Raw genomic sequence first — 72,089 nt, forward strand, 5'->3', positions numbered from 1 at the left:
GTCCCATGCACATACTTTTAGTCATAACACCATTAAGCCTTGTTTCCATTGTAATGATGTGATCATTACTGGATCCTTTTTATGTTATAAATCGTGTATGTCTATGTATTCCTGTACGTTTGGGTTCTTGGCTGTTGGGGAGCGGTAAGTTTCCAGTAACGGTTTAGGTCGTTAGCGGGGCCTATAAATAGGAAGGGCAGGGGAGCAGTCGGTCTCTGATGTTTGGCGGAGTACAGCAATGTAAGAGGTATCGTTTTCTCTGAGGGGAGCGGCTGGGTGAGCTTTCTTTCCTTATTATGTGAACCGACGGTGGGGATGTTAACTTTCTTTCTTTTAATACACACACTTGCTCTTTTCACATTATTCCAATAGTTTATTTCATGTGGGAAACCGGGTACACAACACACATACCTTCAGCCACCTTTTTTGCTACTGAGGGTTATATTTTTTGTTTTACTCGTGGAGCCAGTGGCTACGCGAGTCTACACACTCTCTTCGGGAAGGGGGGACAGGGTACTTTTAATTTTGCGAATAACGGTCAAGAATTAACTTCTGTAAATATAATATGAATAAACATATATATCTAAAAGGAAAATGGGCGTTAAGCTATAATTTGAAGAAGTACGTGTCTATTGCCTAAACTAGCATCCACAGAACTTCAGGTACTGCAAGTTTTGAACCTCGGGACAAGGATTCAAAAATGTATGGTTGTGTATATTGTGTATGTTGCTGAGAATCAGCTTAAAACCACAAAATATACCGTTACACCATGATATGAAAAACTAAATATGCTGACCAAGGCAGTAATTTATTTTATTAAAAAACATAAACTAACCTTGAATATGACTAACAACCTACATGCAGTGCCTGTTGTGAAGCAGCAATATAAACTCTAAACTTACAAAAATGGTTATATTGCCAGTTAAACTAACAAGAAACAGTAGATTTGAAGAGAGTAGAGATGGCTAACTCCCGTTTTCAAATTCTGTTTTTGGTAAATGACAAATTTTAAAATATGCTTCAGGTTTGCATATGAACTTCTGGCAAAATTGTACTCCTTTGAGTTCTGCTTAATATTATTTTGGCTTACTAGATTGAGAAAAACACATTTTTTTTTACAAAAAATTAAATTTTATTATACAAATTTGTTAGTGTTAACATTGATTGATTGATTGAATTGAAAATTGTGGGTGCATCAGCACTTCGGCTATTTTGCACCCGTCACATTATACGGGGCCCAGTCCCTTACCATAACTAAAATAAACATGTGTCTGAGGACTAGAATATTTTTACCTGGGTTAAAAGCTGAGGCTGAAAAGGGGTTCTCAGTACATATAAGGACAAAACACAGGACAACAACACACACAGCCCTACAAAGGATAATACTGGCTGTAGGTTCAGATGCCAGAGCCTAGTTGGCCTGCAGAAAGCAGTTACCGGTGTGTACTACTTCTACAAACATTGTAACAATGAAAAACCAATACAACAACTTGTTCAATATCTTTCTGAATTTACATGTTGAGAGTTTATGAAAGAGAAGTTTTTGATGTGTTTGGGAAGAGTAGACTCAGCCCAGCACAACCTGCAAAGAGAGAGATCGTGTCATTCTATAGAATGAAGGGATCTGAACCAGTTAATCGATGGGGTGATGTAAACTACTCATCATTCATCCTCTTGATGAGACCACTCGTCATTAGCATGACGAGTTATCGCTTGGCATGCGAAGGGTACAAATTACACAAAGGAATTAAACTACTGAAAAGACAATGGTCACTTGTTGGATTTTGTGAACCGTTGAACCTGTATCATGGCTGGGTGTAGGATAATTACCTGTCTAACTGAAGTCTCTTAGCTGAATCAAAATAGCGAAGTCCTCTGAAAGCTTCTCTCCTATTTGTCGACCAGAGCGTTGTTCTACTCCTCACCTACTGCCTTGCTGACCACCTTCTCTCTCTCCACTCAATCTCCAAAGTCAGTCACCTCCCAGCTTGTCTCACCTCCATATTCCCTGGCCATCGAGCTCTTCCTCGATGCCGAATCGCCGAATCGTGTGATTATCATAATTGCTACCATGCAAACCGCTGACTCTAAAACCAGAAGTGTTACCTGTTCCTGAATGCTCAGGAGGTTTGCATGGCACAACACAATGCATTGTAAACATGCCTAAGAGGCTTGAGACAGCTGAGAAAAACAAGTGAATGCCCTGGTCAACATGAAGCGTTCAGAGAGACTTAATAAAATAAACATACAATCTTAGGGATTGTTACGAGATTACATTTGTTAATAAGTCTTCAAAAAACAAGTGGTAAACTCTCAATTATTATTATTATTATTATAATACCATTGACTGTATTCGATTGAAAAGGCCATTGAAAGGAATGATATACTAGTCACTTTCCATTCTGTAGATCCATTCTGTAGATGCTTTGAATCAATTCTATAACATTTGATATTGTAGAATGCAATTTTTCTTGTTGAGTGTATACACAATTGCATTGTCCAAGTGTCCTCCATATTCCAAATAATTGATGCCTATTCACAAACAAAATAAATAAACAATAAACATGAAAATTTTGAATATACCGGGTGTTTCAATAAATTTGATATCATTTTCATAATCTAATATTGTTACCAATTGTTACCAATGCAATTGATCTGAAAATTTAACAGTGTGAGCAGAAACACCTCAAAAGTCAATGTGTAATGTGGTGTTTCTCTCTTTACGAGTATGGACATGCCATTCACTGGAAAAGAAAAGGCATTTTGTGCATTAGAGTATGCTTGAACGCAGTCGAACAAGACTGTGCAGCGTGCATTTGTGAGGGAATTTGCCAAAAATGCATCACCTACAATGCAGATATGGACATGGCACAAACAGTTCAAAGAGGATGGCTGTCTGTGCAGGGCAAGAAGATCTGGACGTCCACCAGTATCGGGTGAGATAGTCAAGCAGGGAGATATTTGTGCGAAGCCCAAGGAAATCCATAAGAAAACCAAATTCCTCCTTGGACAGTTTGCCACTTCGTAAGAAAATGCTTGCAAATGACCTGTAGGCTGCAGCTCATCTGAGGCCTTAAAGACGGATGTCAAGTGAGTGCGCAAGCAATTCTGAGTCGATATGTCATTCACCAGAACTACTCCTTGTAATGTTTTTCTCTAGGGCTATGTGAAGGGCCTCGTGTATATCCCCCCTCTTCCTACAAGCCTAGAGGAACTCCAGCAGATAATCTTTGCTGCATTGGAGACTGTTACCGCAGACATGCTGCAGCGTGTTTGGCAGGAACAGGACTACCAACTTGAAGTGTGCCATGTCACAGGCATATTGAACACTTGTGAACAATCATTTGTGAAATCGTCATACCTTTGAATTTCTTATTCAAATGTATATGCATAAATCTCATTGAGTTGAGCATTACACCTGTGTAGTTTCCTATTTACATCTGTAATGATATCAATTTTTTTAGAAAACACACTGTGTATATATATTGATTTAGGAGCTGTCCACTGAGCAAATTTACAAAAACACTCAAAAAGTATACTTACCAAACAAGATGCCAGTCAAAATGCCTATCAGTGAGAGGCAGTGCAAATCAATGAAGTATCCAAAGATAATGTTCCCTAAAATTGCTCCAACTCTGCCACAATTGTATGACAAAGAGACAGCCATTGCCCTGAAAAGTAATACACTTGACAATGTTTGAGAAAACAATCTCATTTAATGTGCAGGCATCAGCTAATCCATAACCACACAAAGTTATTAATAATTGCACTGTTGTTAACATGTACTCTGAACCATGAAAAAGTACAAAATCATCACAAAGTAGCATGTTAATTCATTGGTAATTTCACGACCATAACTTCATTGCAACTAGATGAACTGTAAAGTAATATGTTTAAAAGTAATTATTGTTATACTACTCGAGTTACTTTGCTATGTGAAGAATATATGTTTCAGTTAGTTGAAATCGTCTACCCATCTGGATGATAAATTAATGCGTTAGTAATATTATAATCCTATAGCGCAACAGCCCAATATTGGGCCAAGGCTTACCTACTGACTGCTGGCCTCTCTTCCACGTGAGCCACCAAGGGGGCATGGAGATCTGCAGCCAGACTAGGGGGACGGGTGGTCAGCCCGACCAACCCCCAGCCGTTGTATGACTTTGCGACCGGGTTAGTAATATTACTCAAAGTAATGTACCTGTTTTATGGTATAGAGGATTACTTAGGTCACATTTTCCATTAATGGACATTATTTTTTTTGTTACATTACTTTGTAATTTTCTCTACGTAAGTTACTCTATATTATTGTTTTACTATTTTAATATATATGTGTTAATTCATTTGTATTCAAAATTAGAAATTAATGTAATTGACCTATCCCACATCAGAGTGCAATTTGTACTTCATTATCAAGTGGATGGATATAAATCAATCAATCAATCAAACCTTATTAGTATTTTGGGCAAAGTAACGGTAACAATATGTTAAGCCAGCAAATGCAGCCAGCTCCCAGTGACGAGAGGTCACTGAATGAGTCTCCGTGATCAAGCATTGCGAGAAGTGTGATGGTGTGCCGTGAAATTCAGACTCAACTTGGATGCCGATAGTGGACCCGTGCCATGATCCAGCGACAAGGAAGCATGAACCAGGTACTGTGGTAACCAGTACTTGTAGTATTATCTGTGTTCAGTAATCCCATGATCCCGCTGGGGCATCGTCCACCCCTCAGTGCACAATAATAAATTGCTGAACGGGCATTCCAGTGTTACGTGTGCAACATTTTACACACAAAATTTAAGGTTCTAAACTTGAGATTGAATTAAAATTTTCATAATGAACTGATTTCGTACAATTATGAAGTAATCTGTGGTGGCTGCTTAAAAAAAAACAAAAAAACAACAACTTGAGTATGATGGTAAAGGCTGCAGTGGCGGAGCGTGACCTTTCCAACAGTGTAAGCCTATCATGACGAAGGCTATTTCCCGTTGTGCTTATTTTTGGGCTGACATGGTTAGTGATTTATCCACACACATCGACCCCCCCACAATTTTTTCAGAACACTTCCCTGGAATTTTTCACCAAATTAAAAATTCTGGATATCTGATAATTAAGTCAGTGTTATTCCTATCACAATGAGTAACGTATCGATAAAAAAATATGCAAAGTTAGATAAAATGAATAATAATAAACAAACGAAAACAGAAGGAAACAGAAAAGTGCTGAATACTTTTTACAACCTCATAACCAAGTATCAGCTCCGTATCATGAATCGCAAAATCGGCACACTTTATTTTTCGTTTCTGTTACTATGTCTGCTAGAGAAGGAAGGGGTGGGCCTACCTATATCCACAAGTTTCTTCTTGGCAGCAAAATCCTTGCTGGACAACGGCGTCTTCAACAAGTTCTCCACCCCACCGCACAATCACACTCATTTTATTCCATAATGCACTTCACTATCACACAACAGCACAGGGACGACAGTCCGCTTTTCAATAGATGGAATTCGCAAAAGCAATACCTCTAGACTTTAACAAACACACAGCAAGAAGGGGGAAACAAAAAGAAACCAGATCCAAAATCGGTCACTGCTCAAAGCAGTGATCTTTCGGACTGTGAGGGGAATATCCCTTTCGGATATAAATAAATTCCATCTTGCCTTAAAATTCCCTATATTTAGTAGGGATATATCCAGAAATTTCTATCAAAGGACATGTAAGTGCTTTCTTAGGATAGTGTAAAAGTAAATCTAGCACGTAAAAGATCATAAACAGGCTTTTCGTACGTTGTTCGAAGAGTGTTTGAATCACGGACTATGTAATTAATAATATTTGGTTGACATTTGACATGAAATTTGTAAAATTGGTTCAATCTTCAGTTTTCATTAACATTTATTTCACTTTTTAGCTCAATTATTACCAGCTGAGTTCATACATAAACTGAAAACAGAGTCTTAATATGTCTAATGTTTATGCTCTCCTACAAGCGAAAAACAGAAACAACAAGAATTTAGCACATCAATGTGTATCTAGTTTTTCCGTATCCCGCCCATTTCTAGGTTTCTCCTTTTTCCCCTTCCTGTTAGTTTTTTGCTTCAGAATTCCCTGTTCCTGGGGAAAAAAAACCTCCTTGAAGCACCACCGGCTCAAATTTCCTTTGCAGTCAACCATTCATACCCGACAACGCTGGAGCCCCTCCTCTTGCAGGACCTGTGTCTCGCTGGCGCGTATTCAGTGAAGCCAACCCAAGCATAATGGTGCTAAATCTCGCACAAGTTTAAAAAGTCGTTTGTAAGTTGGAGATATAAATAAAACAACAGGGCCGCTTTTCGTTGTGGTTGAATTTTCTCAAACTTTTCACATAACGTGGAACCCATGCCGTTGGTTGAACCATTCGAATTTATATTTGTTTTTGTTATAAATTAATATTTATAATATGAAAATCCCAGAACAATTTACTAGTATGTAGCATAATTTCGGAGTTTAAACGACACCATGGATATCCAGAAGGGGCAAGGGAAGGAGACACTTCCTGAAAAATGAATGTCAACCATTTTCACACATATAATTTCATTTCAGTCACATCAAATTGTTAATTATTGTAAGGGCGTTGCAGAAAAATGTTAACTTCAAATTGAATGAGTATATTTTGAGAAGGGAAATATACCTAGTTTACCCTAACCCCTGAAAATACTTTGCTTAATCCTCCCTGGTGGAAAGAAATACTGCGGATGTCCATGAACAACACTTTTTCTAAACATGAGGTTTGCAACGCTGTTGTAAGCCTCTGCCCGTAGGTTTACACACCTAGGGTTTCGACGCGCTCTTCTCCCTATATTCCTTGCTCTTCTACTTTCAGATACGGTGGGCGACGGTAGGTACTGCTCCTTCGCGGTCAGAAATTTGTAAGGCAACATTCAGACGGCTTACATCTTTCCCCAAGCAAAAGGCGGGAGTTCTCATGTGCCATCTGGTGCTGAAGTGTTGCAATCTAACAAACAGGATCTCGAAGACTGGTATCGGGCCGAGATGAACTTTGAAGTTTTTACGAATTTTGCCATATAATTACATACATTTTACTAGAACTAATAAAGTGTAAGCCCGGCTTACACGGCTTACATGGACGCTCCGCGCCTGAAAGACTGAATGCATGAGAAGCATTAACAAAAGTTCGTTAAGTGTGTGACACTTTAACAATGTAGCAAATTTTGACTTCCATTTGTTTGTGAAGCATATAGGCTGCAGATGCTAAAAACTTTTATTGGTGAAATGTGTAAATTATATGCATTCACAAACATATAAATCTTTAAAACAATAATAATATACATATTAATTCATTTTGTTATTACAGTGTGGCTAATCACTGAAAATTCCTTGAATTCCAGGAATTCTGCATGAATTATTGGCTCCGGGAATTATGCATGAATTCTGCTTGAATTTTTCTCCATAGACGTGAAAAATTGCAACCTTTATTAATCCAAATCCTATTGAATTTATACATATTGATAAATGCCCCGAGGTGCGATTTTCACAGTTGAGTTTTTAATTTTATCGAGGAAGGAAAATAATGTTGTGTGAAAAGCAAAACAGAATTCTCTCGATCTGTTTACTTTGTTACTGTCCTTTAAAGAGCAATTTGACAGATGGAAAATTATTGCAAGATAAGATTTCTTGAAGATGATTAGGTAGATTTTAGTTTGAAATTCTTACACAATTAACAATTTTTCGCAGGTTAGAATATATACCATAACATTAGTGTGACTTGTGCTTGAAGATGTATTTCGAGTCTGAGTATGTGAAATGGCAAATGTAAACTAAGGACCTCAAATTAAATGTTTCAAATATACTACCATTTAATTAAATTAAATTAGAATTTTTGGATACATTGGAATCACACAGACACCTTGAATGGAAATCAATTCTAAGGAGGCAAGGGGGCAAACATTGATGGCCAAGGGCACCTGCAGAGAGCACAGAGGGGCAATTATCCCCCTCGATTTCAAATTTTATGTAAATAAAAATACATTTCATAAAATTTTCTCGCTCGCTTCACTCGCAATACCTTCTTTTCTTAATCTCGTCTAGTTCAGAGCCGTAGCTAGGGAGCAGCGGGAGTTAGCCCTGGCTGCCGAGCAATCTAAATGATAAAAGTTGTAAAAAAGAGACTGCCATGGATTAAAAATTTTCTTGTTCGCTTCACTTGTAATATGATTGTTTTCTGTAATGCATTGTAAATTACCAGAGAGAGAAATAAGACATCTCTTAATGGATTTTGTCTGAAATGCATGAACAATTGTGCACATTTGAGAGACAATTTACCTATATAATTTTTGCTGTTGGTTTGTTATAAGGTGGATGAATTGATTATGTAATGAATGTAAATAATAGACCTATATGCTATATATACAGGGTAAGTCAAAATGATGAACCCGATTACAGAAAATTATTCTGTGAAATCTAATAAACATATGTTATTGTGAGACATGCACTTCGAAAGGTTAACTTTCAAAGTTTAGTTTCCATGCAGTGTTTCCACTTTCTACCACTAGGAGTCAGCAGCGAGCAGGAAAATGGCATTGACTGGAGAACAGAGATCTTTCTGTGTGCTTGATTATCATGTGAACAAGTCTGTGATTAGTGTGCAATGGCATTTCCGTACCAAATATCTGAGAGAACCACCTACGGGGAAGGCCATTCATAAGTGGTATGAACATTTCAGAGATTCGGGCTGCATCTGTAAATGAAAATCGACTGGCCGTCCGTCGACTGGGGAAGAGACAGTGGAACGAGTGCGCACATGTTTCGTGCGGAGTCCACAGAAGTCCACCTACCGAGCAGCGAGAGAACTTCAACTTCCACAGAAAACTGTCTGGTGGGTTCTGCAGAAACGTTTACAAATGAAACCCTACCGCTTGCAACTAGTTCAAGCCTTAAAAGACACTGATTATGCTTTGCCCGTGTCCTTCTGTGCTGATTTCCTCGCATTAATGGAAACGGATGGGTTCTCTGAGAGGTTAATTTACAGTGATGAAGCAACTTTTCACCTTTCAGGGAAAGTGAATAGACACAACGTAAGGATTTGGGGAACTGCTAACCCCCATAAATTTGTGGAACACGAACGCGATTTTCCCAAAGTGAATGCCTTTTGTGCCATTTCACATGAAAAGATTTATGGCCCCTTTATGGGCAGATTTCATTCTCCAATTGGGTGGTGCCCCTGCGCATTACCTTGGCAGTGTTTGGGACCATCTCAATGGAGCATTGGAACAACGTTGGATAGGCCGTGCATCTCCGGAGGATCGACCTCTCCTTCATTGGCCATCTCGTTCCCCCGACTTGACCCATGTGATATCTTCATGTGGGGTTTTGACAAGGGTCATGTTTACGTACCACCACTTCCAACAACATTGGATGACCTGTGTGCCCACATCACAGCAGCCATTGCTGATATTGACCACAACATGCTACACAAGGTTTGGCAGGAGATAGACTATCGGCTTGATGTGTGCCGTGTTACGCGAAGTGCTCACATAGAACACTTGTGATTTGCTTGAAAAAACTTTGACAGTTTACCTTTCTTAGCACATGTCTCACAATAACATTTGTTTATTATGAAAAAATATAAATATGCTGACCAAGGCAGTAATTTATTTTATTAAAAACATAAACTAAACGTAACGTTTCAACCTTCTAGCAAGGTCTTCATCAGACTCTGTATCAAGTACAAAAGTAACAAGATACACAAAAAGGGCATTATATATACACAAACTTTACTCCCTCCAGACTATTAGAAAGTTGTTAGGAACTTTCTAACAGGTGGCTTTCACTTTCCAACTGTACTTTCACCTAAAAGGCTATATATTATATTTATATTATATTTCACAGAATAAATGTCTGAAATCGGGTCCATCATTTTGACTTACCATGTATATATATATATATATGTATTAAAGAAACTTTGAATACGTGCACAATTTAGTGTTGGCATGTAGCCTATTTTCTTATTTTACATCAGTCCACTTTGAATATGTGTAATTCATGAACGTTATACATGTTATATGTACAAAAATAATAATATTCGGAATGCATTCATGCATTTTCTGCCATTCAAAAATGCAGTTTGTGTACTTGTTTTCCATTAGTAATGATATGATTTATTTCATTCCTTTGACCATTGTACAGTGGTTGTTTTCCACACATGGTATGGAACATGTCAGCACATTACAGTTTATAATTATTTTCAAATAGGTACAAGTATGAAGATATTATACATAACATTTAAAAACATTGATTACATTATAATTGATTCTCCTTGTTCGTGCTGTTAGTTGCAAGGTTTACATTAATTTACATACATATAATAGATAAAATCAATACATACATATACATGTCCTAGGAGTTCATTTAGGATGTGACAATTTGCAATTTATTGTCAGGTACTCTTGAACAGAATAAAAACAATGATCTAATAGGTATTTTTTTACATGCTTTTTATATGAGGTAGCTGATTGTATTATTTTTATGTCACTTAGAAGGTTATTGAAACAGTGAACAGCCATGTATTTAGGTCCTTTCTGAAATAATGTGGTGTTGTGTGATGGTATTGTGAGGTTGCTGCCATTCCTTGTATAATATTTATGTGAGGAGTTGTTACATTTGAAGGAATCGTCTAAGTCAGCAGATGAAGTATATACAAGCATGGTGAGGGTAATATGCCTAAATTTTTAAACAGTCTTCTGCAGGGTGTATTTCTCTTAGCTCCTGCTATTATTCTGACAATTTTCTTTTGCAGCACAAAAATTTTATTACTATTAGTGGAATTTCCCCAGAAGATTATACCGTATGTTAATAAAGATTGAAACATGGTGTAATATAGTATTTTCAATGTTTCTAAGTTTGATATTGTTTTCAGTGTATTAATGGTAAATATTATTTCAAATCAATTTGAAAAAAAAAAATAGTACAAATATCCATGGATGGACCAGCAGTTAACTGGAAATTTCTCAACTTTTTCAAGGAAAACATGGCTATTAATGAGCCAGATTCAGAGTTCTGGTTGGAACGTAGTAGTATTCTTAAGAGCAGTCTAATATGTTTGTTTTGTCTTGCTTAGTAGTTATGCTGTCTAATTTGTTTGTGTTTGTCTTGTGTAGTAGTTGTGGTATGTAGTTTGTTTATGTTTATATTGTGTAGTAGTTGTGGTGTTTTTGTGTTTATATTGTGTTATAGTTGTGATGTGTTTGTGTGTATCTTGTGTAGTAGTTGTGCTGTCTAATGTGTTTGTGTTCGTCTTGTGTAGTAATTGTGCTGTCTAATGTGTTTGTGTTTGTCTTGTGTAGTAGTTCCTCCATTCATATTGGGGGTTAGGCGTAGAGCTGACAACTCTGCACTGTAAAAAAAAATGTCAAGAAACAGCAATATAAGGCCATGGATGTTCCCAAGGTAAAATATTCCGGAGGTAAAATATCCCCCGTTCGGATCTCCGGGTGGGGACTACTTTGGGAGGTCCCTGGACTAAGGATAAGATCTACGTTAGGAATAAGGATATTAAATTAGGCACCTGGAATGTTCTGAGCCTTTACCGGCCTGGGGCATTTCAGTGTACAGTTAATGAGATAGTTAAGTATAAATTAGATGTAGTAGCTTTCCAGGAAGTTAGGTGGCCAGGAGAAGGGAATTGTAAAACTAAAAATTATACTTTTTTCTATGGTGGTACTGAAAATCATAATTTTGGAACAGGCTTTTTCATAAATAATAGAATTATCTCGGCTCTTAAAACAGTAGAATTTATTAATGATAGGATATCATATGCAGTTTTACAGGGTAGGTGGTGTAAAATTATTTTAATAAACATACATGCACCAACGGAAGATAAAGATGATAATACTAAAGATGATTTTTATACAGAGTTAGAACAGGTCTTTGATAAATTTTCTCAGTATGATATGAAAATTCTGTTAGGTGACTGTAATGCACAGATTGGCAAAGAAGAGACATTTAAACCCACAATTGGTAAAGAAAGTCTTCATGAATTAAGTAATGATAATGGTATAAGATTAACTACTTTTGCAACCTCAAAGAATTTAATTGTGAAAAGTACCACTTTTAAACATAAAGATATCCATAAATATACCTGGTCTTCTCCAGATGGTAAAACTCATAATCAGATAGATCATATTCTCATTGATAAGAGAAGGCATACTAGTATTATTGACGTTTGTACGCATAGAGGTGCTGACTGTGCCAGTGACCATTATTTAGTAATTGCTAAATTAAGAGAAAGACTCTCAGTGATAAATCATAAGCAACAAAATCTAAAAGTTCTAAAATTTGATACAGGAAAGTTTACTGATGAAAGAATTAAGAAAGATTACCAAATTAAACTGTCAAATAGATTTGATGTTTTGCAGGATTTAAATGGTGATGAAAATATAAATGAAACAGACGTAAATAAGAAATGGGAGCACATACGTAATGCAACAGAATCAGCAGCTAAAGAAAGTATAGGATACCATAAACCGAGAAAAAGTAAGCCATGGTTTGATAATGAATGTCATAATCTAATAGAAATAAGAAATCAGGCTAGACTTAGGTGGTTAAATAACTCTGATTAAACAAATCTAAACAATTATAATAGAGTAAAGCGAGAAGTTAACCGAACGTTTAGAAGTAAAAAAAGAGATTACTTGAAAAGCAAAATTAACGAAATTGAAACAAACAGCAAAAATAAAAATATCAGAGATTTATATAAAGGTGTAAATGAGTTTCGAAAGGGGTGGCAACCTAAAGTAAACTTGATAAAAGATAAAGACGGTGATTTTCTAGCTGACCCAAGCGATATTCTAAATAGATGGAAGAACTACTTTAATGACCTTTTAAATGTCCATGTAGGAGATAAATCAGAAGTAAATGAAGTCCACACAGCAGAACCTTTAGTTCCAGAACCTAACTTGACTGAAGTTAAAGATGCTATTAAAAGGCTAAAGAATAACAAAGCACCTGGCATTGATTTAATACCAGCTGAGTTAATTAAATATGGTGGAAATTCATTAATATGTCAAATTCATAAATTAATTTGTTTAATATGGAATAAAGAAGAAATCCCTCAACAGTGGAAAGAATCCATAATTGTTCCTGTGTTTAAAAAAGGTGATAAAATGAACTGCAATAATTACCGTGGAATTTCTCTACTCTCAACAACATATAAAATATTATCAAACATTCTTTTAACAAGACTAACCCCATATGCTAATGAAATTATAGGTGATTATCAATGTGGATTTAAACGTAACAGATCAACTTACAGATCAAATTTTTCACATCAGACAGACACTTGAGAAAAAGTGGGAATATAATCAAAATGTCCATCAGCTATTCATTGATTTAAAAAAAGCATATGATTCGGTCAAAAGAGATAAATTATATAATATATTAGTAGACTTTGGAATACCTAAGAAGCTTGTTAGTATGATAAAAATATGCAGCAGTGAAACAGAAAGTAAAATTCGTGTGGGTATTAATATGTCTGACAAATTTACAATTCATGATGGGTTAAAACAAGGAGATGCATTATCTCCATTGCTCTTTAATTTTGCCTTAGAATATGCTGTTAGGAAGGTAAAAGAAACTAAAGAAGGACTAAAATTAAATGGTGTGACTCAGTTGTTAGCATATGCAGACGATGTAGACTTACTGGGGGATGATGTGAATACAATAAAGAATAATGCTAAAATATTTTTCAAAACTGCTAAAGAGATAGGTTTGGAAGTTAACAAAGAGAAAACTAAATATATGCTTACAGGCCGAAACCAAGTGTTAGGTAATAATCAAAATCTAATTATTGATAACAACTTGTTTGAACCAGTTTCCAAATTCAAATACTTAGGAGTAATATTAACAAATGAAAATTATATTAAAGAGGAAATAAAAAGTAGGCTTAATTCAGGAAATGCATGTTACTTCTCTCTTCATAAACTTTTGTCTTCTCGTTTAATATCTAAGAAACTAAAATTTAAAATATACAAAACAGTAATTTTGCCTGTAGTATTATATGGATGTGAAACTTGGTCCCTTACATTGAAAGAGGAACATAAATTGAGAGTATTTGAAAATAAGATCCTTAGGAAAATCTTTGGACCTAAAAGGGATGAGGAGACAGATGAGTGGAGAAGGTTACATAATTTAGAACTACATAATTTGTATGCATGTCCAGATATTATTAGAATAATGAAATCAAGAAGACTTAGGTGGGCAGGCCATGTGGCACGAATGGGAGAGGAAAGAGGAGTTTACAGGATTCTTGTTGGGAAACCTGATGGTAAAAGACCTGTAGGAAGGCCAAGACGAAGATGGAGGGACAACGTTGAGATGGACCTAAGGGAAATCGGTAGGGATGGAAAAGAGTATATAGAACTTGCTCAAGATAGGGAAAGATGGAAGGCCTGTGTTGCTGCAGCCATGAACCTTCGGGTTTAAGAAGGCTAGGGAGTTAGTTAGTTAGTTAATGGCAAATATTATTTTACCTAGTTTTGCAGAAAAGTGATCTGTGTGTGGGTCCCATTTTAAGCTTTCATGAATCCATACTCCCAGGAATTTGACTGTTTTAACGTGATTTACTGTCATATTACCTAATGTAACATTTGGTTGATTTATCATTTTATTCCTTGTGTGATGGAAATTGACAGCCACAGTTTTGCTGCTGTTTAATACTAAATTATTGTCAGAAAACCATTTGCTGAGTTTGATTGTTACATGTTTGATATTAGAGTTAAGGGTTTGTTCCTTACCACCGGTGATGGCTACACTTGTATCATCTGCATAAAGAGTCGTTTTTGCTGAATTTAAATTTATTGGCAAATCATTAACATACGTATATTAAGAAGAGTAATGGTCCAATAATAGAACCTTGTGGAACTCCACTTGATATTGTGCAGGGTTTTGAGACAAAGCTAGATTGCACACCGTCATCCTTTCTGTGGATAATCTCGACTATTTGCATACGACTGCTAAGATAGGATGTGAGCCAATCATGTGCGATGCCTCTTATGCCATACTGTTTTATTTTTTGTAATAGTTTTTCATGGGGTACTAGGTCGAAGGCTTTTGTTAAATCTAGAAAGAGTCCCGTGCATTGTCCTGTTTTGTCTAATGTTTCTCTTATATATTCCAAATATTGAAACACAGCAGATTCAGTTGATTTCCCTTTGCAGAAGCCATGCTGAGTATTTGAAATAAGTTGTTGTTTTTCTGAAAATGATACAATTCGATTGTTCATGGTAGCTTCTAAAATTTTCGAGAAGGGGAAGAGGAGAGATACTGGTCTGTAGTTGGTTAAGTTGTATCTATCTCCTTTCTTGTATATTGGAATTACTTTTGCTTCCTTCAGCTTTTGTGGAAAAACTCCTGCGGTGAAGGACAAATTGATTATGTGGCACAGTGGGATTGCAATATACTCTTTGCATTGTTTGACAACATAAGTGGGGATTTCATCAACACTACACGACCAAGTAGGTCTGAGTTTCTGTACGATTTTTACAACCTCCATAGTAGTTGCTGGATGCAAGTACATTGTTTTGGTGCACGTTCCTAATTTCTTTAAGTTGTTTGTGTTGTGACTGGTACTAGTGTTGGGGGTGGAGTACATTTTCGCAACATTTGCATAGTATAAAGGTAAAGGTAAAGTGTTCCCCTGTGCATAGCACCACGCCATGAAGGCGTATAGGGGGTGTGGGGGTAACGCCACACACTTTCTTGATCCGGTCGTGAGTGGGGGTGATGTGATCAGCATCACGCCCCTAACCACCTTTACCCCCCAGGGTTTCCCCCAGGTACCCATGTTATTCGACGCTGGGTGGGCGCCGGGGCCGCTTCCACCGTTAGAAAAGTTCCCGGATTTGAACCGGCCGGGGATCGAACCCGGGACCTTGAGCATGGTAGTCAGACACGTTACCGACTGAGCCACAGTATTCATTTGATAATGTTGCAACTTCGAGAGGTTCCTTTACAGTCTCAGAATTATGTTGTAGTGCAATATTTTGTCTTCTTTTGCTGCCTCCATGTAGCTCTGTGTTTACAATTTGTCACATTGTTTTAGAGTTATTTTTGGAATTTATGATGGTATTCTCATTGTAAAATCGTTTGTTCCAACGCAAATGCTTTAACACTGACTTCTACTCCCTTTTTGTGTAATTTACGAATTTGAATTTTCAATTTGATTTTAAAATTTTGGGTGCATCAGCACTTAGGCTATTTTGAACCCGACACATTATATGGGGTCCAGCCCCTTACCATTACAAATAACATCTCTAACATTGCATAACTAAAATCTTAAAATATTCTCACTTCCGTTGAAAGCTGAGGCTGTAAAGGGGCACTCGGCACAAACAAGGACAAAAAACAGGACAGCACACAGAATTATACTGGCCACAGGGCCAGTCCACAAAGCCTCATTTGTCTGCAAAATGCAGTCCAGGGTGTACTATGTGGAAGTGAGGTTGAAAGTTGGGAGTACTATGTGGAAGGTCACCCCTTACACCCCGTGTAATTTACGAGGATGATAACGTCTTTTGACACTACCACTACTACCACTAATAATAGCAGTCATAATGTCATTATTATTATTATTATTATTGGTACGTTTATCCTGGTACTTGCCCCACCAGACAAAAGTTCGTGGTTGCGCCTCTGGTGTATGTGTGTTGAGAGACAGTAATATGCAAGGTTGAAATGGAGAAAACATCTGCTTGTGGGCTTGAATTTTTTGAAAATTTTCCTTGAAACCCGGGAATTATACTTGAATCTTGTCATTGTCCTAGAGTAGCCACCCTCAGAGGTGTCTTCTGAACGCATGCGGTGCATGCTGCGCATGCGTCAATTGTGGGAGAATGGACAGCTTGCTCTGCGACGACATTAAGGAGCATTTCTACATTCTAATTTCTTCATATAGGAGAAGTATTTATTTTACATGAGAGCACTCAACTAAGATTATATTACATTTCTTGCATCTGAAGTGAAAGAAAGTAATAATTCTTTTCCCACAATTGACGCATGCGTCACTTCAGATCCAAGAAATGTAATATAATATTAGTTGAGCGCTCTCATGTAAAATAAATACTTCTCCTATATGAAGAAAATAGATTGTAGAAATGATCATTAGTGTCGTCGCAGAGCAAGCTGTCCTTTTTCCCAGAATTGACGCATCTGCCACCCTGTATTAACATGGAGTAGGACCACTTTTCGTGGAATGTCCTTGAAGGGCATAGCACATTGAATCATTTATCCTTCCTTGAGATTTAAGTTTCAGTGGTAAGAACCTTTCACAGTCAAGCCGTCGAACAGCCTACCCTGATAATTCAATACAGGGGTGGGGTGAGAGGCAGACTTGCTGACTAGTAAGGCTTGATTCATATCTACCCTCATGGCCCAGTCATATCTTTTTGAATTGACCTTGAAATAGAAGCATCACACCCAGCGCTCAGGTGAAGATCCACTTAGCTCATGGTCCAGACATGATCAACTAGACAGAATATTTAACCAGAATGTGAGTGGAGCAAATCTTGTGCAAGTGTACAACTACAAAAATCCTGTATTATATTTATATTATCCATTGTTTTATACCTTCTGTGTGCATTTATGATAATTTTGGAAAGCAAAAGTAGTTTCTTTAATTTGAACACTTTCAAATTATGTGTAAACCACATTACTATTTCAGTTTTATTACTTTGTATGTTTCAAGGATAGTAATAAACGAGGATTCTATAGTGTAGTTGAATTTTTCTTACCACGTTCTGAAAGCTTTCAAAAGTTGTAAGTGACATTCGAAACTTCTTGATAAAATTGCTGCTGTTGTCCACTAGGTGAGGGTATTGGGTATAAAACTTCTCTTTTGCAGCTTGCACTAACGGGATGAACCCAATGCCACTGCCATTTTCATAATTGTATTTTTTTTTTTACCTTTTTCTTCTAACCCCAGTTCTGTAACAGCTAAGTCCGTCATTGAAAAACTCTAAAACATTGTAGTTACAACAATCTGCAGGCATTTATAAATCATTATGTACTGCCAAGCATCGAACACCAGATGATCGCACTTTGACCGGAGCAAAAACTGAGTCCTAGTGTGGACATCCCCTGACCTTAAGTTGACTGTAACCTGTGCTTGAACATATATGTGAATCAAGCCTAAGTCCCTATTCACCCTGATGTCATCACTGGTTATTTATATTATTGTTCTGAATAATAATAATAATCCTGCAATACCTAAGAATCATCCTGTCTCACACAACTAAACCTTGATGTTGATCTGTGTCGCAATAAATATAATCAGGTTTGTTTAGTAACATTAGGATTTAAGAAAGGATGTACAAATCTGAATATATACCGATATGGATGTCCGATCTGAAATTTTGGATTTGGATTTCAATGCCCACCTCTAATTGGAAAAGAGATCTGCTCATGTTTCTTTTCATCTTGGGTAAGTTTTACGCCTTCCATTGCTCATGAAAAAAAGGCACTATACTATACCACTGATAACACCTATTATTTAACAGCTAATACTAGTGAACTACTTGTTATAAAACTATACAGACCTGAGATTGGTTGGAAAAATTTCTACTTGAAGGCAGCAAATAACGGTAATGGCAATTCCAGTCATTGCCTCAAAGATGCAGGACAGGATGAGATTCTGGGTTGAAGTCTGCACAAAGTACAGGCCTATCGTGCAAAGACCTGAAGTCAAGAGGCTGAAGACTGCCAGAGAAATAAAGCAAAACTGTTAGCAGCAATATACTACTTATACATAAAAATATAATGAATATTGTATAGTGTTAAATCATATGTTGTGAATTATTGTTATAGAGCAACTTCAAAAGGTTGTAGCCTGCATTGTGTTTGGAAGCACATTGCTTGCCAACATAATCTGATATGTTAACATAACCCCTCAACTCATGCAATAGCACATTTTGTAACTTTCCAAATCAATAAAACACTAAACATTTTGACCAAAGCAAGAGTTTACTTTAAAAAAACACACTATACACGTGATGTTTCAACCATGGGCGTCCGGAAGGGGGGGTAAAGGGGGCCATGCCCCCCCTGGAAAATGAAAGTCAACCAAAAATTATGTATTTCACACATATAATTTCATTTTAGCTACAATAATATGTGTTAATTATTGCATGAACATCATAAATTCAAATTTAAGCAATATTTTTTTAGGGAACAACACTTTTGTTGGAGAAAATGTGCCTTGTTTGCCCCCCTGGAAAAAAATACCTTCCTTGCCCCTCCCTGGAAAAAATCCTGCGGACATTCATAGTTTCAACCTTCTAGCTAGACCTTCTTCAGACTCTGAAGCAGTGGTGGCAATCACAACTGTGATGGGTAGTGCCAAGTTGATCAAGAAATCGAAAAAAAAAAAACCTCAGCAATGCCCTCCCCCCTCCTCCTTGAGGTTGCGCCACTGGTTAAGATGTTTATCCTCGTTTGGTAACGTGGAAAACAGTGTGTGTTTAAGTAATAATGCACTAATCTGAATCATCTTCACTCACTAACCTATCTTTATTCACTACAGGACACTTCCCTAAAAATGAAACAATTACAACAGGAAGGGAAAAACCAATCCTTTCACCTTCTCCTCCCCCATACACACGTATTCCAACTGGATGTCAAAAATATCCTAGACATTTGTTGTAAAAAGAAATTCTCGAAATGTCAAAGGAAACTCGCATCACCATAGGATTTTTTACTCTTACAATTTTAAAAAAGTCTGGATGGCCCTCTATGAGCATCTATCTACATATTTTTCATTATCAAAATGTTCATTTAACTTTGGAAAACTACTATGTTCGTTTCTCCAAAAGTAGGCAGAATAGTAGACAGTGCCTTTCTCACGAATTACTTCCCCGAGTCTTACAAATCAGTCATATTTAGCGACTTATCTCTGAAGGTGGCAACGATGTCAACACTGTGAAAGTTCCTTCACCTTGCCATGTAAAAATGGGCACAACTGGTGTCTTATGGGCTAACCCCGCCCCCTGCCACCTTGTTCCTGGCTCATGGTGGAAATGTTCCCCGCTGAGACTTCTTCAACTCTCTGCACGTGTGTCAACTTGGTTAGGCCAGCTCTTGGGCAGCTCAGACTGTTGCCTCGCGAGGACACGAAACAGCTGCTGGCGATACAGTGAGGATGTTGGGGGCGGTCGTCATGTCAGCTTGACCGATTGCAAGGTACAAATATCCTTGTCTGTACACTATTAATGTATTTATTTAACAATACTTGGGCGAGGTATGTGTTTCTTCTGAGGGTGGTGCCATGGCATGGCAGCTATCTCCCTTGAGCCGCCACTGCTCTGAAGTATGAATAGTGTTTTTTTTTTAAATAAATACTTGCCTTGGTCAGCATGTTTTATTAATCATGGAAACAAAGCTTAACAGTGTTATGATTCCAAGTTAATGTTTTCTCAAGTCAACAAGCCAGCCCACAGTGGAATTCTGCCGTAGAATAACTCTGATTGTTGATATGTCTGAGTTAACAGATGGTAAACATAAGAGTGCCTATTTCTATACAGTATTCACCTGAAAGAAGTTCCAGTTCGAATTCGCATTGTTTATCCTGCAACATATTATCGACAACATATCCTGCATTGTCCCCTTTCTGCCTGCTTCCCTGCCATGCAGTTCAGTATTTACTTTGATATGGGCAGCCGTGTTAACCACAACATAAATACACCTTAGAACAAATATAATTGCAGAATACCGAAAGTATCTCTGATTGCTTTAAAATTTGGTATACTCACTAATTTTGACCTCGAAATCTGCAGTTAAAAATTGGTGGTCACATCTGCAAAATGCAAAATACCGTGCATACATTACCACTATTACCACTATGATTGTCGATACACTAATATGTTCGCCATGTTTGATGATGTGAACAAGTTAAGTTCGCTATCTGTTCCATGGAGCGTTGCTTTACATGTGACAATATGGCATCTTCAGTAAATGTGGAAAACATACTTGCCCCATGAACCATTCACATATGGTTAGGTTAGGGTAGGCAAGCATAGTTAAAATTCAGGGTATTCATAAACATAGTTTTTGAATCCTAATCATTGCAAAAAATTGTTGTTTCGTTCATAAATCACCGGTGTTTACTTCGTTCACAGAGCCCCTTATTTGTACTAATTTCGCATTTTCCAGATGTGACTGCCAATTTTTAACTGCAGAATCATGATTAGGATGCCAATATTAGTGAGTATGCCGAATTTGAAAGCAATCTGAGATACTTTCGGTATTCTGTAATTGCTCCTAATTTTTATGTATAATTATCATGTGAAAACAAACTCATGTAGAAGAACAAGGAGTTGATTTTAAAGGAATTCTCCAGTGCTCCTGCTTCACACAGAAATATTGTGTCTCATCTTGGTAATTAATTTATGGAAACAGGAAGTTGCAAATAAACCTCCATGTGCTTACAGAGGAGAAAATAGATGAAACCTGGTCTTCGAAAGCTACGAAATGTGCCATGCGCTTGAGTTAAAGGGTTATGTATGGGTCCCAGAAAGTTATGCATTTAGCATACCATTCAAATGCATATTTTAAACTTTTTTGATGAATGCATATTGCATATGCAAATGCATATATGGATCATATATATAAGCTTCTTGCATGTTTTAGAGCCAACAACCACTACTGAAACTGTAATAAATTCAGAACTGCAATTTTTACAAGAAACAAAGTTGACCGAGACTATTATTTCTAGGAAGAAATTGGAAACAAACTATGTGAGTTTTTCAAAGGAATCCCCCTGAACATCCAGGCACCACTACGATCATTATGTCACTTCCCTGAGTCCTTTGGCATAGATGGAAGTTGACTGCTGTTGTAGATGCTGCAGGACATATTTTGTCAGTGCTTCATCTGTCTTCAATTTCATCCCTCTCATATGCTCTTTAAGCAGCTCAAGCAAATCTGATAATCACTGAGGGGTAAACAGGGCCGGCTCTAGTCATTTTGCCACCCTGGGTGGTTGTGGCATGCCACTCCCTTTCCAATGCCTCCTCCCTCGTCATTACGCAGCAACAGGAAATTGAAAATTAATATATTCATAAGTAAAACATCATCAGCAAATATCGTTCTTCGCTAAAGTGTTGACATCATTTGTTCACCCTTGCACATGACATCATTTGTTCCCCATACTGTGCTTGCAATCTCCTCAAAATTTCAACTGGCTTCAGGTTCTCCTTCACAAGGAATTTGACCATACCCTGCTGTTCCACAGCTGCAGATACACTACTTGCCGCCATTTTTTATAACACTACTGTGCATACGCCAACTACATCAGGGAGACCGCACGCACAATACTCAATACAAGGATGATGGTACATCCTCTGGCAGTTTTATGGTCCAGCTTTTTATCACTTTTTATTCACAAATGTCTCAGTCAACATTGAATGACCTTTGTACATTTATTACATGTTAAATCATATGAGCTGAAAGAAGAACAAATATGTGCTTACATGTAGGGTTTTGCGGTAACTCAAAGAACATGTTTAAAAAAGTGCATATTTAGTTGCATATTTCACACCTTTTTAGTTCATATTTGCATGCATACTTTAGGTACTTTAAGTGCATAACTATCCAAGTCCTAGTTATGTATATCGAATTCCCCCATCAAGTACTACATGAGCTACATTCTGGCAGCACAAAAACCTTTTGAAGGCATTGGGATTTTGTAGCAAAGAGTGACATTTCTTAACATGCATTAAAATATAGCAAGTTATCTATGTAAAAGTTTGAAATACTGTGATTTTAATTAATATTATTTCTGTTTTCCTCAAGAACGCCATTGGAAAAAAGAGACAAAAATTATTTTAATGATGTGGAAGGAACTATTAATAAGACAGTAGAAAACTTCTTACATTACGTGCCGGCAACATATTTCTTAAAAACACTGAAAAAAATCACAAACAGCACGATATAAAACACTTTAGCAGTTCTGTCGAGTGTTTTTTATTGTGCTGTTTGTTAATTTTTCAGTATTTTTAACAAATATTAATTAATAAGTATATCCTTATTTGTAACATTTAGCTAATAATAATGATCAAGGATGATTAGATGAAATTTATGAACTGGCACTCAAAAAAGAAAAACCTGGCCAGTGCTTGAACCTGAAATGTTTATTGGTGAAATCTTGTGAGTTGAGCATTCAATGTGATCAGACACAGAGGCAGGACACATTATTTTTATAATACCATGTACAATATACATACAATTCCATGACTTTTTTGTGTGTTTATGATAAGAAATTTTACATGAGATAATCGACAAAAATTTTAAAAGTTCTGCACCATCCCAAAATATTGGTATTAACTGAATTATTATATTTCATTTACATCAACCTAGCCCTGATGTTCTTAATAAAGTAACAAAGTTTACAGTGTAAAGCAATTACAAAATTGTTATAATTAATACTTACTAAGGAAAAACTTCCGCCCAAGAAACTTCACACATGTGGCCAGCCATATGTTAGGTGGAATACAAGCAACCCCTGCTATAAATGTGTTCCGGTACACAGAATCTGGTATAGAGTGATAACAGAAGCTGTTAGTAGAGTTCGAAGCCAGCTCAAACACAAAAGTGCTCACATCACAGACTGCAGCGGTGGAATTAGGGTTGATCTCATAAAACCTATCAAATCGGTCAAACAGTTCTGGAAACCACAGAGTCAACGTGTAGTAACTGAAAAGAAGAAAAAAATAGTTTTCAGGCATTTGAAAGAATATTTACAACTATATTATGCCAGTATATACTTTAAGACTACATACATGTAAATTTTAAAGGTAAATATTCATTTTTGTTTATTATAGAATGTAATGCTTCCAAATTATTGTATATTGGAGATTTTCTTTGTAAGAATAGAAGTCTGGGTTAACATAATTTCCATTAAAAAGTAACGATAGGCATTTACTGTATTATGAGGATTATTTAATTGTATGTGTATATATATGTGTATGTGTGTGTGTGGGGGGGGGGGTGTATTGTTACTTTACTGCAAACGTTTTACAGAAATACTTTCACAGTTACTGTTACCAGAGTGAGGAATGATAAGAAACTCTTCATCTCTCAGCCAATTTAAATCAAAATTAAGGAATCAGTTTTTCAACTTATCAGTACTGAAAACATGTAAAAATACAATTAAACAAAACCTTATTTGGATGAAAACTTGTAGAAACAGCCCTGTCTTTTCTGTATATTCATTATTTACACATGTATGACTGTTTCAAGTATATATTTTTAAAAAATTCAAGTTACTAACTTTTTCCGCGAGACTTATTTTTGAAGGTTCCATTCGTTTCGGTGGTCCCTGCCATCATCCACTTGGGAACTTGCTCCTTCACTGAAGAATAAGTTCACTGAAGCACAGGCAGTGGATGGTGGCAGGAACCACTGACATTTATAAAGTAAAGTAAAGCTCCCCTGTACTTTGCACCACACCATGATGGCATATGGAGGGTGTGGAGTTAGGGCCCTACACAGGCCGATCACGGCCAAAGATGGGGATGATCAGCACCATGCTCCTGGTTGCCTTTACCCCACAGTTTCCTCAAGGTACCCACTTTATACAACACCGGGTGTGCACCGGAGCCACTTGAACAGGTGGAAAAAAATCCTGGTTCTCCCTGCTGGGTATCGAATGTGGGTCTCTCGCATGGTAGTCAGCTGCAGTAACGGCTGAGCTACCGCAGGTCACTGAAATTAATAGAACCTTTAAAAGTAAGTTTCGCAGAAGAGTTGGTAACTTGAATTTATATTATTATACAAACGCATATTTTATTCCCCAATCATGTATATTTTTTACTTATTCTTGACAGTATTTATGTATTTTGCCATATCCTTTCTCCTTTTAAATTTATATTTAAATGTTTTTATTTTTTATATATTTGCCAAACCATTAGATATTATAATCGGTGCTCAAAGTGAGGGGGGACTTCCCCCAGCTGTCTCATTGTCACCATGTTAAACCCCAGAAGCATCCCCCAGCTAGTGCCAAGGTTCGACCAAACATCCCCCCAGCTATCAATTTCCTCTTGAATCACTGATTATAACAACCAACTTGTAAAATCTAAAGTAGAAATGATTAAGTGATAGATAATTTCCTTTCTTGATTATACAGAACAGAAAACATAAAATCACATACCTTGTCACCCCTCCAAAGTGCACCGTGAAAGCAAGTGCAGCATAACGCAGTTGAGGTGGTACAAACAATGCTTTCACTTGCCTCACAAGTGTTTTCTGATATTGAAGAATTTTTTTAAATAAGTTTTCATCATTTTTGCAGGTAACAGACGAAATTTGTTCCCTTGCTAATGTTGCAACCTATGGCATAAAATGCACATGATTAGCAGTTTACATAAGAACAAGTTGTGACTGCTAAATAAGTTGTAATGCAACAGAAACTTTAAATTATAAAAGTTACAGAAATCTACTTTATAAGGACTAATAAGAAGACAGTTTTCATGGTATACATATTGTCAGGCAGCCTCCGTGGTGGAGTGGTTAGCACGTTGTGCTACAATGCCAGGGGTCCCGGGTTCGAATCCTGGCCTGCGCATGGATGTTTATGAGTGTCCATTCATCAATTTCATCATGTCATCACTCATTGCCATCTTCGCAAATTAGCCAAAAGTTGCAAAAAAAGCGAAGTCAAATAAAGCAAATCAATCAATCAATACATACTGTATGCTGTACATGATGTATGCCCATGTTATTAGAGCAGTAGTATTAATCATGAACAACATTTTTTGTGAGTAACTGCATTACAAGTAAATGCAACTTCTTACATTTTTGGAATGCATAAATGTAACACGGTTACTTTTCAAATAACAAGTAATGGAATTAACAGTTACTTTTACAATTACATTTCTGTTCATCTCAACAGTAATGAACAAAATTATAGTTTGCCAAAAAAGAATAGAAATAAATGTTATCTTTCATGACTATACTTTTGTAATGAGATTTTTTCTGTGAAGACATTCTTTCAAGTTTAAGAGTTAATGTGCACTCCCACTTCTCATGATCCTTTTCCACACACCTCCCTATTAATACTGTCCAGCAACCAAGAGAATCTCTAAATTAATGCTTTTTTAGTCCAAATGTGCATTTTCATATGGTATTTAGATGTAAACATAAATGTGTCTGTCTCTCCAGAAAATACTCCCTCCCACCTTTCTGGAAACCAGTTCAGGGTGGTTACTCACCGGGAATTCTGCATGAATTATTGGCTCTGGGAATTCTGCGTGAATTATTAGCTCTGGGAATTCTGTGTGAATTATTGGCTCTGGGAATTATGCATGAATTCTGCTTGAATTTTTCTCCGGAGACATGAAAAATTGCAACTTTTATTGATCCAAATCCTATTGAATTTATACATATTTATAAATACCTTGAAAAAAGTTTTTCACAGTTTAGTTTTTATTTTTATCCAGGAAGGAAAATAAAACAGGATTCTCTCAACCTTTTGTTAGTGTCTTTTGCAGAACAATGACAGACAAACGGAAGATAAGATATCTTGAAGATGATTAGGTAAATTTCAGCCTGAAATGGTTATACAATTAACAATTCTTCGTATATTAGAATAGAAACTGTAACATTTGTGACTTGTGTTTGTAGATGTATTTCTAGTCTTAGTATGTGAAGGGATATTCCTTGAGCTCGAAACGGAACAGGAAGGAACATTAAATTTCTTGGATATTGAGATGAAAAAGAAGAGAGGAATGGGGATTGTGGCTACATGGTATCAAAAGGAAGTGTTCGGCAGGAGTGTTCTGCCACAAAAGAAGTGATGTGGGTGATGGAACTAAACGTAATTTTATAAGGAACATGGAAGACCAAATAAAGAAGATATGCACAGAGAAAGGGGAAGAAGAAACCAAGATTAATAGCCTGTGGGAACAACTAAAAGAGAATGGCTATGAAAAGAAAGACAGACACAACATCAACAGAAGAAGAAAAGAGATAAAAGAGAGAGGACTGGAAGAGAAGAAAAGAAAAAGAAAAAGAGAGATGGTTTGGTATAAGAAGTATGGGTGATGCCACAGGGAAGATATGCAAAGTGCTGAGGAAAGTGGGTATAAGAACTTACAGGAAGGGAGGACGCACTATTTTAAGTATAGCCAGCAAGAAGAAGGAAGAAAAGAGAGAGGAAGAAGAGGAAGGGGTTATCTACGAGGTGAAGTGCAGAGAATGTGAAAGTGTATATATAGGGGAAACGAAGAAGAGACTTAGAGACAGGTTAAAGCAACACATGGATGATGTGAGATTGAAGAGAGACAGGAATGCCATTTTCAAACACACTAGAGAAACAGGACATGAAGTTGAATGGGATTCGGCTAGGCGAATAGGAAAAGAGAAGAGAGAACTAGTGAGAAAATGGAAGGAGGCCAAAGAAATAGAAAAGAAAGGAGAAGACATCATGAATTGGAATGGAGGACTCAAGATAAACAAGGAATGGAAGAGTGTGTTAGAGACAGTTGAAAGGATGAAGAAAAGGAATGAAGAAAAAAGAAGTATGAACAAGGAAGAAAGAAGAGAAAAGAAGAAGACCAGAGGAGGAGGTATTCATCCATAACCAAAAAGGCAGGAGGGGTGAGGGAGTGGTAAGCAGGTGGTTCTAGACTCTTGCTAATCTTGACCTGTCAATCGCCTGTCAGTGTAGTAGACCCATTAGTCAACAACTATCAGGAGGTGATGTGTTTAATTCCTTTGGAGAAATCTTCATAGATAAGGACTGTCAACTTGATTTGTTGTTGTGTGACTAGTGACCCTGCTATGTGTATGTAATCTTTCTGTGTGTAGTATATTTCATCATTTTAGTTTAGTTCTTCGTCTGAGAAAGACCCTGATACAGGGTTGAAACCTTACGTGTTAAGTGTTTTTATCTTAATAAACTGCCTTGGTCAGCAACTTAGTGTTTTTAATATGGAAACAAGGCTTAATTATATTAATATATTTGTGTGTGTATGTGTGTGGTTGTGGTTGATGAGAGGCGGTAATGCGTAAGTTGAAATAGAGAAAACATGTTCTTGTAGCCTTGAATTTTTTGAAAATTAACCTTGAAAATTGGGAATTATACTTGAATTTTATCGTGGTCCTAGAGTAGCCACCCTGCAGTCAACGATGATGTAGAATGTGACATTTGCAAAATTGTTCATATGCAGGTCAGATATGCATCAGGCTTCTTCAGCTTGGTATGCTACTACAACAAGTGCCTCAGTGTCAGGCGCAGCTGTGTTCAAAAATAGGCTAATCCTTATCATCTTACCCACAAAGCAATTGGCCAACCTGCTAATAGAACTGCAAAACTTACTTTTTGCTACCTCATATTTATTTAAGGGTGAGAAATACGAATGATGCCCCTCTCAGATTCAGATTGTCAATGCAATAGCATTGTCTTATTGTCATACAAAAAGGCAATGAGTTATACAAAGCCACAAAACATGAATGTAACACAAAATTTGAATTCCCAACAAATAACAGGTTTGAGATTATGTAGAAACTTTCTGCAGATTTTCCCTCTATCAAGTGTCATGTATGGTTTGTCATTTTATTTTAGTGGCATGTAATTTAGGGTGAAAAAACATGACTCCAAAAGTTTACATACAGAAACATATAAGGTATTCCTATATATAAATTTCGGTTTTACTTGTAAATTCAGTTACACTGTGAAAGGGTCCACCCCCCCCCCCCGCCCCCATTTCTCAAAATCTCAATTCCTTACTCACTCTAGAATCTAGAGTCAATTCTAGGACTGACACTTACGGGGTATGTATTTCGTGGGTTGCCAGTGTTAATCTCAAAAATCCTCTGAAAAACATCCAAAGCCTCTTGCATTCTGTTCTGGAACATGAGATATTTTGGGCTTTCTGGGTAAAACATTAGTAACATGGCACTCAATAGACTAGGAATGCCAGTTGCTGTCACAAATGCCCTCCAAGAGTTGTACTTGAATCCTGATGTTCCGTTGCTCCATGGAAGAGGAATAATCATCCATGCCATTACTAAAAGAAGAAAATCAGCATAAGTTAATGGGAAATTCATTTTATTTTCAATTTGCACTTCACTAATTTATGTGCACATAAATACATGGGTGAATCAAAAAGTAAGTTACACCCGATCCGTGTTTCTGTACTAAAAGAGAAAAAATAATCATGTTTGGTGGCAACACTGTCTGGAATGTATTCTCCCCATACCCAAAGCAGCCATGCTGCAGCTGCTTTCATATGAGAGTAGTCACTGTATGAGTATGGCGCATCATATTGAGGTGGCGTCCAAAATTAAGGTGCACTCTGTTGTTTGACTTTTGTGGAGACAAAGGCATAATCAGAGTGAAATCCATCGGCCAAATTGCCAAGGTGTATGGTGAGAATGCAATGTCACACCCCATGATCAGAAAATGGTGCTAAATGTTCGAAGAGGAAAGAACAAACGTGAAAGACGAACAGTGTGTTGGGCAGCATGCAACTGTGAACACTATCGACAAAACAGAGCGTGTGAATGCAATCATCCTTGCCACCCGCCACGTGAAAATTAAAAGAGATTGCAAGTGAACTGAACATATCCTACGATAGTGTGTCTATGCTGATTCATCACCAGTTGGGTGTATCGTAAACTGTGCTCTCACTGGGTGCCGTGATTGTTAACCGATGAGCACAAAAGTCAACTCAATTGAAATTGGATGGAATATTTGCACACAAGAAATAAAGAAAGTGGTCACACGATTCAGAAAGTGCTTGGAATTCTTTGGTGACTATAGAAAAAAAGTTAAATGTTCATACATTTTTGTACAATAATTATTTTCTTTTTGATTTACCCTAGTATGTATTGTGAGATTTGGAAATGATTAATCCAAGTTTTCATAGTTAGTGACTATTTATCATCATGAACTGAAGCAAATTCATTTAAGAATCATCCCCTCATCTAGCTCACTGTCACCATGTTAAACCATAGGAACATCACCCAGTTCCCCTCTAGTCTCAATAAAGAACTCCTCCCGCTACCAACAATTTACACGTAAATTGCTGGGATGAATGATGTCTAGCTAAAATTGATCAAGGGTACTTCACAAAGGCTTAACATGATTCGAGCCTCATAAGCCTTCAGAGATGCTTATGAAACTGGAATCCTGAACTATTTCTTTTCAAGTAGCTCCCCAACTGTCCTCCTTTCTTTTTGGCTCTCTCTGGGAATTGAATCCGGGACCAGGCAAGAGTGCTGACCATGTGGCTACTTGGCAGCTCTAATCTGAAACCAGCACTCTCATATTTCCACTTTAAAGGTACTCTAAACAGAGTTATAATGAGTTGAAAATTTCCAAAGTAAGCTGGAAATACAAAGGCTGTCGCAGAGAAGGTGAGAAAAACAGCGACCTCCATTGGCTAGCAAATGTACTAGGGTGAAAATTTGGTTCATTAGCTGCCGATTGAGACCAAAATGAGTGCAATAGGTCAAAAAGTCGTGACTGCGTAGCAGTGCTGCGATGATCATTTCTTTGTTTGCCATGAAATGACTACCACGTAAGGCGGCCTTTAAGAGTGGAAAGAGCCAAAAGTCGCAGGGTGCATGCTGGATGTGGGAAAATTTCTATTTTTCTCTTCGTCGCCTAATCCTGAAAAGCCTGCGCGGTATGTGGGCATGCGTTATCGTGGTGCAATATGAAGGAGTTCTTCAAATGCAGCCTCTTTTTTGCTACGTGCTGGTGCAAGTCTCAATGACTCCTTGGTAATACTGTGGCTCTACTCAGTCTGTCTTGTTTCCGCAGCACTTTTCTCTAAATGCCAACAAAATTTTATGGCATGTCACTGTTCATCTTGAATACTCATCACGAAAAGCAATGTTATACACAAAAACCTGGAGGGGTAAACGAAACATGTTAAGATAAATCAACACAGCTGCTCACTAACGTGGTTTCACAACATGTGACAACTTGCTACGGAAACAGAATGAGTCATCCTACACAACGCGACTAATGCCGAAACCATAGGCAGTGTTGCCAAGCCAGGAAAATTCTGTCTCACCTTCTCTGCGACAGCCTTTGTATATTAAAACACCTCAAAAATATGAAGAAGTCAAGTAATTTGAACCGCTAAAATGAGTGGGAACCCTGATATATGTATAAAACACACACACACACACACACATACATATACATATACATTGTGCTGATATGGTTATATTCTCACTAGGGAGAGGTGATATATTCTGATGGCATGGACCTGATAACATGTTGTTGATCAGAATTTTAGCTCTAATCAAGTGCCCTGCAGTGTGTTTACAGAAGAGAAACTTGACGAAATCTCAACTTGAAAGCTACCAAATGAGCTATGCTCTTGCACTGAGGGGATATGCATATCCAGTTTCACTGGCAAGCAGCCTGCTTCCAGCTGTTTGTGGGCCACATTCTAAGAGCACAATAACCAAATGAAATCAATGTGTGTGTGTGTGTGTGTGTGTGTTTGTGTGTGTGTGTGTGTGTGTGTGTGCGCGCGTGTGTGTGTGTCCATAGATACATTTACAGTATACAGTGAGTCACATAATTATTCGGACACACAGTAAATTTCTAACATTTAAGAGCAGGAAGGGAGTGAAATCTGTGTACAGCATTAAAGTTGATTTTCGTTTAAAAAATGTCATGTTTAGCACAAAATTGGACGATAAAAAGTTAAAAATCGAACATCAGCAACAATATAATGAAGGATGAATCCCTTCCGTTGCAAAAATAGTGCGACAAAATTATTCGGACACATAGTAAATGTTAACATAAGTTTGTGATACAGTGACAATTTCGATTTACGAATTGATTGATACTCTGTTCACATAGAAATCCAACAATCAGAATATCAGGAAAATCTATACAGCGAGCAAATGCAGTAGAATATCTGGGAGTAACATTGGAAGAGGGGCTAAAATTTGGAGCTCATATACAATCTATTACAAGTAAAGGGAAGCTAGCCATGAATAAACTGACAAGGTTGGCCTCCCAGAATTTTAATCTACATCCTAGCATTATACAATCTTACATTAAATCCATATATGCACAAATAGTAACATATGCGGCTTCAACGTGGGTAGATGGCCTAAACAACCAAAAAAATTTAAGGACACTAAGAGGCTCACAACGAAGGATACTTTTAAGAACGACAGGTGCCTTTGGTACAACATCGACTGAGGCGCTTCTGGCTGTCACAGGACACCTGCCAATGGATCTGGAAGCGAGATGGAGAGCCACTAAATACCATTTCAAGAAGGGCAATGAAAGAGACATAATAAGAACTATAGGGACCTTCCACCCGACACTCCAAGAAATTCACGACAAAATAACCACGGACTGGCAACGAGAATGGGAAAGAGCGAAAAACGGGAGAAGAACATATGAATTCATCCCGAACATAAGAGCCAAAATTCCTACTGGTGATCTCCCCATAAGAGGACTTATTCACCTGCTGACAGGCCATGGTCCTTATGGAGTTCACTTGCACCGAATTGGCAGCAGGCAAACAACAGTATGCGCCACATGCGGAGAGACAGAGGATACTCCAGAACATAAGGTCTTCTTCTGCCCGGCAGCTGGAGACTACATCAAGAATCTGAGGAAGGAACTACCAACGACGAATATCAAAATCCTTCTCTGTCAGCAACAAATAGACAAATTGAAATGCTTGACAAACGCAGTTTCCTTGGAGGAAATGAAACGGTTCAACTCACAGCTGCAGACTCGACCTACTACACCTCTCATTACTCCCAGCCAGCCTCAAGATAGAAGGGTGACGAGGTCCCAAAATGCTCTCTCGACGCGTAGAGATCACCCACAGTAGTTCCCGGGGAGAAGAGCGATAAGGAGGACGCACCAGTAAATGCCCCCAGAAGGAAATTCTTCGTGACATCTACAGGCAGAAGTGAAGCAGCCGAAAGAAGAAGATTTCGTCTCATGTGAATGCAAGGAGAAATACACAAGGACTACCTTCTGAGGGAGACAGCCTCAAAACAACACAACCCAAATTCATAAAATTATCAAATAAAACCCCTCTGTAGATACACGTACTGGTACGCCAGTAAGAACATAGCACCGGAAATCCGGAGCTTCATAAACCATTGTATTCATTATTAATATTCATAATAATATAGTATCTTATTTTTGTATTATCATTGTTATTTTCATTAATATTTTATTAAAAGTTATTTTACTTTACATTTACTAGTTATCTGATTGTAATCATACACGTCGCCATGAATTAGCTGAAGTGCACACATTTCGGCCTACACATACACAACATGGCGACGATTTTTTCTTTTATTTTATCTACAACTTCTGTTTTGTTTTTTTGTTGTTGTTTTTTTTTTCTTTCTCACTACAAATTGCAATACTCCACTATAGTGATGGAACTCGAGTGCTCTATACCTTGTCCACTTCCTCCTAAAGGAAACGGGACGGGACACCGAGGGCGGAACACCTAGCCTCTGGGGTGGAGCAAACGACGAAACAATACAAACTAAAATGGTCTTCAACCATCAACTCACCCTCTGTCGGTGGCTGGTCCAGGAGCCTAATCATACCTTTAAAAAACCAATTATATTAAATAGAGAACTCGAGCCATACAAATCCTTAATTTCTTAGATTCTGGTACCACAGAATCCGGTACTTACAGCCATACCAAACTACAATAAACTGCAAACACTTTCATACAGAATCTCCATCTCACGAAGAAATAATTGTGTACTGTAATACTGTGTCCATACACTATTTTATGTAATAATTTCATGTATGTAGTAATGTTATTTTCTTGTATACTTTCAAATATTGTAATGGGAAATTTAATAAAGTGGTAGAGCAAAACAATAACGGGGGAACCGTAATTCGAGCAAAAGACGTCCCAGTTTATTCACAGAGGCACTGGGACAAAGCGTATGCCCTCGAATGCATACGGGTGGAGGTTTGGTAACATTCGGGGGTTCCCCCTTTATTGTTCACATATATTAACTCTGGTTTCCTGTAGGTTTCTGTAGCAATTACGATCGCGTTTTGTTTAACAAAGTTGTGATATAAGAACATTTTCTATGTAGAAATGGAACGAAGAGGAAAGGAAAGTTCATTTGAACAACGTCAGTTAGTGATATGGCACCACGGTAAGGGTAAAACTTACCTTGCAATAGCCTCAATGTTGAAAATGAAAAAAAGTACAGTTGCAGATATTATTAAGCGATTTAAAGATGAAGACAGGATCGAGTCCCACGGTCATACAGGGAGACCAAGAATTTTTTCCCCCAGATTAGAGACAGTAATAGTGAGGATTTTTTTTTTTTTTAAAAAAAAGAGATGAGTGCTCCAGTGGTGTGTGCTGAGGTAGCTGAGGAGTGTGGAAAGCATAGTCATCCTGAAACTATACGAAGAGTGCTCAGAAGGGCAAACTATCATGGCCGTGTAGCCAGGAGAAAGCCATTTGTAAGTAAGCCAAACAGAACAAAAAGACTGGTGTTCGCAAAGGAACACTTAGGAAAGGATCAGACATGGTGGAATCGGGTAATTTTCACTGACGAGAGTAAATTCAATATTTGTGAGTGAAATGGGAGGGTAACAGTGTGGTGTAAACCAAATGAGGAGCTCCGAGGGAAAAATTTGCAAGCAACAGTAAAGCACGGGGGTGGTCACGTAGTGGTTTGGGGCTGCATGTCGGCCCAAGGCGTTGGTAAATTGGCTTTCATCGAACAGACAATGGACAGGTACCGTTACCTTGACATTCTGAAGTAAAATCTAAAGACTAGTTCTGAAATGATGGGCATTCTCTGTAACTTTATGTTTTATCAAGATAATGACCCGAAGCACACTTCCCGCGTAGTACAAGAATGGTTATTGTACAACTGCCCAAAAGTGCTCCATCCTCCACTGCAGTCTCCAGACTTGAACGTCATTGAGCACCTCTGGTGTAAGTTGGAAGAAGAAGTGAGGAAAACACCTATAACCTCGAAGGCAGACCTCAAGGAGAGACTTCAACATGAATGGGCTAACATATCGCCAGTGTACACCAGAAAGTATGCCAAATCGTTTATCCGAGGTGTTAAACATGAAAGGGATGCTTACCAGATACTGACATTTCTGTTCGTTGCTTTTCAAGCGTGTTTTCCTGTTTCTCCTTCCATGTGTCCGAATAATTTTGTTTAACCCATAAAAAATGTTTGTTTTGTTTAATGAAAATATTTTACTAATATATTATATTAAACATAATTGAAGATAATTAACAATGTGCTCATATTGAGTTTTGTTTGTTAAATAAATATTAAACATTTATCATCGTATTATATCACGACTACATCAGTAAATATTCAGAAACCTTATCTGTCCGAATAATTATGTGACTCACCGTATAACACACATACACACTATATCTGAAATGTCAATTGCCTTGAAGTTTGCCTTAAACCACCATTTTTGATCTAATATAATAATTACGGAGACATTTAAGCACTTAAATTCAGTAGAGAGCAGGTAATAAATGCAGAAGTTAAAGATGAACATTTACCTGGGACAACTGTGATACCAAAAGACCAAAACATTTCCAACCAACACATCATAGTACCTCTGTTCTCCAATGTTTGGAATTCCCCAAGGTATGGGAAAATTATACCAGTTTCTGCTGATATTCTGAAAATAGCACAATTCCATGCATGTAACAAGTAAAGCATTTTCATATTATTTATGTCTAAAAACACTCAATGTAGATGAAGTAATTTGGAGTTTTTATTAGGCATGTGCCGAAGCCGATTACAGATGTATGGAAATTGGCCGAAATTGGCACATCGGCATCGGTATCGGAATCAGCAAAAAACCGATATTTAAACCGGTATAGATTATACTAGAGTTTTTACCTTCTAATAAGTTTTATATTCTAGTTTTGTAAGATTTATTGAAATTTTGGTTATGATTCGTCATTATTGTAGAGTTTTTGTAATAAAATTATTGCAAACTTATTCAGAGGATCAACCTAACTATTATAAATCGGAAATAAAACAGTACATTGCTGAACCAGGATCTGCTGTTGTATTGGAAATTCAAAAATGAATATTCAAACCTGAAGCAAGTCCTGAGAAAATACTTGGGCATATCTGCTGTTCAGTATTCAGTGATTGAGTGTTGAGTGTTGCTGAACAGATTTGCGATAAGAGAAGAAGTAGGTTACTTCCTGAAGTGCTTCCAAATCTCGTGTTTCTGAAGTTGAATCTGGCAGAACAGGAATTGCTTGTGTACTAATGTTTAATTTCTTGAGAATCCATGTTCTTCTTAAAGGTTCACATAACATTTTGTAGATGCAAATGTACATTCGCATCTCTTGAGAATATATATGTATATACATATGATATGCAATAGAAATGTACATAGCAAATTTATTTTTGTCATGCTGAAAATAACATCCCATTTCTGTTTAATAATCTTATGTATCGGAATCGGTTAAATATCGTCATCGGTATCGGTTCCAAAAATTATCGGCGAGTACATCGGCATCGTTAAATTTTCAGCTTCGTCACAGCCCTAGTTTTTATATTTGTGAATCATTATTAACTTGCGAGCACTTCATATCTGCTGAAATTACTGATAATTTATAGCAGCTACACAATAAGCATACTGACATAGCAATGAAAATAAATACTTTGTAGCATTAATAATACAAGTCTGTATCCCCCCCCAAACTATGCCACTTGTACATGGATCAAAAACGAATTAGTAATGTGTGTATGTCTCATGATCATTCTGCTTTGTATATTGATATCGCAGTAGAGGAATGCAAAAAGTTTGCTCACCTCAACATTGAAAAATACTTTGAATCATGCATTATCGAATTGCCAGAACTAAAATATATAATCATATGTGTATACAGAACGCCAGATAGTGATTTGAATATATTTGTCAGTAACATGGAAGTTATTCTAAATCACTTTCAGCAGTCCAACAAAAAGGTAGCAGTGATAGGTGATCTAAATGTTGATTTTCTAAAAAAGAATGTAAATCATGAATTAAACATGCTTCTTAACATGTTCAACCTAGAAGCAATGGTTAAAGTACCTACCAGAGTAACAAAAAATACAAAAAGTGCTCTGGACCAAATTCTATTGAACACACTAATCGACCAATGCACAGTCGAGGTTTTTGACACTGGATTTTCAGATCACTTTGCACAGTCTTTCTCACTTTCAATACCATTTTCACAAAGCAATAGCAATGTTAAATAAATAAATGATTATACCACCAAAAGAGTTTTTAATGACGAAAATACAACTTACTTCAATCACTTACTCAGCAATGAAGTTTGAAAACATATATATGAGTGCAGCACAGTAAATGATGCTTTCGACAAATTTCATTGCATATTTTTTTACTATTTTGCTGTATCCTTCCCAAAGAAGGAAGTTAAAGGGGCAACACAAAAAGAGAAACCTTGGATCACAAAAGGAATAAAGATAGCTAGTGATAGAATGAGATTCCTAAACAGGGCTAGGAAAAGCACAGCTGTAACAATTGATTTTGAAGAATACTTCAAGAGAAATACAAGTCAACATATACTGCTGGACAAAAGAAAAACGGACACTTGCATTTTTTGTGATAACGCAATGGGTTGATAAAAGCTCTGGTACAAGGGCTAACTAAATGTTGCAGAAACTGAATTAAGTACGAATGCATAAACAAAGTACGAGCCTATGAATGGTGCATATGGTACTACATGATCTGCCGAACATTCTGTAATATACCTGCGAGCTGTTATTGCAATTCAGATGTCAAATATTAAAGTGTCCGGTTTTCATTGTCCAGCAGTATATAAACGTGTGTTACAAGCTGCAATAATAGGGCATAATGGGAAACTAATTTCAGACTCTTCAAATAAATCTAGAGCAATGTTGGGCATAGTAAAAAAAGAACTGCAGGGAAATTGCAAAAAACTAGAAAATATCACACTTAATCAAAATTACACAAACGTAAGCGATCCTTTGGTAGTGGCAAACTTGTTTAATAAATACCTAATCAATGTAAATAAGGATAAAGTCAAAACCAATCAAAACTCTGGTAAGGTTAAAATGAATACACATAGTGCACCAACGTTCCTACTCCCAGTCTCTGTCGAGGAACTGACAGACATCATCTTAAAAATGAAGAGCAAATGGTCAACTGGCTTGGATGAAATTCCATCCTCAATTATAAAGAAATGTCACACCCATATCCTACACCCACTATGTTATCTAGTGAACCTATCCTTTGTTACTGGTGTGTTCCCAGATAAACTAAAACAAGCAAAAATCAAACCTGTGTATAAAAAAGGGGATAAGCGTAGTGTAGATAATTACAGGCCCATAGCTCTGCTTTCACCCTTCTCAAAAATCATGGAAATTGCAATGAATAAACAAATTACAACTTTCTTAAATAAAAACAACATAATATCTAAATCACAACATGGTTTCCGTAAAGGCAAATCAACAACTACAGCAATATTTGAATACATCGAACATGTCAGACAACTCCTGGACAATAGGGAACAGTGTGTAGGTATCTTTCTTGATTTATCAAAAGCTTTCGACACAGTATCGCATGACCAACTTCTGAAAAAATTAAATCACTATGGAATAAGGGGTATAGTAAACACCTGGTTTAGATCTTACCTGCAAAATCGCAGTCAAGCTGTAGAGATCTTACATGTAGAAGGGACAAATACCAATGCTTCTTCCCATATCTCTAGGCTAGAAGAAGTGACATGTGGTGTTCCTCAAGGCTCTATTCTAGGGCCAGTACTATTTTCCATATACATAAATGACCTGCCTTCAAACTTGCCCTCAGTTAAAACTACCTTATATGCAGATGACACGAGCATTGTGCTAACTGGCAAAAATGAACAAATTCTAAATTCAAATATAAAAAACACCTCAAATGAACTCTGCAAATGGTTCCCCACAAATAAGTTGACGATAAATGAAAACAAACTTTAGCAATAAAATTCCATCATTCAAGAAATAAGAACAATGAAGAACCAGTAATAAAAATAGAAAATGAACATGCCAAATATACAAATTCCATAAAATTCCTGGGTATTTGGATACAGGAAAATCTCAACTGGGACATACATATAGAGCACCTAACAGGGAAATTAAACAAAACCATATATGGTATACGAACCTTAAGAACCATAATAAACAGGGGGATAATAAGAATAACATATTTCAGTCTTTTTCAGTCACAACTAACATACAGAATTGTATTTTGGGGGAATGCTAGAAACAGTGCAAAAATTTTTATTTTGCAGAAGAGAGTTGTAAGAATTATGACGGAAAGAAAATGAATGAACCATGTAGGAAAATCTTCAGGGATCTTGGCATTCTACCATTACCTTGCCTACACTATGTTGCCATTCGTCACCGGACACCCCTCAAAAAGTGCTTGGGATCATCTGTACACATCATACAACCTATAAAAGGCATTGCCGGTTGAGAATACACTCATACCAGCTACAGCAGTCAATATGGACAGACGATGCGAACTGAGTGAGGCAGAACGAGGGATGATCATTGGAGCTCACAGGTTTGGGCATTCGACCCGTGATTCCAACAAATCTCAGATACCCCGGTCGACAGTAAGTGATGTTATAGTGAAGTGGAAGCGAGAGGAGGTCATGACATGCCGACCCAGACCCAATGAACCGAAAATATTGACAGATCATGACCGTAGATGCTTGAAACATGTGGTGAAGTCAAACCGGAAGGCATCGTTACAGATGGTTGCACAGTAGTTTCGATCGGCTTCCAGTAGCGCTGCAAGTGATCGTACTCTCTGCTGGGAGATCGTCGCACTTGGTTTTCATGGTCGCGCAGCAGTTCACAAGCTGCATATCAAAGCCCACAATGTGGCCCGTCGGTTACAGTGGTGCAAGGAACGCCGCCATTGGACTCTCGAACAATGGAAATCCCTCCTATGGAGTGATGAATCGTGCTACCAGATGTGGCAGTCTGATGGACATGTGTGGGTGTGGAACATGCCCGGTGAACGCTGTTTACAGGACTGTATTGCACCCACAGTGATATTCGGTGGAGGTGGCATCATGGTGTGATCCTGCTTTTCGTGGTACGGTCTTTGCCCTCTTATTTTATTTCTGAGAAAATATGAATGCCGATGCGTACCAAAAGATTCTGGACAATTCTGGGCTACCGACATTGTGGGAACAATTCGGTATTGACCCATACCTGTTTCAGCACAACAATGCTCCATGTCATACAGCAGGCATTATCAACACGTGGTTCGAGGACATGGGTGTGCAAAAACTTGATTGGCCAGCCCAAAGTCCAGATATCAACCCCATTGAACACCTTTGGGACAAGTTGGAGTGCCGCTTGAGAGCCCATGCCGCCCAAAAAACACCACTGAGCTGTTTGCCGCTTTGCAGAAGGAATGGGGCAAGATTCCCATTGACACGTATCGCAAATTGGTGGAAAGTCTTCTTCGAAGGGTTGCGGACATCATTGCAGCTAAAGGTGGCCCTACATGATACTGATGTGGTGCTGCGACCAGATTAACGTTCTGGTATGGGGTGTCCGGTGACGAATGGCAACATAGTGTATATATATTACATTTACTGTGCTATGTAAAACAAGATATGTCTAGTTTCTCCAAAGGTATCAAGGAAGTACGTCAATACAACACTAGAAAAAATCACAATCTGGTTATCCAAACTCATAACACCACTCTCCTTGAAAAATGTCCTAAATTCATGGGTTTCCACCTGTATAATAAATTACCTGATCACATGAAAACAATGGAATCAAGTACCCAATTTAAGAGGGAATTAACAAAATTCTTATTATGACATTGTTTTTGTTCAATAAATGAATTTCTAAATTTGTAAATATTAAATTACATAAATTGTCAACAAAGATAGTTTGGTTTTACAGAAAATGGAATTATACTATTTATATTGTCATGTACGAAGTATTCACTATATGCTATTATTGTGCCTAAATGATCATTAATTGGTTCTGTATATATATTGCATTCTTCCATGTTGTATAAGTTACATATTTACTTTTACATTTTATTTTTACACTAAAAAAATTTATTCGTTTATTATTGTGCTCGCCTTAAATATTGTATGTAATTTCACTCCCATAGTGTATTCTTCCTTTATTTGGATTTCCTTCATGTAGAAGTTCTTCAAATCATTGCTGTAATTCTTGTCTATAATTGTATTAATATTTTATTAGTGTATTTGGATTTCCTTCATCTAGTAGTTCTTAAAATCATTACTGTAATCCTTGTCTAAAATTGTATTAAAATTTCATTACTGTATGTATTGTTATATGACGATTTCCATACCTATGGACATGGGTCAACGGAAATAAAGAATATGAATATGAATATGAATACAAGAATTGTTTTTTGAAACAGTGGTTTTGAAACTCCCCTTCTCTTGATTTTACAAAAATACGACATCCAGGATTGTTGTTTTCCCATGAATCGCAGGAAACTTGTGGTTTTCACAATCTTTCATAATGCCTAGCTGCACCATAAAGTTAATGTCAATTGCTTACAGCTTTCCCCAAGGATGAGGTTGTGTTCAACTTCCAGTTCCAATGCAACACAATGTGTAGCCCAGGTTTGATACCTGGTGGAGGCACATTGCTCAGTGGGTTGGATCCCACATTAAGCTGTAGGCCCAGTCCTGAGTAGCCTATATGTGCATAACAGTAGACTTAAAACACACCCATGATAGAACTATGGATATGTTTCCTTCCCACTGTCACATCATATCTTTGGAAACCCAGCATCCCAGATTTAAATCATGGTTTATTTATACAAGCTGTTGTCACAGTTTGAATTGTGGTTCCATGATGTTGGGTTGGGTTGAGCTGGTGTTTTAAGTCCACTTTATGCACAGTAAGGCTAATCGGGACTGGACCTACAGTTTAAAGTGGGATCTGAACCACTTGTGCCTCCACCGGGTATCGAACCCGGGATGTGCAAGTATGGCAGCCCCAGAAGTGTGGATCAGGAATTCCAGGAATTATCCGTGAATTTTTCTTCGCAGACGTGAAAAATTGCAACTTTTATTAATCCAAATCCCATTGATTTTATAGATATCTATAAATGCCCTAGGGCACGTTTCTCACAGCTTAGCTTTTATTTTCATCAGAAAAGGAAAAGAAAGCTGCTTGGAAAATAAAACAGAATTCTCTCAATCTGTTTACTTTGGTAGTGTCTTTTGCAGAACAATCTATCTGACAAACGGAAGAATATTGCAATATACTTGAAGTTGATTAGGTAAATTAGAATTTGAAATTCTTATCCAATTAACAATTTTTCGTAGATTAATTTATCCCGTAACATTTGTGACTTGTGTTTGTAGATGTATTTCGAGTCTGAGTATGTGAAATGGCAAATGTAAACCCCGCACCTTAAATTAAATATTATATACATATTTTATATATATACACACACCTTTTAATTTAATTGTATTAGAATTTTTTGATAAATTGGAATCGTACAGAGCCTTTATAGTGTTAATATATTTGTGTGTGTATGTGTGTGCAGGTGGTGAGAGGCTGTAATGCAAGGTTGAAATAGAGAAAACATCTGCTTGTAACATTGAATTTTTGAAACCTTGAAAGTTCGCCTTGAAAACCGGGAATTATACTTGAATTTTGTCAAGGACCTAGAGTGGCCACCCTAGTGGATAGTACGTGGACTTTCCCAGTGGTTTTTCATGTGTTCCAAACTTGGCTCGGTTTTTTATATGCACTGGTCCTGGTGGATCCAGGGACGGACAACAGAGCTCCAGATGAAGGACAGCAGCTCCAGAGCAAGGACCAGAGGATCAAGAGATGGATGACAAGAGTTGCAGCCCCAGAGGAAAGGATAGCAGTCCCGGAGGAAGGCCGAATGATCCTACCTTATCTCTAATACAATATTATTTCTAGAAGAAATTATGTTGGTCCATATATGACAGACTATTTATTAAACCATAAATAAACTTTTCGAGACCATATCGACCAATGTAGTGTTTTGATTTGTTATACAAACCCTCCCGTTATTTACAACCTTGTTAATAGTAAAGCAATAATTCGTTCAATTCTGCAACATGCAGGCAACATCTCAACTTACCCAAAGCCACTGAGGAACCTGAAGAACAAGAAGAGCCACAGAGGTTGAGACAAACTTGAGGCAAAAGTACCAAATGCATCAATAAGTAAAGCAGCGACAAGTACTGGCTTCCGTCCTTTACTATCAGCTAGAGATCCCCATACAAAGGATCCTACTATCATACCTAGAAAAGTATATGAATAATGCATTCTGCTACTTGCAAAAATCAAAATCACAAATCTCTACTCCCTTGACATTTTATATTTGTTGAGTGAGGCTTTGTAGCTATTTTTTAAAAATTTTGTCTTGCTTAATGGTAAAATCAATATGCAATTAGCATAATGATCTATTATAATATTGAAGTATCATATGCACCTAATTTATTTTACATAATCATGTATAAATATTTAGTTTAATTACATTTGGTATTTTTACATACTTTGATATGTAATTTATAAAATATATGTATGTACTACTAAAAATAATTATGTGTAGTTATCTTGTTTGACCTTTTGAACATCATAGTACATTTTAACAAAAACACTTTTTTTCCCCCTCATTTATGGTTCCGAAATTTTTCTAAAGGACTGATAAACAATTTTTCTGCACTTGTAAAACATAGACCAGCAATCATACTGAATGTAAAATCATAGAAAATATGATTTTTTTTTTCATTCTCCTTTACATTTCCAGAATAATAAGAATTATGAAGCTTAGTAGCAAACAGTTATTAAATGTCTATGAAGGTGGGTTTGAAATGAATACACATAGAATGAAGTGTCAGTTGATTCCCTTCCAGATTTAATTTTTTCAAAGTCTACAGTATATAATTCCTCCCCCATGGAGAACACAATGAGGGTGCAAATTTTCATTTGGTCAGCTCACTCAATAGGATCACATTGCTTATATTGGCTAGTGGATTTTACGAAGCCACGTTAAAACATAATTGTGTATATCAGAAATTGCTTCGATAAAAAGTTATCGAAAATTATTGGCTTATCAAACAAGGTGTCCCTCGACTTAGGGTGACCAGACACATACATTCAAAAAAGATGACAGAGCATGGCGAAAAAGGAGGACAAAGTCATAAAAAAGAGGACACCGCAAAAAATGGGAACACATTTTGCCATTACTCATAATTTAATCAATATAAAAATTTAAAAAAAAGTACCAACACTTTACTCACAGATAATTCTGATGATTTTTTCAATAAATTCCTCCTACTTTTAAGCAACAAAATCAATCTCCTAATCTATTGTTAACATGACAATCAAACTAAGAATATTTATAGTTTGAAGCATAGAATTTTACTATTTTTTCCAATTCTTGGATATTAGAATGTAATATCCCCATATGTGAATGCAAATGTTAGAAGTAAGGTTCACTTTAACTTATTTCCTAAAACCAAATTTAAATTTTAGGTAGTTTACATTGTGTCAGGAAATATGATTTTAATGTTACGAACATGTTTGCACTCTTTCAACAGCAGGGAAAAGTGACAGCCACCGTACACTTTATCTCATATTCGTTTCATCCATCCTTTAAAAACTGGATATATTCTTGCTTAGATCATTGATGAATTTACACTTTCGCTTCGTTATTTCATAAAAGTAAATAAGGCTTAATAATAAAAATTCACACTACGCGTTTTTGTATCGCGTATATTTGACTCTAAAATGAACTGGCTGACCTCTGTGCCGGAGTGGTTAGCACACCGCACCACAATGCCAGAGGTTCCACGTTCGAATCCCAGCTTGAGCATGAGTGTTCTTTGTGAGTGTCCCTTCATCAAAATCATCGCTCATCCTCATCATTGCGATTAGGCAAAGGAGGCAGAAAAGCAAATTAAAATAAACCATATCAATCAATCGAAAATGATCTGCTCAGATTACACGTGTTTCAGAAGTCTCAGATTGTGAAGCAACGACTTAGAATAATACGTACTAATGTAATGACTAGGGGTGGGTGGGAGAGAATCGCGATTTCCGGATCAAGCAGCGAAATTTTCGGGACTGGAAATGTTTAAAAATTTCCCGATGCTGTGGAAATCACAAACTTTACATCACTGTCTTTCATTTTATTATTATTTCTTTTACAATTTTCGAGAAGTGTCAAGACACTTACAATGCAGAAAACATCAAGAATTAACTACTTTTAAAAATGATCATTCGAAGGTTCCTGACTCCTTGGGATCCTGAAAAGTGTGGAATTCATTCCCTGAAGTTGAGATCGGAATGGGAAATTCTTTTTATCTAGCTCGGTATCCTGCACACCCCAACTAATGACTCAGTTGGGAAAATGATCATGTTCTGCTCCCAGATGCTAGGTGAGCATTGCTCGAATACTTAACATGCCCCAAGTGATATGATGATCATTATGTGTGGAAGCATTCTTGATGCAGCACATGTGCTATGATCGATGCTATCAAAGGCGCAACCACGAATTTTTGTCTGTCTAGGGGAGCAAATACCAGGATAAACGTACCAATAATAATAATATTTTTATAATACTACTACTACTACTAATAATAATAATAATGATTTGCTTTATTTTACTTCGCTTATTGCGCCACTTTTGGCTAGTTTCCCAAAATGGGAATGAGTGATGAGATGAAATTGATGAATGCACACTCATAAACTTCCATGCCTAAGCCAGAATTCGAGCCCGGGACCAACATTATTATTATTATTATTATTATTATTATTATTATTATTATTAGTAGTAGTAGTAGTAGTAGTAGTAGTAGTAGTAGTAGTAGTAGTAGTATCAAAGACGTTATTACCCACGTAAATTATACAAAGAGGGTAGAAGTTGGTGCTAAAGCATTTGTGTTCGAACAAACGATTTGAATAATTTTTTCAACATGTTCATTTCCACATTAATAATGGAAAACAAGCACACAAACTATTTTTGAAAGACAGAAAAAAATGCTTGATAAATAAATTCCAAATATAATTCTTTTTTACATTAACATGTATAACTTTCATGCAGGATATATGTTTCACATTATGCAACATGGAGCGACGTGGACACTAAATTGTGCACATATTCATATTATATACAACATATATTATTTAAATACATTACACAACCAATTCATCCATCTCACAATAAACCAACAGCAAAAATTACATAAATTTTCTCTCAAATGTGAGAGAAAGTCTTATTTCTCTGTCTGGTAATTTACAATGCATTACAGAGAATAATTGTGAGTGATGCGAGCAAGAAAATTTTTGGATCCAATTATTTTGCAGGCTGAAATGAATATTGATTTAATAGGGTGCAAATAATTTCATGGGACGCCCATGCATTCTCTCTCTTTGACAACTTTTGTGCCTTCCCCATTGGTGTAGTTGTAACATCGTAGCCTTGTGATCAAGGGGTTTTGGGTTCGATATCCGGTAGAGGCACATGGCACAGTGGTTTGGATCCCACTTTAAACTGTAGGTCTAGTTCCGATTAACCTTTCTGTGGACTTACAACCACAAATCAATCAATCAATTTTACAACTTATTTTCATTTAGATCGTTTGGCACCCAGAGCCGACTTCCGCCATCCCCTAACTACAGTCCAGTAATGAACTGCAGAAACAATATTTTGGAACCCTTAGAAAAGAAATTAAAGAAAGTTATTGACGTGTTAGTAACACAGCAAGAAAGCAGAGCAGTTAAGAACAGTGAACAAGTAGTAGACCTCATAAAAGGACTTAAGTTAAATGAGATGAAGACGACAATGTTTAGCTTAGACGTGAAAAGTATGTTCCCGAGCATCAAGAGGGGACACGTTTTGGACATTATTAAAAAGAGAATGGGACAAGAAATTATAGGAGAATGGGATAGTGAAAGGGTAGTGAAGGCGCTGGAAACCATTTGGAATAACGGTTACAGTATAATGGGAGATAAAATAATGTTAATGAGTGAAGGACTAAATATAGGTTCCAGTCTAAGCCCAGCATTGGCTGAATTGGTTATGAATGAATGGGAAAAGAAAGTGATAGAAAAGGGAGATGACAAAATGATTCTGTTTTGCAGATATGTGGACGACTGTTTTGGCATATGGAAGGGAACGAAGAGGCAGCTTGACATTTTTGCCAAAGAAATTCAAGATGAAGAAAGAGGGATATTATTGGAACTTGAAATAGAAGAAGAAGACAAGTTAAGCTATCTAGATATATTGATGAAAAGGAAAAGAGGACAAGAAATTGAAACCGCTTGGCATCAGAAGAAGTGTGCAGCAGGGGTATTCTGCCACAAAAGAAGTGATGTAAGTGAGGTGACAAAAATAAATTTTATAAAGAATATGGAGGACAGAATCAAGAAAATATGCATGAAAGAATGTGAAAAAGAAGGCAAAATAAATAGCCTATGGAAACAGCTGGAAAAGAATGGCTATGAGAAGCAGGATAGACTGGACATAAACAGAAGAAGTAAGAAAACGGGCAGGGGAGAATTGGAAGAGAAAGAAAAAGATGAGAGAAGGTTTGGAATAAGGAGTATGGGGAAGACCACAGAAAAGATATGCAAAGTGCTTAGGAAAGCAGGAATTAAAACTTACAGGAAGGGAGGGAGAAGCATCTTAGGAATAGCAAGGAATGCTAACAAGAAAAAGGAAAACAGAGAAGAGGAAGAAGAAGGGATTATCTACGAAGTAAAATGTAAAGAATGGCAGAGTGTGTACATAGGAGAAACAAAAAAAAGGCTGAAAGACAGGTTGAAACAACATAGGGATGATGTACGACTTAAGAGAGAGAGAAATGCAATATTTAAACACACGAGAGAAACAGGATATGGCATAGAGTGGGATGAGGCTAAGCAGATAGGAAGGGAGAAGAGAATGCTAGTGAGAAAATGGAAGGAAGCCAAGGAAATAGAGAAGAAAGGCGAAGAAGACACAATGAACTGGAATGGGGGACTGAAGTTAAACAAAGAATGGAAGAAGATGTTGGAAAGAGTGGAAAGGACAAGAGAAAAAGAGGAGAGGAGAAGGAAGAAAAATGAAGGGAAAAGAGCGTGAGATTAAAAAGTCCAACCACATTCTATATGGAAGTAATTGTGTTTAGCCTTTTAGGTGAAAGTAAAGTTGGAAAGTGAAAGTCATCTGCTAGAAAGTTCCAAACAACTTTCTAAATAGTCTGGAGGGAGTAATGTTTGTGTATATATATTACCCTTCTTGTTGTATCTGGTTACTTTTGTACTTGATACAGAGTCTGAAGAAGACCTTGCTAGAAGGTTGAAACGTTACGTTAGTTTATGTTTTTAATAAAATAAATTACTGCCTTGGTCAGCATATTTAGTTTTTCATAATCATGGAAACAAGGCTTAATGGAGTTATACTTGCACAAAGTGCATGTTAACTTACTCAGTGACATTTCCAGGATTTATATGATTTTTTGGTAGTCAGTCCAATATTTTGTGATATTTTCCTACATTTTATGTTATTTTTTAAAGGAATTCAAAGGGGTTTAAACTCCACCGCTCCTCCTCAGGCACGCCACTGGGCTTGTGACAGTGTTTTCATTCAGTTGCTTTGAAATTTAGTGCACTTTATTGCCAGTTCAATAACAGTAGCATGTTATGAAGTATACTTACTTATGTATACATATTTAAAAACAATTGTAATATAATATTAGTATCACATACCTAAGAAAGGTGACATGTTCATAGCTCCTTTGTCTACTGATCTCAGACTGAAGTCGCACTCAGCTGATGGCATAACAAAGGACATAGTCATTATTCCTATGGAACCGCTAAATATGACGCATCCACATACTATCAGGAGGCCATAGTGGAACTTTCCAGTACCTGGAATTGTATAAGATATCCAATGTTTATTGTCCAAGTATAATGGCCGAATATTCCTGGTTATTTCTGCGCAATTAAGCCTTTGTAATTTAAATCAAAGATATACGACAACATCTTTCACAGTGGTAGGGGACACGCTGACTTTCATTTGTTTACCAAAACGACGCAGAAAAACAAGATCAGTGGAGTGGTTGGAAATGTGTAGTTGCTTTTGAGGGATTTCATCAAAATTGCTACTTGTGCAGACACCTAAAAAACAAGCTCTTTGCAAATTTGCCCATGAACAACATTGTATGTGTTCAATCAATCAACATTGAGTGATTCCTGATGATTCGCAGTTTCACGTCGAATTGTCTGCTGCTGGAACGAAATTAATTGTTGTAGATCTTACTGCTAGTTGTAAATGAAGCTAGCATATGTGTTTTTATTGCTACCACCTCCACCAAAATATTTCCCAACATTGCTGGCATAGAACAAAAGTATTTACATTCATGCAACATGGATGCATGTGTGAATGTTCCGTATACGTACAACTCATGTTATTATCAATTTTAAGTGTTTGAAGTGCAAAAGTATGTAAGAAATGGCATTTTATGTGATTATTGTGATCTGTGGCAACACTTTAGATGTGCAAATGTTCTAGAGAGTGATTTACCGAGTGATAAAGTAGATTGGAAATGTCCGAAATGTATAATGGATGATGAATGTACGAACTCGACGCAAGTCACAGATGGAACAGGTGATGAAGAAACAAGTCAGAATAAAGAATCTTTGCAAGAGATAATCTCAATTCTACAGAATGATTTAAAAATTCTACAAGAAGAAAATCTGGCTCTTAAGAATCAGTTACAACTATGCTCAAATAAAACAAACATGACTATCAGTGACTTGAGAAATTGGGAGTCAGTACCCAAACGTAAAATAGCTAGGTTTCATTATAAAGTGAATAGTTTGGAAGATTTTCCAACAATAAAAAACAGATACAGTGTACTTGAAGACGATAGTGAGGGAAAGGAATCATACGGAAGTAAACAAGAAAAATGAAGGAGTTTGATGAAACTAAAAATAAATTTAGGACAATGAATGATATGCAGATAGTCATGGCAAGAATGTATATAAAAGCATTGTAATAAGTAAGAGTCATAAATTTATTAGTAATGTAAAGCCTGGGGCGAAATTACAAGATGTTGTAGAGTCGTCAACACCGGGACAAAATAATACAACAATAATTATGGCTGGTACTAATGATGTAGCGAGAAATGAAAGACAAGAGCTGATATCCACACTGAAAAAAAAATTCTATGAACTTTGGACCTCAAGCAGTGTGGTAGTTTTTTCTCTACCTCATAGATATGATCTCCCGAAATGGTCCATTGTAAATAAAGAGGTTATAAAGGCAAATGATGACATGCTTAGAATTTGTCAACATTTTAAGAATGTAAAGTGGGTTGACATAAGTAAGTTAGACAGAAGATATCATACAAAACAAGGATTATATTTAAATTCATTGGGTAAGAAGTACGTATATGAGTGGAAAAATATCAGAAATTGTAAACAATATCACTATTAGTAATCAAGATGAACCATTTCCAATACCTGTAAAGTTCAACAGACCTTTTTTAGAAAAGTAAAAATTAAGCAAAGCAATAGTAAAACTATATCAGCACATGATAAGACTGATAATAAGGATGTTGACAAAACAATTAGTAATAAAAAACCTTGTAAATTAAATTCTATTAAAAAGTACTAAAACAAGGCAAGCTTTAGGCCAAGACCCATCAACAAATATGGAAAAAAGGTGTATGAATGCTATAATACATGTAATTTAATGTTATGGAATGTACAAGGTTTGAATACAAAAATTGATTACATTAGTTTTATATGTGAGAGAAATAATGTAAAATTAAAAACTGTAGTAGAGCACTTGATAAAACATAATGAAAGTAATTTTATATCAATACCGGGATATAAATTGGCATCAATATATTGCAGACCAAACAGAAATCATGGTGGTACAGCTATATTTGTTAAAATCAATGTTAATTTTAAAGAGATAGATAATATTAGAGAAATGTCAGTTGAAATGATTTGTGAGACTGCAGCTATTGTATTAACCAAAGGAAAAGTAGTAATTCTATCTGTTTATAGACCATATAATAATAATGTAGTAGAATATAACTTTTTTTAGATATATTATATAAAATGTTAAATTATATAATAAGCATCAAGCCCAACTATAATATAATATTGTGTGGTGATTTGAATGTTAAATTCAATAGCAAAGACATGTTTGAAAGAGATCTCTTGAATCTCCTACTGTGTCTTGGCTTCAAAATTATGAACAATGAAGTAATAAGACCAAATAATATAGGTGGTGGAAAATAAATTGATAATATTATTACGAATATAGATGATATTAGGTGGAAATCAACTGTAATACAAACGATACTCTCCGATCATGATGCTATAATGTTTAATGTAAACTTAGACTATATAAACAGGGACAATATATCTCATAAAATGAAAATTAGATTAGTTAGGCAAATTAATCTAAACAATAGTCATCTGTATTTACAGTTATTAAATAAAATTAACTGGATAGATATTTATTCTATTAAGAACACTGAAACTAAGTTTACAAAATTTATGGAAATATTTCTATGGACGGTTAACCTAACTATTCCAATGAAATCAGTGAGACATATTGAGAATAAAAATGATAATCGTTGTGTACAGTAGAACTATATAAACTTAGGGATGAATGTTGTAAGCTATATCAGTTAAGCAAACTATATAATACCACTTATTACAGTAAATTATACCAACAATATAAAAGAATGTACAGGAAACTGATTAAGCAAGCCAAAATTGATTTTTATAATAAACAAATTAATCAAGCAAGCAATAAAAGTAAGGCAATGTGGCAAATTATAAATAATTTGACTAATAAAAATACAGGTAATAATGATCCATCAATTGAAATCTCATCAGATGATTTTAATATTTTTTTTATTGATCATGTAAATAGTACAAGTGAACAGATTTTGACTAATGATAAGAACTATTCCTATTATTTAGATAATGTCCATAAACCTAACAGTGATTTTCATTTTAGTGATGTAAAGGTGGAAGATGTGTATAAAACGATACTACAATTAAATAATAGCAAATGCTTAGATATGTATGGGTTAAATTCGACAATAATCAAACTAGGTATATTAGTGAAGTACTAGCACATATATTTAATGAATGTATAATAAATAATTGTGTTTTTCCAAAACAGCTGAAGAATGTTAAAATACTTCCAGTTTATAAAAAAGTGACATCACTTCTAAACTTAATTACAGACCAATATCAATAGTTCCAATATTTTCTAAAATATTTGAGAAATTATTACACAAACAATTATCAGATTATTTTGAAAACAATAATCTACAATTTGGATTTAGGCCTAATAAAAGTACGACTGAGACAGTGTACACCTTAGTTGATAATATAATTGATGATCTTGACAATAAGTTGTGCGTTAGTTTTAGAACCTATGACATGTCAAAAGCTTTTGATACGGTAAAACATGATATCTTATGTAACAAATTCAAATATTATGGATTTGATGAAAAACCAGTCAAGGTAATATACTCATATTTATGTAATAGGACACAGACTGTGTATAGTGAAGGTAACTACTCTAAGGGTAGAATAGTGAAGTATGGTGTACAACAAGGTTCTGTATTGGGACCTCTTTTATTTAATATATATATTAATGACTTATCAGTCAATATAGATAATGACCAAAGTGATGGATATTTATTTGCTCATGACTTTGCACTTAAAGTGAATTCACAGAATAAAAAAGACAACAAAGAAATACTAGATAATCGAACAAATATTCTTAAAAACTGGTGTGCAGCCAATAATTTAGCTCTGAATCTAGAGAAAACTAGTGAAATAAATGTTACTTATAATAATAAGGCATCAATAGAAGGCACAAAGCAATTAAAATTCTTAGTTCTATATATTGATGCACATCTAACATGGAACGATCATATTAATTATACAGCTAAAAAAATATCAAAGAGTATGTTACGTAGAGTGAGTGAATGTGCAGATAGTGATGTACTACTGAAAGTATACTATGCTCAGATACATAGCATTTTGAATTATGGTGTGCGAGTATGGGGTAATAACACCCAAATAAATAAAATATTTAAACTTAAAAAAAAGCAGTGAGAATAATATGCAAGGAGTCCCCTAAATCACAATGTCGCTCTTTATTTGTTAAATTGGGAGTACTCAGTCTACCTTCACTGTATATTTATAGGATTTTATATTTAGTACATAATAATTTACAAAAGTTTTCGACAAACAGTATAAATCACCAATACAATACAAGAAATCGAGACAATCTAATTATAAGAAGAAAAATATGACATATGTATATGGTGTTAAAAATTTACAATCATCTACCACAAAACTTAAACTCTCTACAAATGAATAGTTTTCAGAAGTTTATTCTAAAAATTTTGAAAAATGAGTGTTTCTATGAAGTTAATGAATACTACTTAATAGATTTTGAGAAATATTTGTTCAAAGAATTTTTCACTTGAGATCCTGATACATAAATTTTGTCTTTACAATATGTAACTAGTAATTATTTATTTTATTTATTGTATAAATAAATATTAATATAAGTTGACGATGTCGATGCATTCTTGTAATGTCTTATGGAAATAAAGATCTTATCTTATGGAAATCTGCACCATTGTTATTGACATGATGGAATGGTTAATCTCCATCTAGATCTCTGTGAATGTCATCAATTTGCGTCACTTGTAGGACAAACATGAAAGAAGTTACTGTGCTTGTTTCACAAATTATATTTATTGTGTGTCTCGTTAAGACAAGTATCTATATTTTATTGTATTTTTTTTAAATATCCTCTATGTACAGTAATATATACTTCGAAATAATTGAACGGAATCCTTCCCCCCACCCGTACCTTACTGAATTTTTTCAAACAGCCCACTGATTAACACCCTCCGTTGTGGAAGAAGAGGTAGATAATGGTCAAAATCAAGAGGTAATACACGAGACAACATTGAACATTGTTTCTCTGGATATGTTGTAGGACCTTCAATGTTTTTAACAACGCTCTACCAACTACAATTTGCACTTTACTATACCATACTACATTTTAATTTGAACCCCGAAAAAATTTTTGTCCTTCTTTCAAAAAATATTATTAGTAAGTTCAACTCCCCGAATAAGCTTGTTTCTTGTAAGTTAATACAATTGTCCACATAGCAAAAAAATCATGAATACATTACGATTACATAACTGCAATGTGACTGAAACCTTGCAATATTTCTGGGATATCACCAAGACATATGCTGTATGGGTATAAATTGAAATCCTTTAATATTTTTCACTTTTGCGTGAGATTTGAACAAAAAAATGCATTTTATGATGGAAAGGAAAACATTTGAATATTCTAATTTCTACTTCTTGTCATTTGTACAGGATGACCGTAAAGTCTGGGACCAGTAGCGGCATTGTTTCAATGTCAACATCAATATGTTTATTCATCATTTGTATCAGTACAAATATAAAACATAATACAAGAATAGTATAAACATAGAAATATAATACATAGTACAAGACTAGCATAAACATACAAACATAAATATATAGGGTAAGTATGGAGAGGACAGTATTACATATATTAAGAGTTCTAGAAATTTAAATCATCTTTTGAGTGCAGAATAAATTCATCTATTGAGTACAAAACCTTTTATCTTAGGCAGTCTTGCAGTATCCTTCTAAATATTTCACGGGGTGTATAGTTAGCTGTCTCTGGCAGCAGCTTCAAGAGTTAATTCCTATGTGTTTGTAATTATTTTGTACTTGGCTTAGCCTGGTTGATGGTGTGTCTAATTTATAACTGAATCTTGTGTTGTGTCTGTGTACAGTGTGTTTTAGGTTGTTTTTATGAATATTTTCTTTGATTGATTGATTTGGTGTTTTAAGTCCACTTTATGCACAGTAAGGCTAATCGGGACTGGACCTACAGTTTAAAGTGGGATCTGAACCACTTGTGCCTCCACCTGGTACCGAACCCGGGATCCCTTGATTACAAGGCGACGTCGTTACCACTGTGCCATCGGGGAGGCCTATTTTCTTTGATAAACATTAAGCAGCCAAATATATATAGGCATGGAACAGTATTTATTTTATATTGTTTGAAAATAGGTTGTATGAAACAGATTGGTTGAATATTCCAGCCATATTTCTTACTCGTTTTTTTTTTTTTTTGGTTGAATATTCCAGCCATATTTCTTACTCGTTTTTTTTTCTGCCAAATGAATTGCTAGCAGTTGATGAATTGCCTCATAATAGAATCCCATATATTAAATGGCTATGAAAAAAGGCGTAGTAAGATTGTACAAATAAATTCTCACTTATGCAGGACCTAAGTTTATTTAACATGAAGATGGCTCTGGCCAGTTTGCATCATAATTTGTTTGTTTGCACATCCCAGGATAACTTTTAATCTACTTCCTTACCTCTTTTTATTGGTATTTTTATATTTATAATATAGGTGGATTATATATATAGACCAAGAAGCTTTATTGAGGTACATTCAATGTGATTATTTTCTGTGTTTTGTTTTGATTAATAGGCAGTTGATTTGTTTCAAACCAGAAAGTGAACTTCTCTTTTACTTCTTTATCCAGTTCTTCAAGTATGCATTTATTATTGCCAATTGTGAGGAAAGTAATTTCATCTGCATACATGTGGGGTATGTAGGTGGGTAGATCATTTCTATAAATGATAAAAAGGAAAGAACCAAGGATTAAACCTTGGGAGACTCCACTTTCAATATTTAGGAGATGTGATTGTTTGCTGTTTATACTGACCATTGCTGTCTGTTTGATAGATACGATTTTATGAGGGATAGCTCAGCTTCTCGGATACCATAAGAGTGTAACTTTATTATTAGCATTTGGTGTGAAACTGAATCAAAAGCCTTACTTAAATCAATAAGTGTTGCACTCACTGAAAGTTTAGATTCAAAAGCATCCAGTACTTTTGAGGCAATGCTTTCATTTGCTTTTGTAGTAGATGAATGAGCTCTGAAACCATACTGAGCATTTGTAAATAAATTATTTGAAAAATACTTATCTAATTCAATATGTATACAGTGTTCCATAATTTTTTTATAGTATAGGCATAAGTTACATTGGACGGTAATTACTTTGATTAGACTTATCTTCTTTTTTATATATTGGAACAACAACTGAGACTTTGTGATATGTAGAAACACCCACTGTGAAACATCCAATTAATAAGAGTTATTACAGTGAGCTGTGGAATGGGTACCACAGTCACTTGATCTCAACCCCATGTGCTTTGCCATGTGGAGAATTAGGAAATCTGAGGAGTGAAAATCAAAGACCTGGATCATCTCCTGGAAAGCAAAACCACTGCAGCAACATGTAGAGCACATTTTGCATTAAGACACTGTTCATCATTTCTCCTAATGGTTCCAGATTTTACAACCATTCTGTACAAAGCACTACAAGATGCTTTATCTCTAATGGTTCCCAAAATTAATTTACGACTTTTTTTTTTTACTTTTTTCCAGCATAAAAAGAAAAAGTAATAAAAATATAAATAATATTTTTTGTACCTGCATGTTCAATTGCTGCCTCGTAGTCATAGGAATGAACTCCAGTTTTTGAGTCTGAAAAAGAAAAGAAATATTCATATCACATTGGACATAAGGAAATATCATTACAATCTTCTATTTTGATCTCGCGGTTTTGTTGTCAAATAACACGATTAAAACTTCAAGCGATCGACCCCCGAAAGTAAAGTCTAAAATCAAACAATCACTCCTGGAGATGTTGTCTAAAATTCAAAGGATCACTCCATTGGCAGGGTTTAAAATCAGGTGATGGCCTCCCCCCCCCCCCCCAGAGAAAGGATATAAAATGTAGGGATCTGAGGTCATGTCTAAAATCAGATGATTGTCCCGGAGACAATATACCTCCATTGGGCTACTTCATGAACTATTGAACGCAGTTTCAGTCAATAAAGATCTTTCTTTAGGGACAACATGAGAAGATTCATGCTTCATCACATGAAAGAAATTTTGGAATCCATTGGTTTGAGTGATAACAAAAAAAGCACATTTTGTATTTGAATTTTGCATCACAATTAATGTCATGCAAGCCTAATGCATTTTATTTTGCCTATCCAACCGCTTGCCCAATGAAAATGGCCATTTTTAAAACAAATTCAAGCTTATATTTAATTCCATACTTTGAATAAAATAACTAAATATATATTTACATATCCATTTTTTTTTGCTACATGTAATCTGTTCCCTGTTCATGATCACACTTAATATTCTTTCCTCCTATTTTCTTTTCAATTATTGACATTCTTCGGTGCTATTTAGATCCTGAGCATAAAATAATGACAGTCTATCTCTTATGTGAGATGTATGTCTCATATCAATGATACTAATTGATTGCTTAGTCTGATTTCTTTCTGAACTCTCAGGAGACATTGATGTTTTCTTGTGTAGAGAAGTTGTGCCACATACTTTTATGTTATTTGTAATTGCAAGTCAATTAGCTTTAAGCCATTATCATTTGATTACTCATGTAGACTGCAACCTCCTACAAATCTACACTTCATATCTTTTCCTACTTCAGTCTTTAGATCTTCAATAATAATCAACATCTCGCTTCTCTACACGGACACGGACAGCTTGGTGTACCAAGTCCACTCAGCCGATGCATACGGGGATATAGTCACGGTACCATCTTTGGTCAACCTCTTCGACACCTCGGGCTATCCCCAGCCGAACCAGTACGGCATCCTGCCCCGAAACAAAAAAGTGCCTGGCAAACTCAAAGACGAGAAGGACGGTGATGTAATTCTCGAGTTTGCGGGTCTTCGCGCCAAGGCCTATGCCATCAAAGCCGAGGGCAGCGTTACCAAGAAGGCCAAGGGTGTCGGCAGACAGGTGGTTCGGGAGCATCTCGCATTCGAGGACTTTGTCAATTGCCTCAAGACCAGGTCGTCGGTTCTAAGAGAAGAACAGCGCATCCAGAGCGTCGACCATGTGTTGACCACAAACAAAGTTAGAAAAATTGCGCTGGATCCCAACGACGACAAGAGGTGCGTCCTCGAGTGTGGTATTCACACATTGCCGTGGGGGCACTATCGCTTAGCAGAAAGCAAAACCTGCAACATATGTCCATCTTCAACAGAAGATTCATAAAAACAAAAAAAAAAAAAAAAAAAAAAAAACCACTTTGACTGTCATTACAAGAAACTTTGACTGTATTCTTAAATAACCAGCATGCCTATGAATTTGTTCGGTTTCAAAAAACAGATCATTATGGAAACCATACCAGATCATGAAGTCTTACCTTCCGTGTTACCTAAACTCAACGGTCTGTTGATCATTCACCTCAACAGCATTTGGACGAAACTGAATGACGATGTGGGCAAGATGTTTTATGTTTTTAATAACAATTTACATTTCTACGAAATTCCGATCGACGGGAAACTTCAAATCACCGTGAATCCGGAAAACGCAGGCGAAATCAAAATTTCTACCGGCAAGAACATTTTTCGAATCAAGCACGACAAGATGCTTTCTAACATTACGTACGATGTTTCTGCAGGAGATTATCTTTACGTGGAACTCCTCGGAGATTACGACAAACTTATTCCTCTCTTCGTAGAATTACGAATCGTCTATCCTATTATCCTATGCTTTAGGTTAGGTTAGACCAAGACAAAAACCTTGGTGATTTTTTTTTCGAGTAGGTGTTGGCAACACTGCGAGCCCCACTTCCGGTTGCAGAACTCTCAAGCAAGATTGCCAGCTCCTTGCTTTAGGTTAGGTTAGACCAAAAAAACCTTGGTGATTTTTTTGAGTAAGAAGTTGGCAACACTGCGAGCCCCCTAAGCCCCACTTCCGGTTTGTGAACTCTCAAGCAAAATTGCCAACTCCTTGCTGTTTTAGGTTAGGTTAGACCAAAAAACCTTGGTGATTTTTTCAAATAAGCAGTTGGCAACACTGCGAGCCCCCTGAGCCCCAAAAGAGGTTTGTGAAACCGCCCACTACCACTACTTGTGCCGGGAGCGAAGCACACGCAGCTGCTAACACGTGTCGAAAATGTGTTGCTAACACCTCTGAACCTGACCTCCTAACCTATTAACGTAGGCATTATTAGAATTCTAACTGCAAATAATGCATGTAAGTTGCTTTCAGCTTTTTTGAGAAACCGCTTTTCGCGAAGTGTTAGCTGCTGGATGTGCCCCACACCAATCTGGATTCAGAGAGGAAAAGCATTTTATTTCTTTGACGAAAGGGATATTGAGACGAAATTTCCATTCATGATTAGTGACATAACTGAAAACGCGCTACTTTTAAAAGGGGGCAAAGTACAGTGCAAACGTATTGAGAATATCCATTTTACTGAAATTTTCTGGTCTGGACACAGAAAGGTGTCCGTGCTCTCATTCAGCATTTCATCATTTTCTAAATCGTATTATAATTTTTAAAAAAAAGTCGAGTGTTGAAGAAGAATTGTATGCATAAAAGAGTTGAAAAGAAATAATTGACTGATGGATTTAGTTTATTTTACTTGGCTTTCTGCAATTTTTGTCTAATTGGGAAGATTAGGATGAGCGATGATATGATGACATTGACGAAGAGACACTCACAAAGAACACCCATGCCCAGGCAGGGATTCGAACCCGAGGCCCTTGTCGTAGCACGCTGTTATAACCAATCCGCCGCGGAGGTCGGCATTAAAAAGAAATAAATACTAAGTGACGGTCAAGTGATCCATTTCTTTAATACGAGAAACATTTACAATACTGTTATTGAAGTAGCAAATAATTTTTACAAGCAGCTTTCATATAACAAATGTAAGAGGCTAAGGCCTGACAAATAGCTTTTTCATTGGGTGACTCGTGGTCAGAACATCGAGTCCCATTGTCACTGTTTTCTGACCTTCGAGACAGAAGCGACTTTATTCTCAGATATCTAATCGAGACTAGATTAAAGTAGAATCTGAACCAATGCCTCCAGGGGGAATCGAACCTTCTACTTCTTGATTATAAGGCGAGAGCGTTAATCACTACATTATCCTTTACAATCCCTATCCCGACTTTTTCGAACAGAAGTAGACGAGATTCAGGTAATGTGTTATCTTTTATTTTCTAGGGGCTATATTTTAACATACTACTTTTTAAAAAATATTCAAAGCCCCCCCCCCCCCCAATCCCTGCTCCGTCCTGTGCCTACCCTTCCAGAGAAAGCACGCTTCGCTACTGTTTGTGGTATTGAAATGTGCACACCCATCAACGGCTGCTTACGGCAAATCAAGTGTTGTCTTCATAATCGAAATGGTAATAAGAGGTTCAGGCACGTATCCAGAGGGGGGGCTTAGGGGGCTCGAGCCCCCCCCGAAAGTTTTAGGTTTACACTAGATAAAATGAGGTTTTTGGTTATTTTGTGAAATAAAATAATGTGACAATAATTTAAGGAGAGAAATAATTATCGAGGCAAGACGGAGAATGTTCCGTAACCCTGTTATTGATAATAGCACGTATCCAAGATGGGGCACAGGGGGCTCGACCCTCTCCCCAGGAAATTTTTTAGTTTAAGTTAGATAAAATTAGGTTTTTGGCTTTTTGAATAATGTGAAAATAATTTAAGGAGAGAAATAATTATCGAGGCAAGACGGAGAATGTTCCGTAACCCTGTTATTGATAATAGCACGTATCCAAGATGGGGCACAGGGGGCTCGACCCTCTCCCCAGGAAATTTTTTAGTTTAAGTTAGATAAAATTAGGTTTTTGGCTTTTTGAATAATGTGAAAATAATTTAAGGAGAGAAATAATTATCGAGACAAGACGGAGACTGTTCTATAACCCTATTATTGTTAATAGCACGTATCCAAGGTGGGAATCAGGAGGCTCGAGCCCCCCTTCAGGAAATTTTTCTGTTTACACTAGATAAAATTAGGATTTTGGTTTCTTGCATAATGTGATGATAATTTGGGAGAAATAATTATCGAGACAAGACGGAGAATGTTCTATAACCCTGTTATTGTTAATAGCACGTATCCAAGGTGGGGTTGAGGTGGCTCTAGCCACCCCCAGGATTTTTTAAATTTTTTACTAGATAAAATTAGGTTTTTGGCTTTTTGAATAATGTGACGATGATTTAAGGAGATAGACAATTATCGAGGCAAGACGGAGAATGTTCTATAACCATGTTGTTGATAATATTGCACGTAAACTTTTCTTGCACTTTCGGTGTTGTCGCAGCGCACTTGAGCACTATGTAGAGACTTGTCAACATTTGGAAGCTGCACAACAAAGGTAGCGCCGCACGTAGGGCGATTCGTTGTAATTTCTAATCTCTGGAAAGCGGGAGAGGGTACGTTCTTGAATGAGAGAAGGAGTCAACTACTGGCAATATTAATGAATCGTTTTATCTTAGGAACGTTCTAGAATATAATGAGGATATAAATACGCGGATTCAATTTTTCGATTAGTGATCAGTCAGCGTCCTCTGGTTGCTTTATAAGATATAGTGATTCGAAAATGAAGATATTGACGACAGCAGAACTTCCGGGGCCTCAGTGTAGTGCTAGTTCGGGTCGAGGGCTGAAGAGATCAAGACCTCTCTCTCTCTAAAGTGAATATTTCAGCAGTACCGGATATTGGAGTGGTTTATTAAAAGATAAATAAGCTGCATAGATCAACTGAAAATCAAAGTTTTGAGTGATGATTTAGTTTTGCCAGAACTAAATTTCGTATATGCAGTCCGAGAATTTCATGGTATAAAGAAATACTTTTGTTTAAGCCTACTGGGTTTGAAACACATTCAAACACTTAACTACCATAAAAATACAGCCGAAAATTTCATGAATGTCAAGAAGAGAAAGCAAGAAGATGTTGCATATGTAGACATTTTAGGCGGAAATTGCAGGCTCTACCAAGACCCGAATCAGGGCTCTACCAACTAAGCCACCTAGCCATCCTTGACTTCAACCGATTTTTCGTTAAAATGTCTACATAGTACATGTCCGGTGTATATCAAATCGTAAGTTGTTGCCTGTATAGTGAACAAGCACAGAAAATATAGGAGAGAGAAGAAAACTGAGGAGCATTCCCACCGGTTGAGGAGAATTTTTTTCTTCTGTGGTCAACAAGAGCTACTACTTCTAGGTGACAATGACAGTGGCCTAATACGGAAGATTTCACACCGTGTCGCCTGAGGATTTCACAATTCGAAATTTGGTTCGTGATGCCTTTTGTGTCGCTACGGTGTGAAACGTTGCTGTTGATTGGCCCATTCCAATGGACATGTATCGCCTTTTCCTTCGGTCTGAAACCTTCCTAAGTCTTGAAAATCCAAGTCACAAGGATGGAAAATTAGGGCCTTGTTAAGGTTAGGTGTGAAGGCAGGCAGACAGCACCGCAAAGGATCATATCCAAAACTGCAGGAAGAACGCATCTTACTTCAATCTCTAATACGGAATGATAAAAACTTCTGGTGAGTTGATTTTAAAAAATGTGTCCGAGATAAAGAGTGGCGTGCCCAGGATTTTCGGAAGGGAGAGGGGTTACGCATACTATTTTTGGTGGTCAGTCCTGATTTTGCCAATTTTTTCCTGTCTTTGACGTTCTTCTTTCTTTAAAGAAAAGGAATACTGGATCAAATGGGGTTATGACCTCACCAACCCTCCCTTGGGCACGTCACTGGAGGTAAATGAATAAGCATTTGATCATACTGGGAGACGAAACATTAGATGTGTTGGGAACGGAAGGGTTTTCATTCTGCATTAATTGTTTCGTGATCCACCTTATTCGAGAAGACTTCCTTTGTTTCGTGCCGATATATGACAGATAGCCGAAGCTGCGACAGGCATTTTTGAACTTTTGTGAATGCTAAGGCCTGAATCTGAACAATTTGGTGGGTTTCGGCTTTTATAAGAGCTGCAAACATGGGAGGACAAGACGCGTTAGTGGTGTTCAGGCTCGAATCAGAGAGAAATATTCGAGAGCTGTCTGCGTCCAGTTGGCAGCCCACAATTTGAATCTCGCGTTGTCGAGTGGATTGCCCATCCCGTGCATGTGTAACAGCTTCGTAAAAACACTCAAAGACACCATAGGTGTTTTTATGCCTGATGAGAAGAAATGGTCAAACACACATGCTGAGATGGTTCCGGCACACAATGTTAATGCATGGAAACAGAGGAGTCGAGTGGTAAAAAATGTTCCGATTTCACGTTCTGATTAAAATGACAGCCTTACAGTGGCGACGATTTAAGGGATAGTTGCTCCCCATTTTTTTGCCTCAACATTATGGCCTCTTAATGTTAAGCCTCGTCTACCAAGAGAAAGTAAACTTTCCTTGAACCACCCTCTCCCCCCCCCCCCCCCGTTTTTGAACCCAATTGCCACCACTGGTCTTAAACATACAATTGTGAGGTTCTTACTATACCCCTTTAAAAAATGGTGTTGAGCAACCCCCGAAAGGAATTCCTGGATACGTGCCTGAAGAGGTTGAGTGCTATATCTATTCTGTCCTTTGAGAAAGAGCTTGCAAAACCTTTCAATTTTAATAATGTTGTAGCTGCTCGTAAAAACGGACATATCTTATCGTAGTTTCTTGCTATGGTTATTTTCTTACTTTATCAAAAAAAAAGTTCTAACATTCTTTACATAGAAGGAGTGTTACGTGTAGTATTTATACATATATCCAGCGAGTTGATAATGACTTTAATTTTCCAGGGGGGGCACGGCCCCCCTTGCCCCCCTTCCGGATGCGCATGATAGTAAGTATATGATATTATTCCTCTCGATAATGGCTTAAGAAAAGAAATCAATACAATTATTGCATTTTATTTGACATAAAAGTTTCGCGCCTGTGGAACAAAATGCAACATAACATCTCAATGATTTCCCTTTGGATCTGACTGTAAAGCATGTCACTGCTAAAATTATATCGTAGTAAAGTATTACGTAATTACCTTTTAGCCGATATTAGCCCCCGAGAATTTGACTCCGAGATCCGTATCCCACCCACTTATTTTAGACTGGCGCCGTCACTGCGGCAACCTAGTACAGTCAACAGCAAAGATAATGGTAAGCAAATTGTCCACCGCTAATTTCATTACTTTTTTTATTCCACATCCTGTATTGTTTTAAGGAATGAAACTATGTTGGTTCGAAGCAGGCATTGTTCTCTGCTTATTCACGTCTTAATTTCAATTCATTGTCATCACATTGTGTAATACAGACCGAATGAAAATGGTGGTGGACAATTCGCCTACTGTTTCTTTCGCCGTTGGGTGTACAATGACGGTTTCAACAAACTGGTACCATTCTATAATAAGTGCTTAAATGGCGAATATGTGGAAAAGTAGAGTAAGTTTCTGTGCCTTAATTTTTTTGCACACATTATTTGTCGTTTGTGTTTTACACCAAAACGTTCCTTTCTTTCTGGATGACACTCGTATATGTGTCGCATATTCTGACTTCGTTGTCTTTAAGAAAAGAGAGGCTTTGAATGGCGCTTTCTGTGCATAGCGCTAAAGCTTCAGCCCCCCCCCCCCCCCACCCCTCGCTACGGGCCTAAAAATTTTAACCTAATATGTTTTGTTAAAACCAAACAAATCATTTCTTTCTGTGTAAGCTGCCAAAATTTGTAAGATGACACGCTCTATACGTTGCTCATAATATAGATTTCGTGACTCCAATCTCCCTGATAGGTCCAAAGATCGATCACCGTTAGATGCGACGAGTCAACTACCTAGCACACTGTATATCAGTGTGCGAAATCGCTGCAGATTGGTGGGGGGAAGGAGCAGACACACATACACACACACACATATTATATATATATATAACGTCATTAAATATGTGTCAAATATAAATAAAATTATTTTATAAGACACACAATATATTATATCGACTGTCCATTTAAAATTCGATTGCAAATTTTAGATTATAATATACTACTTAAAAATTAAGAGACATTAAGAAGATATTTGTTTCCTGTATAAAATTCAAATGTAAATTCTATTACGTGTTTTATTAATATATTTATATACAATACTTTGTGGTAGCCGACGAAAGGTGATGAGAAATGGAGAAGAAATAACAAGTCGGACTAATTTCTGTGTTCCAGGAATTGCTGGGTTCAGTGTCCTTAGAGATGAGGCTCTTTCTTGTCCGTTCTTTATGTGTTTTATAGATATTATTCCAGTACAATATATTCGACTCCCAAAGTAATTATTTATGTTTGTTGTTACAACCAAAACTCTTTTCCCTCCAGAAAAGTTTAGTGGGGGGGAATTTTAGGACAAGATCATTCGTGGGGGGAATTTTAGGACAAGATCATTCGTGGGGGGAATTATCCCTGTTCCCCCCAGGATTTCGCACCCTGCGTTATATCAGTATATTCATTGTCCCCAGCTCACTTGCAGTAAAAATGTCCATTGTGCACATAGTTAATCTCTTCCCCGTAGGGGCCTCTGTTCGTTGTTGCCTGGTAGCGTCATCTGACGGAACGTTTTGCAACTACTTCCAGATTGGACCTTTGACCAGCGTCACCAGAAAAACCTCGAAAGTGAAATTTTCGCGGTTATACCGTTCGTGTTCAATCCGTTTCTTTCCAACTGGTTCATTAAAAAGAAAAACTAATAAGCAGGCATGGGCCGACGGGAGGTGTGTCCAACCACTCGTCTACAACAAAAATATCCTATTTTTTAACGGTAGGAATGCTCACTAAGGTAAAATGTTTATGGGTGAAGAGAGAAGGTTCAAATTAACAGGTTTATCGAGAATTTTCCATCTGGCGGGATTAAGCTCATATTAGGAGTGATTAAGGGTAAATTTAGAGGCAACTATAAGTTGGGCCTTTGTGAAAAATTTCAGGTGGGGATAAATTTTTGGGGGGGGTGTCAGGAAGATGTTGGGTGTGTGGAAAAATCACTGCGAAATGCACATTTGGCAAGCGGGCCCTCGCCCCTCCCCGCAAAAACAAAATCAGGTTTATTAAAATTTACATATTAGGGGTATTTTCTTAACCTTCTGGATTTATGTTCTGCCCCCCTCCTCCTCCCTCAAAGTTAGGCCCCAATCTACGGTACTGTTTGGCATTATTTATTTGTGTTCTATTGCAGTGGTTCCCAAACTTTTTCGTTTCACGGCGTCCGTAGTGTTTCAAGATTTTTCCCCGGCGCCCAAGTCAGAATGTAGGCCTATCAAACACTTGCAACGCTCAGTAAGTGTGGATAGGTTGCTTGCCTTAAGTTAAAAAAAGTAAACACATATTTCAAATTCAGAAACATTTTATATGTAAAAAGTACTAAATAAGCGCATATTTGGAAGTAAGTGTCATTTCAGTGGAAAAAAGTAGAACATTTCGTGGCGCCCCTGTAAGGCGCAGCGGTGCACACTTTGGGAACCACTGTTGTATTGGGTAATTTTCCTTGCGTTACTGTGCTGAGCCTTAATATTACAGGGTAAAAAGAATCGATAATAGAGTATTATTTTTAAAGACACAGCATTGCACGGTTTTTGAAAAATTTCCAGTGTGGAAAATTCCTGTAACTACTCTTGATCGAGATATTAAGTGCTGAGGGGTTGCGATGTTGAAAACATGCATACTTGTTTTAACCATTACATCAAATCAATCAACGTTTAGAGTGTGCGTCAAATCTCCTGCATATGACCTTGAACGGCTGAACAGCACCAGCGAATCACAGACGTGCGGCGTTGCCTAGTTCCGTGACAAAGCGTTTCGCTCAACCACGCTGTCTCTTTTCCGTGTGAGATTTCGACATGGCACCGCTGAATAGTGCTGCTATTGGCTATTGCGATATGCAGGAGATTTGACGCGCACTCTAGTAGGCTTCTATGAACATATACCAATGAAACTGAACACTACTACTGACGCTTCATTTTTGTTTGCTTTAACCACAACCAAAGGTTTTGTAATTTGAAACGAACAAAGCTTGTTTGAGTTTTAAGTCCACTTTTATGCACAGATAGACAAATTGGAACTGGACCTACAGTTTAATATGGGATCCGAAGCACTATGTGCCACCATTGGGTTTCGAACCCGGGACCCCTTGATTATGATTCGACGACGTTACCATAGGAAAGACACTAACAAAGCTTGTTAAGGCAGGTCAATGATAGTATATATTGTGCCTTACAGAAGAAGAAACAATTCTTAACAACAAAAGATAAGACAGCAGGCGCTAACCATTGTAGAGACTGTCGCCCAGTGCATGGAAATAAATGCGGCCCCTCTTTCAGATAAGGATCAATGGCTTGGCTATTGTATACAGACACAGGGGTCTGTTTCACTTCAATACAAAACATTCTACGCTCAATATGAAAACATGGTTTCAATAAGTAATAAAATAATATGACAATGCAAGAGTTAATGTTTTCGATTAATAATAGTTTTTTGAAAAGGTGTGCCGAAGGGGGGTGCGGAACAAAATTAAGGAGTGTGCAAGCATTCATTCGCACCTCCCGACAGTGTGCGAATTACCAGGGGGATTCCGGGTATTTACCCCCCCCCACAAAGAATTTTATCCCTGGCAAAAGACAATTATATTTTTCCATCCAGGGATGTTTTTATCCCTCTCAAAGATAATCAAATTGCAAGCATATAGTATACCATTTTTTTTTATCTACGTATAACAAACACGATTCAAAAATAATTTGTGTCCAACAATGGATCGGTTATGAAAGATTGTCTTGTTGAGGAGTATGTAGTCTTGTGAATCAAAAAAGAACACAATTTTGCAACTGAACAACTCACCTAGCCAATAGCAGGTTGTTTTCACTAAAATTTTCATGGCATTGTTCTGATATTTTACATGTATTAAAGTTCACAAGAAACTTATAGGTAAGTTGGCAATAGAATTTTGGGCATGTTTTCAGTGTTACTAGTTCCATAGCTGTTTTTTGTGTATGAGTTTTGGTTTTCCTAGAATGTAAATATATAATATAAACCGTGTGTTTCAAAATTACATTTAAATGTTATCATATAATTTAATGTGCTAGGTTAGAACCAACCGCCAGGCAATAACTGACTGGTAACATATAGAAAGTTGCATACCGTCAGAAAAACCTACCTCCCTAACTGAAATCACGAATGCACCACTGACTGGACAAACAGCTTAATTCCCACAGCCCCCCTCCCCCCGGTGCCACCCCTGCGTAGCAACCTCCCCATTTTCCATCCACTGCCATAAGGAGACGAGTCCAACAAGAATTTTTGGCAAAGCTACTGCGCACATTGCCATTAATTGTCATCGAGTAGTGTATAGATGTTTGTGTCCCAACAGATGACGTAAGTCGTAGGTTCCCTTTATGAGGTTAACAAGTACGAAGAGATCCCTGCTTTGGAGGAGCACGGTTTCATGGCGATATGTGACACGCCAATTGGGGAAGTGCTCTCTCGTCAGCTGCTCCAATGCATTCCAGATTACGGACATTGCGAGCCTTGTAAATTGAAAATTCTTTGTACAGTCACGGACACTGCCGGCTTGACGATTCCATTGCAAGTCAATGTATTCGTTACAAGCTGGCATTGTCCGTGACTGTACTCTCTCGCCTTGAGATGTAAATTCTCGTTTCAGTCATAATTTAATTTATTTATTTGTTTGAACAAAACAGACGAATGCCCAATTACAGTGTTCTATATTTTCTGATAAACATAAAACATGTCAACGTTAAAGTACATTGTAAATGTACACAACACATAGTATAGTTACTAAGAACAATACATTATAATAATAATACAAAGTTGGATTGAAGGAGTAACATAAAATATCAGACTATCCAATACAAAAGTAGCGTATGTGAATACAAAATTTCAAATATTACAATGTACAAATAATATCTTTACACTCAATGTTTCAGATCTGAACCACCACGTCAAAACAAAATATAAAGAGATACTAACACAATGCATCATAATTTACATGAAATTAATATAAACACAGTAGAATTCAATGATGAAAGATATAACTTAGCCTAGGGGCTTGTCTTTATTACATTATGAACTACAGTGAATTAAAATTAAAATTATTTTGAAACTGTAGTCCCCATTCGTTCTGAGTATTTGAATGAGTTAATATTTAAAACACATATTTCGGTAACTTAATTAACATTAGCATAATTTTACAGTCTCTTTTTATTCATTTACATATCTAACAGCAACAATTTATAGTATTCAATATGTGAGGAAATATAATTGATGTTGGTGATAAAGTCGTGCATGTATGGAATTGAATAAAAACTACTAAAAGAAATAAGTATATATTTAGAAAACTTTGCCTCCCTTTTCACAGTGTCAACATTATTGTTCTTGCACAATTTGAATAGGTTTTTTTGTAAGCTTCAATAGGCATGTGGAGTATGTGTTATTTTGGTTCCCTTGCGGAGCATTTCTTTTTAAGTGTATTTCTTCCACTATTTTTCGTCTTGTTCTCGGCCCTGTCTCAGTAGTAAAGTCCTGACCTTGTGAGACTCTCAAGCTAATATGCACAAAATTAGCGTTGCTATATTTCGTAAGTGAAAATCCCGAGCACCGATGGTTAGACGCTTGTTGAAGAGAAGGGAGGGCTGGACCCGTTTAAGAATTATGTATGTACACCATAAGGCTTGATTTACATCACGCTCAAGCAACACTCGGGTCACGTCCCGCTCATGCTCCGCTCACGGTCACGAGGTATCCACACTAGTAGTCAGGCTTCGATCCGGTCAAGGTACGATCAACGTCAGTCTGGTGTTGGTTTCTTGACAGCGTACACCGATTTTTCTGTATAATAAGCCTGCAGATTGTGCTAACTACAATGTTTAAGACGTTTTCAACGATGGACTTGGCTGTTGTAGCACTGCGTTAATTAGAAGAAAAATGACAAAGAAGAATTGCGAAAGCGGAGATTGATTGATTTGGTTGACTTACTTCTCTTTTCTGCCAGTTTTAACTAATCTTGAGGATGAGAATGAGTGGTGATTGCCCAGGCCAGGATTCGAACCTGATGTAGCGCCTTGTGCTAACCAATCGGACAGGAGGTCGGCTATTATAAATATAATGTTGTTTATTGATGTTATACTTTTGGTTTGAAAGCGGCAAACTTTTATTTGCGACTACAATGTGCAAAACTGTAAATGTCAACAATGGTAACACTCCTTTGTCGGTCTAGGTTTGACGTGAAAAATTTCGGGCTCAAAGTTTCATATCGACATTGTTGACCATCTTTTATTAGAAAGTTTCCTACACAACACGTGACAGGTTGTAAGCCTAGTTTCAAAGACTCGATTGTTACGCACATCATGTGAAAAGTAATTTTGTTTTGTTTTCCGTAAACGAAGAACAAATTCGTTGTTAATCTTGATTCCGAGCTAGATATCAAGAATGATTTTTCCCTAGGCAGAGGGTTGAACAACACCACCTTTTCCTTTGCACACACACACACACAAATTATACTTTGGTTGTTCCGGAAGATGTCGTGTCGTTTGCGGCGAGTCATTTGCGCCGAGGCTTCTTATCGGTTCATTTCCGCCGTGACATATGTCAAGACCTTCCTTGCCTGGTTTTCCCACAATCCAGAGTGTCATCACCGCCGCGCGCACGTGTGTTTATGGGCACATGGTGCATAGTGCATAAAGTGGACTTAAAACATAAAATCAAACGTGTGTTTATGACGATGTACAGCTGTGTTTACACTGAAATGTTAAACCTATCCAGAGAGTCAAATATGACTTTTCTTTACTTATTTCAAAAGACGTTACACAGGATTACTTGTATCAATTTTATTACTCAACAGAAAACACATAAATCGTATCAGCCTATTAACTATTAATCATTTATCGTTAATCGTAAAAAAAATTAAATACAGTATTGTTAAAATATTGAAAGCATTCTACAAGTACTACGTAAATGTACACTTTGGAAGCAACATAAATGTGCCAGTCTATTACACTTAATTATTATACACTACATAAAATCGTCAAAAACATTATAAATACAGTGTAATTTTTTGCAAACATTATACGTACGTATATAGGTATATATAAACACAATATTTCGATACACTTGCATAACAACAATACAAACGTTATTTGAATTCTTGTAGGTATGCAAATGCTCGAAGGCATTGCACGCGTTGTTTCTATCATTTCCATATTCTCAGCCATCTTGTCGTCTCTCTCAAGTCTCAGTTTTACATAAATACTAATTTTCCAATGTATATCCCTCATATATACTTCCATCTTACATTCATTTACCAATCACCTTCCTTTTCAATTTAAGATAAACACAGCTGGAACTGGGCAACGTCATAAACACACATGCGTGCGGCGGTAATGACACTCCGGATTGTGGGAAAACTCACCAAGGAAGGTCTTGACATATGTCGCGGTTAGCTTTTTGATTTAAGGATTTTAATTGATGCAACGGGTTGGAAAAAGGTCGTTACAGCTAGTACTTCTGGATCATATTTGTGGTTAGTCCCCTATTTATTTATTTTTCATTGGCTATAATTGTAATTTGGTTGTTTCGGTCAGGTTTTTTTCTTCTTAATTTTTTTTTTTACTCTGGTTCATGGAATCGCATAATTTGACCGATGTTTAACAAACAGAATTGAGAGGAAAATATTTAGCAATCAATTTTATCTATATTCGCCTTTTTGTATTTCAATAGGTCTTTGACTTCTGACCGCTCATTTTCTACGCTCAAAACTGGGTTACGTATCCTCTGCAACGGGGTTGAAGAAGGTTACTGAACCAGAGTGACTGAACCGTGGGTTGAGCGATACGTACGTTCACATCAATGACCAAGCTTCGGCAAAGTCAAGCTCCGCCCCCTCACGCTCCAGTCAAATATTCTTTTCACCTGATCGTGACCGAAATGCGAGCTTAGCGTGATCGGAGCGAACATTGAGGGGAGGGTGATCTGAGCGTTACTTGAGCGTAGATGTGAATCAAGCCTAATTATTATGCACGCCCGCATCACTTCTGGAATTCACTTCCAAGTCTGTAATCAAACTTACACTT

At 36.8% G+C, this 72,089-nt stretch overlaps 1 protein-coding gene across 1 annotated transcript; it reads right to left on the minus strand.

The window, feature by feature from the left end:
* Positions 1-1,276: 1,276 nt before the first annotated feature.
* LOC145978151 (synaptic vesicle glycoprotein 2B-like) lies at positions 1,277-57,701 on the minus strand. The gene is made up of 11 exons (XM_083110591.1): positions 57,650-57,701; positions 56,641-56,694; positions 48,789-48,950; positions 43,171-43,333; positions 35,564-35,685; positions 28,812-29,050; positions 25,192-25,370; positions 23,470-23,732; positions 18,584-18,743; positions 3,544-3,671; positions 1,277-1,582 (listed from the first exon to the last, which is right to left on the minus strand). Exons 1-11 carry the CDS (start codon positions 57,699-57,701, stop codon positions 1,527-1,529), a joined length of 1,578 nt encoding a protein of 525 aa, XP_082966717.1. The 3' UTR covers positions 1,277-1,526.
* Between the last annotated feature and the right edge of the window lie 14,388 nt (positions 57,702-72,089).

The sequence above is a fragment of the Lepisma saccharinum genome, chromosome 24 (genome assembly GCF_977018435.1).
Source record: "Lepisma saccharinum chromosome 24, izLepSacc3.1, whole genome shotgun sequence".
Classification (NCBI taxonomy): Eukaryota; Metazoa; Arthropoda; class Insecta; order Zygentoma; family Lepismatidae; genus Lepisma; species Lepisma saccharinum.

Coding starts and splice junctions, on each gene's coding strand:
- LOC145978151 (XM_083110591.1), bottom strand. CDS start 57,701: ATGTTGATTATTATTGAAGATCTAAAGACTGAAGTAGGAAAAGATATG. Junction 25,371..28,811: donor ACCCACGAAATACATACCCC/GTAAGTGTCAGT, acceptor TTTATGCCATAG/GTTGCAACATTAGCAAGGGA. Junction 23,733..25,191: donor CACTTTGGAGGGGTGACAAG/GTATGTGATTTT, acceptor TCTTCTTTTCAG/TTACTACACGTTGACTCTGT.